This window comes from Aethalodelphis obliquidens, unplaced genomic scaffold, assembly GCF_003676395.1.
Source record: "Aethalodelphis obliquidens isolate GAN/ISIS:26980383/991018 unplaced genomic scaffold, ASM367639v1 scaffold2, whole genome shotgun sequence".
In the NCBI taxonomy this organism is placed as follows: Eukaryota; Metazoa; Chordata; class Mammalia; order Artiodactyla; family Delphinidae; genus Aethalodelphis; species Aethalodelphis obliquidens.
Window position 1 is genome coordinate 73453268 of NW_020837946.1, and position 72089 is coordinate 73525356.

A 72089-nucleotide genomic window follows, 5' to 3' on the forward strand; every position below is an offset into this window, starting at 1 on the left:
ATACGTAGAAATGACTACTATACTATTCTTCCCTGTGTTACATTTGAATATCAAAGAAGTTGAGATTGCATATCGTTTTCTGAAATTGTAATCAGACAGGGATAGAAAGAAAATAGGGGATTCTGATGTTCTAAGACGTTACCTTATTGCTCTTCTGTACTTCCTTCTGGTGCACGCACACACATTTCCCGCTACCTGCCCCTGCCACCTTTCTAGACTCTGAAAACAAAGACGGGGAAGGTGAGGATCAGTCCATTAAGCTGCTTCCTGCTGGCCCTTCTCTGCTGATTCTCTTGCTATTGTCAAAGGCAAGTCTCCACCAGGTGGCCAATCCAGGCAGCTCTGGGGGGTGAGCAGATTGGAGGGGTGTCTGCTTAGAGAACTCCAAGGTGAAGGCTCTCTTTGGAGCTGTTCCGTTTGGATGCAGCCTGTTTAACACCTTTATCCATTCAGTTAGGAATATTTGGGGCCTCTCTAGTAGATAGCATTTGAGCTGAGATTTGAAGAGAGAGACAGAGAGAGAGAAAACAAGACAAATGAAGACTGGTGGGGAGAGCAGTGATCCAGGCAGAAGGAAGAGTCAGTACAAAAGCCCTGAGGAGAAACTGCTTCTGTTGGAGGGTTAGAAGGAAGGCCAGTGTGACCAGGATGTGGTCTGGTAATGACGCCATAGGATCTACTAGAACAAACATGACCTTAAATGACAGGCTAAAAAGTTTGGATTTTATTCAAAGGCCGGGGGAATTTACCTACATCTCAAGTAAGTATTTTGTTGTTCCAAGTATTATACAAAATTCCAGTCCCAAACAGGTGTCTTGCTTTCTAAGAAGCTACTTTCTAAAGCACTAAAGCCCTTCTCAGTTCTGTGGGGTGGCTCTGCCCAACCCCATTGAGCAAGTTATGTAAAAGCTGAACGCTGAGTGTGACACAGGGTGTTAGTTAAAGGAAGAGGAAGGAACACTGTCACCTGTTTACCCTGAATTTTGATAAAAGATTTCGATTTTGAAATGGAACACCGTGTATGCGGTGGGGGAAGGTGGAGGTAATAATGACTAATGAGAACTCTTAGGCAGTTGATGACTGACGTTTGAGAACCGCAGATTTCAGCAGGACAAACTAATGCCCTTTGCTTCCATGAGAATTAGCGGCGTGATTGCCCTACTCTCCTTTACTGTACTATTTTGTGGAGACTTCAGCAGTCCTTTTTGAGGAGGAATTTTGCTTGGTTGGAAGAACATGATAAAGAAATATGAAAGAATTACCTAAAAAATCCCATTAAGCAAAATAAAATTTTAGCCTATAAACAAATGGCAAACATTCAGTAGATAGACCAATAATTCTTATCAGTAAGCATAAACAGTATGAGGACCTAGAAAATCATAAGGTATTCTCAGCAAAATGTGATTGGCTTTTAAAAATTCTCTGTGAGTTATTAATATTTTAAAAGTTGACCAACTAATATAAGAATGCCTACTTGTTAAAAAAGGTTCAAACCATATATATAATAGAACAAAATTTGGAAGTCTTCCTTCACAAACCTTCCCACTTTCTCCCTCAACTCGTTCTCCAGAGGTAACCACTGTTAACAGATTAGTATATACAGATCTTCCTCGACTTACAATGGGTTTACATCCAGATAGACTGAAAATATTGTAAGTTGAAAATGCATTTGATACATCTAGCCTACCGGACATCACAGCTGAGCCCAGCCTACCTTAAATGAGCTCAGAACAGTTACATTAGGCTACATAGTTGGACAAAATCACTTAACACTGAGTCTATTTTATAATAAAATGCTGAATATCTCATGTAATATATTGAATACTGTCCTGAAAAACAGAATGGTTGTAAAGTCTGTCGTTTGTTTACCCTCGTGATCAGGTGGTTGACTGGGAGCGACGGCTTGCTGCCCTGCCCAGCATCATGCGTATCATCCCCCACGTTGCTAGCCTGATAAAAGATCAAAATTCATAATTCAAAGTATGGTTTCTACTGAATGCCACTTTCACACCAAGGTAAATTTGAAAAATCCTAAGTCAGACCATCTTATGCGGGGAACCATCCATATTATGTAGTCTTTTTTTTTTTTTTTTTTTTTTGCGGTACGCGGGCCTCTCCCGTTGCGGAGCACAGGCTCCGGACACGCAGGCTCAGCGGCCATGGCTCACGGGCCCAGCCGCTCCGCGGCATGTGGGATCCTCCCGGACCGGGGCACAAACCCGTGTCCCCTGCATCGGCAGGCGAACTCTTAACCACTGCGCCACCAGGAAAGCCCTATGTAGTCTTTTTTATGTCTGTATGTGTCACTGTACATATAGACACATGCTTTTTCTTTAAGAAGAAAGAATAAATGGAAACATATCGGGCACATTGTTCTATCTTTTCCCCTACTTTATCTGTCTTAAAAATATTTATGCACGTAATTGTTTATTTTATACTTTCTAGTGGGTGCCGAGCATTCCATTGAATTAAATTATCATAAGTTATGTAGCTACTTCTCAACTGATATACATTTAAAACTTCAATTTTTCACAATTTCAAACAATGTCACAAGAAACATACTTGTTTTCTGCACATGTAAGAGTACTTCTGTCGGATAAATTCTTAAAAGTAGAATTCCTGGAGTGCATTTTAAAATTTCAATACTGTCAAATTACCCCACTAATAAAGTTATATTGATTTATATTCCTACAAAGTGCTAAAAGCCCATTTACTTGTAACTTCACCAGTACTGGATATCGCCAATTTTTATTTTTTGTTCATTTTTTGGTAGGCAACAGTTAGTATCTAACTGTTGTTTCAAGTTTTACTTTCCTGATTACTAGTAAGTTTGAACATCCTTTAATAAGTATATTGATGATTTGAGCTTTCTCTGTAAATTATCTGTTCAGAGCCTTTAATCATCTAAAACTACTTTTCTTCAAAGAATAAAGTATTCCTTATGTATTATGGCCTTTAATCAATTATGTATCACAAATAATTTCTTGTTGTCATTTAGCTTTAACCTATGTATATTATAGCTTCCATTGAACAGAAGTTTTTTTTCTTTGAATGGAAGTTATTTATGTTACTAATGCTCTCTGGACTTCTCTGTATTGTTAGGAAAACCATTCCCAATCTAATCTTACTAAAATACTTTATATTTTTGCTATTATTTTAAATATTTAAAATTATTTTTATACTTAACTCCTTAAGCCATCTGGAATTTATTATTATAATGTAATAAAAGACTATAACTTAATTGTTTCCACACGGGTACCAACCCATTTATTGAAGGGGTTATTCTTTTCCTAATGAATTAAAATAAGTTAATGATATAGTAAATTTCTGAATATTCATGGATATGTTTTGGGATTCTCTATTCATTGACAATATTTGATTTGTCATTATTCTTTTCATTGACCTATTCTATTTGACCATACAGTCCTAACTCTTGGAATATTTTCTGGTACCCAAGTAGGGTGATTTTCTCAATGCTCATCCTTACCTCTATCCCCTACCATTATTATTTTCAAATTTTTCTTAGCTCGTCTTGTGCACTTTCTCTTTCAGATGAGTGTAAGAATGTATGTCAAATTTTATAAACAAGCAAACAAACAAAACCTGTGTGGATTTTGAATTCAGTACATTGAATATTTTAGAAAATTTGGGGATAATAGACATCTTTACAAGAAGGACTCTTCTCATATGGAAACATGGTATTTTTTCCCTTACTCTGGACTTTATAATGTTCTTCATAAAATCTTAAAAATGCTTGCTAAGTTCATTCCTGTTTTATGAATTTTTGGCTATTTTGATAGTATTTCTTTCCTCTGATATTACCAGTTCATATCATCCACTGCTGCTGTATGAGAAATTTCTTTCTTTTTATATGTTACCCTTAGAATCTTACATCTAGGAAAACTATCTTATTAAGTCTGTTCTTCAGTGGATTGTCTTGGATATTCTAGTTATGCAACCATAGCACCAACAAACCTTATAGTTTAGTCTCTTTCTTTACAAATTCTATGCCTCCTATCTGTGATATGAACTACAACAGTGATCAGTGGTGAGGGCTATTGTCATCTCTGCTTTCCTTCTCACTGTAATGGAAACACATTTCAACATTGAAGATGATATTTTGTGGGTGTTTCTGGTAGATACCTTTCATTATGCTAAGAAAGTTTTCCTTCTATTCCTCATTTATTTAGGATTTTTCAAAGCAAAGATGAATCACTATACTGTCGGTGTCTATTGCATTGAATTTCTTCTTTCATCCAGAGATTTAGTGATGTCTGTTAGTATTTTATATCCTAAAGTTGAAGTATCCTTGTATTCCTGGGGTACATCCTACTTTGTTGAGAGGTATTATTTTTAATACACTATTGGACTCAATTTGATATTTTAATTGTATCAGAATTAATAAGTGAGATTAGCTTAATTTCCTCCCTCCTTTCCTTCCTTCCTTCCTTCCTTCCTTCACTCCTTCCTTCCTTCCTTTTTTCCCTCTGTATATAGTTTAGGATCAGATTAATTAGCTTTAGAGAATGCATCTTGTTTTATGCTCTGGGACTATTAATATAAGATTTGTATTTATCTTGAAAATTTGGTATAGCACTGATAAAGTAACCTGGGTCTAATCTCATGATTTTTTGACTACTTTGACTACTGTAAAAGGTTCTGTCCACATCTTTCAGATCACTCTTATAGAAGACTATAGCACTTTGGAATATGGGTTAATAGCACAAAAATTTTCTGCCAGTTTAGCTTTTCTTCTTTGATGTTTTAGAACAATATTGTTGAATTCATTTTGTTAAATATCTACTGCTCTACCCTTTTCTTTTTCTTAACAAACATTTACTGAACACCTATAGATATAGGACATGAGTGTAAATTTAAAGATAAGAGATGGGCCTTGTGCTCAAGGTAATTAGAGGAAATGAGACAGTGTAGAAACAGACTTGTGTACAATTAACTGTAGTCTAACAATAAAATATTAAGTCTTAAAAGAATGATCTGAAAAAAGTGATATGAGAGCGAAGGCAGTTACCATGTCCTGCCCTCCGTCTGCAGCACACAGTGGGGTATTGCTCCAGGACCTTGCTTCAGATCCCCCATCCATTAAACCATTGATGTCTCTAAAAAAAGTGATATGACATTTCAGAGATGAAGTTAGGTAAGAACTTGAAATTCTTTAATTTAATTTTACTTTTAATTTTATTTTATGGACAATGAGGGACTCGTGAAATCTTTTGAGCAGGTAGATAGCTTGGTCTGATTTCATTTTATTATAAAATAAAGGGGATGATGAAGGGGAAGACAGCTTCAGGCTATTATATTTGTCTTAAGGTAAATTCTATAGAAAAGAGAAGTTGTAAATAGTAGAACACCTTTGTAAATCAAGGTTTGAGGGTGGAAGTCACATTTGTATGGAAAGATTAGTTTTCCCCCACATTTTGTCACAAAGGATACTTTTGATCAGGGATGTTATTAAAAATATTTAATAACTAGTATGACACACGTCCTAACAATCAGAACGGGGAACTGACCAATCAAAATAGGCCAAGTCATAAATATGTAATTAACAAGTGTGACCATGCCAGTATGTACTGGCTGAATGTCAAACTTGCCTTTGACTCCAGTTTTACAGCCATGGATCTCATGATTTGAAATATTCTACTTGTTAAACACATTTCATAAATTAAGTAAAAAGATAATTTATTTTCCAATTTCTTAATTTAATAATAGATTTCTATAATTTATATTAGCTTAAGATTAGTATCACACAACTAAATTGATACAATTTTAGCATCCATCTGTAAAACTTGGTTGTTGGTTGGCCTAGTGGCCTTATATCAAGCAAATATGTAATTTCCATTTGGTATTTTGAAATATTAAAATATTTCCCTAATTTTATAAAATTCCCAGAGGACAGGAAGACTGCTGTCCTCAAGTAACAGTGTTGATTTAAGTCATGTACCTTATAGCAGCCTGGAGATGTTTTTAAAATCAATCTCTCTCTCTCTGTCTCTCTGTCTCTCTCTCTCTCTCTCTCTCTCTGTCTCTCTGTCTCTCTCTCTCACACACACACACACACATACACACACACACATATTACATAAATGTCTTTATAATTGACCATATTTTTAGTTGCCAAAGTCTCTGCCACTCCCTTTTGTTTTACACATATATGTTATATTATTTTACCTACCTGAACCCAGACGGCATATGTGTTTGTAATCCCTGATTTAGATCTTTTTATGTCTTTGGAGACATCATTTTGCTCATGTCATTATCCAGTTCCAATGGTAATGAGTCGTGCTGTGATAGGGTTTTAAAAATTTTTGAGGTGGCTCCATCTCTTGAAGCACTGTTAACTCAGAAGATTTTACAATTTACATTTGGCAGGCTCTGCTTGAGCTGAATTCACATTGACTTCCATTTCAGTTCAAAGACTTTCTGTCTCTACAATCCTACTCTTGACCTTCCAAATGATTTTGAAAATGACAATTGACTTTTCATACTATGCAAAACTTCTCATTTTTATTTTTGTTTTGAATCTTCCTTCTACTTATATACACTGCTTCTTCTCTAAAATCAAGCCTCTTAAAACTGCATGTCCCCAATCCCCCCACCCCCCAGCCAATAAAAGCATCTGTGATCTTGAGTAATTCATGATGGTACCCTTGGCCCATATGCATAAGCAGGGACCAGCTGGCAACATCCTTGTGCCACCTTGGTCTGCCTATTACTTTCATGGCCTCCTCATTCCTCCCCTGGGACCACTTGCTGATGCTGTGACAAATTCCAGTCTAAGATATGGACAACTTTGTGCTCTAAATGGGCTGGTCTTCCCCTCCCATTGTTCTTTGTAAAGATAATGGATAATTTTAGTGAGGACAGAGTAGTGGAAGGGCAATCAGAAGAATGCTGAATGGTCACAGACCACGTGGCAGATATAATGTCTTTTTGATGACCATTAATGAGCTAAGATGTACTTTGGGGAAAGTACATTCCAAGGACTTCGTGAGAGGACCTTATGACTGGATCCTGTAAGTCTTGCTTATATTCACAAGAACTCAATGTCCGCACATCCTGACTTTTACATTGCACTGACCATATTAAGTAGCCTAGTGGATGGCAAACAAATGGCAGAATTTGGGGAAGTTTTTCTTTTTGCTTTGAAAAAAAAAGGCAGATGGTGTTTTGAACACAACTTGCCATAGAACATGAAAGCATAAGAGTTCTGGCTGTGTGAAGGAGAAAAAAAAATAAGTCGACTTATTTTAACGGTATAAACTAGCTTTAGGTTTTCTCAGGGGCTTAAAGAAAAGAGCACTGAGAAATGGGAGTGAACTGCAAGATAGGGTTTGTGTAACAAGTACCTCAAACCACAGAAGTCACATGGGCTCTCTCTGCTTTGCTACTTTTGATTACTTGTCAGAGGGTTACGCTCTTAGCTTCCCCCAGCCTGCAAGGCCACTCAACCATGTACTAGCTGGAGTAATCTTTATTCACAATGTCTTTAAAAAGGCTCATGCAACAGAGCAGCAATGGCAGTTTCGTGGAGTACTGCGCTGGTCCAGCGTATAGCTCTTACCCCACACTCACAGGCAGCTTTCCCATGGATGATAATAGAAGGCTTCAAATGCTGGCAGATACTGTGGCTACTTTGCCTCGGGGAAGAAAGCAGGTATGGTTGCTATTTTGTACCTTTTAGAGTGTTCATGTTCTCTTGAGAGCAGAGTGATATTTTTGTCTTACTGCATATTAAAAATGTTATTTTAGCTGCTTTGGAATTAGTGGCTCAGAGTATGGGTGAGGAAGGAGGTGAGGAACCCAGAGAGCTCCTGCACTAATCCTTAAATCTTGAAGATTTAAGACTATAAGACAACATTTTTAAGGCAAAAGTTAAAAGAAGATTGTTTTTCTCACTGGAAGAGGTGTTCAGGTAAAATAAAAATCATTGAGCGCATCAACTTGAAGAAGGTGTATGTAGACACAACCAGCTTGAGAGTTACTGTTCCTTTTTCCTTTTTCCAGTGTCTCCCATTGATTCCTTCCCTCCCAGCCTCTCTCCCAGTCGTTGATAGTCATTTCAGTTCATAATCCAATGAGAATACTTTTTTTAGGGCAAATTTTATTGACTAAATTATCTTCAGTTCTGGGGCACTGGCACATACCTCACACTATTGGGAATTAAGACTCTTAATGGGATAAATGAATGCAAGGTCCACCACTTACTAGCTGTAGAATCTTGAGTAGAGTCACCTTCTTCTCTAAGATTCAGTTTTGTTTTTTCTAAAATGAAGATAATAATAGAACCATCCAGTGAGGCTCTTCTGCGGCTTAAGTGAGGAAACGTACAGTGCTTAACAGAGTGACTGACACGTAGTATGTGCTCAATAATTATGCTATTATTTTAATTTTTATTGAAAAGTATTTCCCTAGAGAGGAAAACTCATTTGGAAAAAATCCAAGTACAACTGGATTTATTGTGCAGTTTTTTTTCATTTTTCAATTTCCAGCTAGTAAAAAAAACTTAAACCAAAACACCTCTTCAGATTTTGGTTAAATAACTTGCTGTAATGCCCCACGTACATATCTGAATACAGAAAATATTAAGAATTGCTTTAAAGCAGGAATTTTTGCCCTTAAATCTTGTATGCACATCATATGTTCCTCTTAAGCCTTCTAATTTCAGGATTAGAGAGTTACAGCATAGTGGGAGAGTCGTGATCTTTTTTCAGTGATGTACATAGCTGATTCCTTGGTATTTTTCACAATGAAGATAAGGGAATAATTTGTCATGGTTTGGATGATTGATCCTTTTCAATCCAAAAGTGCCTTTATGACATTGTTTAACATAATAATGAATATTCTTATCAATTTACTGTCTGAAACTAAAGCAACTGTGGGAAGTACCAAAATCTCTATTCACTTTTCATGTGTACAGCAGTGTAGGGCGTACAAAGATGAGAAGGACACTTTTTCCTGGTCTTACAGGGTTTACAATTGAGTAGGCAGAACCAATAGGCATTATACAACATAAAATAATATACCTGCTCCAATCCAAGTACATGTCTTTGAATACAACCTTGAAGGATAGATATTCCAGATATTGAAGGGTATTCCAGAGCAAAGGAATAATTTAAATGCCGCAGCACAGATCTTGGGGCTCTTAGGGCAGTTTAAGTAACAACACATTATTGTGTTAGGTGGACCTGATGAGAGTCTGTGTGGGAGGGGAGGGGAGACCTCAGAGCTGGGCTGCTTTACACAACACTTGGACACTTTCCCTGAGGAAGTAGTAATTTGACCAGCACAGGGAAACAACTGAGCATGATTGAGTAGAAGGTTTTAGGAACCTTAGTCGGACAACATGCTTGTCGGTAAGTGGGTAGAGAGAGACTAGCAGTGAGGGAGCAACTTTTGTAGTTGGAGAAAGAAGATTCGAAGGAATGGAGAAGAGGCTCAGAGGCTTGGCTGTGAAGGCAGTGAAGAAGGAGGAGACACATCTGGTTTTAAGCCTGAGTGAAGGTAGCATGAACTAAAAAGAGGAATCAGTAGAAGGCTATAGGCAGAAGATAATGAGAGGGATGTAGGCATATGAGATGTACCTGAGTGTGTGTGTGTGTGTGTGTATAATCTGTATAATATCTACACATACACACACATTTCCACACCAGTTATTTTATTCATACGTTCTCATCTTTTTTAGTTCTTCTCTTTTCCCTTTTCTCATATTCTTTCCCATGGTAAGACTTTTCCTATTCAAACAGCTTTTTCATACTGTTGTGAGATTTACTTAAGAAAACAAAAAGGCAAAACAAAACATCTTGTATACGATACTTCTGATTCTATACAATTATCATCAGTGAGGCTTGATGCAAGTTTATCCCAACAGTTCAGAATTTTCCGAATGGATGTTCATTTCCCTTAACTGGTTTTTTAGAGAATAATCACCTATTTGGCACTGACCGAACTGCAGGCGACAAGATCCCTTTGAGGCAATCCCACAAGCAGGTGTTTCTCTGCCCACTGTTATTTTCAGCCCTTTCAGGGCTGATGTCAGCCATTCATACTTCTTGTTATCATTGGCTTTGCTTTCTGCAAAGCTCTATCTGGTTAGCCAGGGTGTTTATACTCAACGTTATTTAAAAACAGATTTCTATGTGTTTATATGATCTCAATACCTTTATTTGTAGGAGGTGACATACTCCCAGTGTGGCTTCTACTTCTGAACATGGTTTTAGGAAAAAAAACAATCTCTGCAATAGAAAACGCTGTAGGAGGGAGACAGGATGAAGTAACGTCATCTTGATGAATGTGGCAATGCTAAAGGAGTACCACTGGACCTTACACCCACTCTCCCAAGGGCAGTAGGCTGTCGTTGGAAAGTAGTTTTCACTGAATGCTACAGTGAAAACCTGACAAACAGAGGAGAAGCCTGAATGTGCATTAGTGGGACCACAGACAGACTCTCTTTGCCTGGTTTTCTTTTGGTGATTGAATTATTACTAAATAGACAACTTCTGGAAGGGTTATTTCACTTATAAGTTCAGGTACAGAATATTGTGCTAAACCCGGTAATGCATGTATTTCTGGGATGGGTTCTGCCCTTCACGAGCTTTTACATTATTTCTGGCTACACACCCATCCATTACCAAAACTCCCAAGTGTTCCTGACTGCAGGATATTTTGGTCATTTCATGTATATGTTTAGTAGAAAACTGTTAATTTCACTACAAAAGAATTTGAAAAGTATTCTCTAATCCATACTGTGGTATGCTTAGAGACAATATCCAAAAATTTTTTCTTGAAAAAGAGGTTCATGGGCCCACAATGGGACTTTCCTGAGAAGCCGCAACCTTCTATTTGGGTTCCTAAAGGGCCCTTAAATTTAAAAACTTGAGTTCAGCTCTATTATTTTGCTAATCTTAGAATATTTCTGTGGAGCCCTGCTATCCTAAAGCTCCTGACTTAAAAAGGAAAAAAAAAAAAAAAAACAACCTGTGTTCATGGAAGAATTGGGAAGAGGCAGGGGACTGGAAAGGGAGCAGAGCACATAATTTTGGGACTTTTGAAACAAACAACAAAACCAAAAATACCTCATCTGTGAACAGGTATCCTCCCCTCCCCGACCCACAACAGTTTCAGGAAATGAGTACACAGAGGGGCCAGGAAGTAACAGGCTGTTACTTAGCCGCAGAAGTGGCTACAGTATGGAACTACAAGCTCCTTCTGCAGGGCTGTCTGGCTGGCTCTGGGGCAGATTATTCCTAGTTTTTGCAAACTGACAGCTGAAGTATTTGGTCTTGGTTTCGCACTAAAGAGGGGCATTGTGAATCATTGCATAGCAGCAAAAATTACATTTTTAACATTGATGTCTAATCTTTTAAGTCCTCTGACTAAAAACAAAAGAGACGGATCCTCAGCCCTACCCCCCAGGCATCTTTATTTTAGAAGCTAGCAAGGGGTTAAAGAGCTGTCTACTCAGCAGATGTAATTGAATGTGTAGTTTGCAGCCCTGCCAAACTGCTAAACCTAGATTTCTCATATTAGATAATGTGTAATAAAAGACAGCTGTTGCCAGCATATGCTGTTCATTGCACACCAGTTCCTCATTCATGAGTTTTGCTGTCATCCCCACAGCCCTAAGAAAAAGCTCAGGCTGGGAGGGCAGTCAAGGGAGCAGAGACTCCACTGGTCAGATGCTAGAAGAGGGCTGCTCACTCCAGGGCCGCAGGGAAAACTTTTTCTAAAGTGTAAGACCTTTGCTAAGACCTCAGACGTACTTCTTGTCACTTAGGCAGATAGTTGGTTGAACCCTGAGAATGTTCCTTTCCACATCGCCTGAGTCTGACAGCCCAGATCAAAACCAAGTAAGCATTGTGGCAAGATGTGGAACGTGTCAGAGAATTTGATGGTGCTTAATTTATTTAAATTGTTTTTTTATTTAACCGTTAGGTGCCTATGACAGGCTCATTGCTGATCCAGAGTGGAAACTAATTCATAATTTGATTTAGTCTGAGTTTTTCCTTTGTGTCACTGATGACCTGGATCAGTCAGTCCACAAGAATTGAGTATCTGCTCTGCATCTCACCTTGTGCTAGGCAGATATTTCCATCTTAATCTAGTTGATTAGCTAGATAGAAAGGTTAGACCAAGAGACGTGGGGAAATTTCCTTCTCTATAGAAGTCTGGGATTTGTCATGTGGACTTAAACAATTTTATATTTGAATCTATCTAGAATAATTTTTGATTTAGAAGGCAGGTTAAATGGTGGAAGAGATGAAATCTTGAAGTTCCCATCAATGCTATGATTATTTGCTTAGCAAAAGGGTATTTAAAATTGGTGAAGGAAGGCTCAAAATTGTAAGGACTCATTAATTTTTGCCACCATTCATTCATTCAGCAGTTGCATATTAAGGCATTACTGACTGACTTTGTTTTCTATTAGTCCTTTTTCTATGGTTCTTGCTGTTTTGCGATTCCGGTGTTTTTTTTTTATCGTTGTTTGTTTTCTTTCATTTTAAATTTTACTTTATATTTTTAAATGTCTACCCTTGAGCTTTTCCTATGGATATTTAACTTAATGAAGGACAGAGTTGAAGGCTCTCTTACTTTGGATCTCCCACCACCTCTTACCTGCTCGTCTTGTAGTCTAGTAGTTTACTTCTGTTTGTCTGTTTAGCTGTTTTTACGGTTCCACTCGACTCCAGGCCCTGTGATGGGCACTGGGGTAGAAAGTAAAACAAATACATTCCCCAAGAGGCCCAAAGGACGCGGGGAATTATGAACAGAAGTGAGGTATTTAATCCCATCTGCCCTTCACATAAATACACATCTGTGCCTCCACATGAATGAATATGTGCATTATCTGATGAATATTGACAGCAAGAGTAATGATTTTAAATATAAACCCTAGTTATGATTTACAGATAGCACGATTAGGTATGACCCACCTAAGTACTTTACAATCTGAAATAAGGATCAAAGCCAAGCAAATGGAAATAATGAAAGTAGATAAGAAAATGTGTGTACAGTATAACAGAGAGGTTGAGAATGCTTGGGCATATCGAATTTACTGCTGTCTTCCTCAAGAAGGCAGCATACTGCATAACTGAATGGTCCCCACCCTTGTTAATGGTACTTATCAGGACAAAATCAGGCTGAAACAAACCATACAAACTGTTATAGGTCTTCCACAGTTAGTCCTTATAAATTGAAAATAGATACTTTTTAGCAAATATAGAGAACTTTTTTCTTTTTTTGGTTCTGAGCCTTCCTATTGCAGTCTTCACAATGATATAAATGATTTGAAGTCCAAAACTGACAAGAGAGGAAAATATAATTAATTTACATCAAATTGTTAGGAAGAGATCTTCGTAGGTCTTCATTATGTTAACATTACTGACCAGTGGCCAAATTCTGAACACTGAGCCATTCCAGAAAATTTGTGAGAATGCTGACATTTTGTACTTGGTAATTCAAATTCCTTCTAGTGATGTAAGCTTCTCCACTAACAAATGCCTTAATGAAGATTTAATTTGTGCATTCATTTCTTCTACGTGTTTTTCTCCTGGCTTTCATCCTCTATTTTACTCTTATTTGTTTGGACTCCTGCATTGATCTCCTGATATTTTCTGTAGTCCTTGACATATGAGAAGCATAATAGGTTGCCAGTTAAATAAACACCATGGGTTAACTAGTAGAATGAGCTTATGTTTTGGAGCCCTGGACCAACACTTGAGAAAGAGCTAATTAACATTTGTTAATTCCTAAGCAAATAAACAAAACAAGAAACACAAAAACTCAGTATAATTACCTTAAAAACAAGATGCCACTTTTTGTTAATTTTTACTTTGTTTATAACGGTAGACTGTATCCTGGAAGCTTATGTTTATATGATCTTTTCCCAAAACATGCAGAGGAGTAATGGTGATGTTATTTATACCATTTACATCATTCTGAGGTTCCTTTCCTTTCTTGGCTGGAAATCTCACTGTACTCTTTTAAAACTATTGCAAAAATAAATCATGAAAAGAATTGAGGTTTTGAGTCTCTGATTTCACCCGAATTGTGCTTCTGAGTATTAGTTAGTTCTTTAGAGATGATTTTATCCTGGTAAAAACAGTAACATATTGAACTATTACAATAAACACAGTCATTTCATCAGCATCTCCCCAAACTATCAACTATTTGGGTTTTATATGCCATTCCATGGGTGTTATTTTTCTTTGGATTTCAGTGTGATTATAAATTGCTGTGGTTAACCTTTCAGAGGCTATTTTAAATACAGATTAGATATGAAGTTCTTTTTGGAAGCTTTGGAGCTTTGCCACATTACATTAACTCTTTTGCCATGGGGTATTATTATGGAAGCCTCATTTAATCTTTCAAGCGGACTGCCTGAACGGTCCCTTTCCCAGCTCTCCTTTGCTATCGCTAGAGAATGGAGATTACCGCCTTTCCTTAACAATTTCCCAGGAGCTGGGCCAAAGAAGGTGATAAAGAACAAAGTCCTTTGTGATATAGAACATTTTGCAGATGTGTCTTAAGGACCTTTCAATAACTGTGTGCTTGTGTTTTTCAGCTTGCTCTGACGAGATCAAGTTCTTTAGATCATACCGTTTTCTGGTCTCAAAGGTAAAGAAATTAATTTATTTTTTGGTTTCTCAGCAAGATATTTAGGAACACAGCTTTCCAGGCTGTTGATATCACACACACACATAGAGTCTTATATACTACAGTTTACATAAACATCAGCTATTTTTTATTGACAGTTATTTTTAATGATAGGTATGTGCCAAATGTTATACTTTGATCTTCATGCCTAATTTTTTGTTTTTTGTTTTACAGAAAGCTTGTTACTGTGGAAAAACAAAATAAAGGAAAATTTGGGTTTGAAATTCAGGTGGGCAGTTTTCAGATTTTCCAGACTTTTAGTGAAGAAAGTGGCACTGGTTATGTCATGATATTTGCAGAGAAAGAATGAAGCTGGGCTTAGGGAATGATGGAGGCTGTGACTTGTTTTCAATGTTTTTGGTAGTCTCTCAGTGTGTTGGGTACCATCAAGGAAAGAAAACATTCAGCGGATAAAAAACCCACCCTGAGACATAGTCTGCTTCTTGTTTGTAGCGCTTTAGTCTTCTGGTAGGTTTGAGACTGATCAGAAATTCTTGATATCAGCCAGCTCATAAATAAGGGAGTGATGTACTCTTTATAATGTGCATTTTATATATTTGCATTAGTGATGTGTTTTTCTAACATCTTTACTGGAGTATAATTGCTTTACAATGTTGTGTTAGTTTCTGCTGTATAACAAAGTGAATCAGCTATATGTATACATATAACCCCATATCCCCTCCCTGTTGCGTCTCCCTCCCACCCTCCCTATCCCACCCCTCTAGGTGGTCACAAAGCACCAAGCTGATCTCCCTGTGCTATGCGGCTGCTTCCCACTAGCTATCTGTTTTACATTTGGTAGTGTATATATGTCAATGTCACTCTCTCACTTCGTCCCAGCTTACCCTTCCCCCTCCCCGTGTCCTCAAGTCCATTCTCTATGTCTGCGTGTTTATTCCTGTCCTGCCCCTAGGTTCTTCAGAACCATTTTTTTTTAGATTCCATATATGTGTGTTAGCATATGGTATTTGTTTTTCTCTTTCTGACTTACTTCACTCTGTAGGACAGACTCTAGGTACATCCACCTCACTACAAATAACTCAATTTCGTTTTTTTTTATGGCTGAGTAATATTCCATTGTATATATGTGCCACATCTTCTTTATCCATTCATCTGTCGATGGACACTTAGGTTGCCTCCATGTCCTGGCTATTGTAAATAGTGCTGCAATGAACATTGTGGTACATGACTCTTTTGGAATTATGGTTTTCTCAGGGTATATGCCCAGTAGTGGGATTACTGGGTCATATGGTTGTTCTATTTTTAGTTTTCTAAGGAACCTCCATACTGTTCTCCAAAGTGGCTGTATCAATTTACATTCCCACCAACGGTGAAAGAGGGTTCCCTTTTCTCCACACCCTCTCCAGCATTTAAACAGCATTTTGCAGTGTTTTTTTTTGTTTTTTTTTCCGGTACACGGGCCTCTCACTGTTGTGGCCTCTCCCGTTGCGGAGCACAGGCTCCGGACGTGCAGGCTCAGCGGCCATGGCTCTCGGGCCCAGCCACTCCGCGGCATGTGGGATCTTCCCGGACCAGGCACGAACCCGTGTCCCCTGCATCGGCAGGCAGACTCTCAACCACTGTGCCACCAAGGAAGCCCCTCATTATAGTTTTGATTTGCATTTCTCTAATGATTAGTGATGTTGAGCATTCTTTCATGTGTTTGTTGGCAATCTGTATACCTTCTTTGGAGAAATGTCTATTTAGGGCTTCTGCCCATTTTCAGATTGGGTTGTTTGTTTTTTTGATATTGAGCTACATGAGCTGATTGTATATTTTGGAGATAAATCCTTTGTCAGTTGCTTCATTTGCAAATATTTTCTCCCATTCTGAGGGTTGTCTTTTCATCTTGTTTATGGTTTCCTTTGCTGTGTAAAAGCTAAGTTTCATTAGGTCCCATTTGTTTATTTTTGTTTTTATTTCCATTTCTCTAGGAGGTGGGTCAAAAAGGATCTTCCTGTGATTTATGTCATGGAGTGTTCTGCCTATGTTTTCCTCTAAGAGTTTTATAGTGTCTGGCCTTACATTTAGGTCTTTGATCCATTTTGAGTTTATTTTTGCTTAGGGTGTTAGGAAGTGTTCTAATTTCATACTTTGACATGTAGCTGTCCAGTTTTCCTAGCACCACTTATTGATGGGGCTGTCTTTTCTCCATTGTATATTCTTGCCTCCTTTATCAAAGATAAGGTGACCATATGTGTGTGAGTTTATCCTGTTCTGGGCTTTCTATCCTGTTCCATTGATCTATATTTCTGTTTTTGTGCCAGTACTATATTGTCTTGATTACTGTAGCTTTGTAGTATAGTCTGAAGTCAGGTAGCCTGATTCCTCCAGCTCCATTTTTCTTTCTCAAGATTGCTTTCGCTATGGCAACATTTTTAAACTATTATTTGAAACACTTAAGAACATTTGGCTCTATGTGCGTATTGTCTCATGCTTTAGGAAAATTTTGACTTCTTTATGGATTTCTATTTAATAGCCTAAGAATTTCATTTCTTATTTTCTGTCTGCTTTTCATGGCCATATTTGCTAAGGTGATGAGTTAGGTCAAATGAAGTCTAGTCTAATTAAGTGCAAGAGAAGTAGTTTAAGTATTACTGTGTTCTTTTTCCATTACACTTTTGCATTTCTTTTAGAGGCATTTTGCATAACCATATCCTTATACTGCACATCAGTTTTTATATCTTAACTTTGGTGCTGCCTTCAGAAAACTTTGGTGACTAAATATAAGCCCCACAGTTGTAAAGTCAGTGTGTTTTTAGATTAGGAACAGGAAGCTGCTATGTAAGATGTGTTTTATGAATAAAGAAACAAAATGGAACTCTAGCTGCAATGAATAGGGAGAAGGCTCTAGGAGAAAAGAAGAGACCTTCTCCTTTCTTAACTCCTCTACTTTTGAATTTGGTGAAATCTCTAATTCTTCCATCAGGTTTTAGAAGCATAGTACTGTCTCTTGTTCCTCATTCACATGAAACACTCCTTATTCTGTTGTAGAGACACTATGCTTTTTGTGACCACTTCTTTTCAAATGAGATTATCCCCAAGGATGTGCAGTGATTGCTACTGAAAACAGGAGCAAAGTCTACTCACTTACTCTTACTTAATGTAACCAGAGAGGATCTCTTCTCATTTTTCTATAGACATGTCACTGCTTCCCCCATGTTTCTCCCTTATACCATAAACACTCTACATGAAGCAAGAATCAAAACTATCATTAGTAGACAGCAGGCTATAGTGCCTTGAAACTTTGTGGATTCATGTGAGCTAATGGCTTCACCTCTGGACTGCAGCATGTCTGTGCTATCTTAGTGATGCAAGGATCCACTCCTCTGCAAATCCCTTATGGTGTATGCTTTCCATTACCAGCTCTACGCCATAACCTATTCTCTAGTACTCATAAGATTTGTAGTAGTCATCAAATAGGGGACATGCTCTGGGAACATTTTGAAGACCAGATAGAACCTCACGTACCCTTATTGTGCCCCCATCATTAACACATATTTGGGCCCTTGTCTACCAGGTGCAGGGCATGCTGGGAGAGAACAAGTCCACCTCCTCTGGTTTCCATGGGTGCTAGTTTTTTGCTGCTACAGAGAGTAATGTAGTAATTTGGCAGGAAGATAGACCTTAGATTCAGGTACACCTGAGTTCATATTCTTTCAGTGCTACCTTAGTGGGTTCTTAGGCACTTCAAATGAACTAACACATAAAGTACTTAGTAATGTGCCTGGTTCCAGTAGAAGATGAGCAAACGACAACTGTTAGAATGAAGGCTATCAGGCATGAGAAAGGCAGTGTACTTTTGTGTCTCTAGGAAATGATTGAGCTAGAAGACTGGATAAAAGAGAGAAATATCCAACTAATAATTTCTTTCCAAAACTTGGGGACCTCTGCCTTTCCTTCTCTAAGCCACAAATTTTATACCTGTTGCAAACATATACACAGGTACAGGCTACATCAATTAACATGTTTCCCCTTCACTGTACTCACCTTCCTCCCTGGACATGGAGGGTAGACTCTCACTGCTAATGAGAATCATTACAACAGTGGTTTCCCAAAGGAGGGTCTGTTATAGCTTTGGTTCATGTCCTCCATGAACCAGACCACCCTTCCATCTCTGGAAGGGCCTGGGCTGTGGCAAGAAGACTCCCTGGCAGAAAAGCTGTTAAAGGGATCTCTGGCATAGATGGAAAGTAGATTACACGATCTCTGAAAGTCCCCTCTATCTTTAAGATACGGGGATTCTAAATGCCTTGCAGAGTACATAGAAATCTCTTAGGTTAACAAAGTCAAGTTTCTAGAAGTTTGACTGACTTCTGGTTCTGCTGGTTCTGGAGCCTGGAGGTCTGTAATACCAAAAGGAATGAACATCGGACATTCATTTTTCCACAGGGAAGCAGTGCTGGAATGTGGTTTAATTTTAGGAAACAGATGTTTAGAAGACTTACTCAACTCAGAATGCTGATTTTGATTCTAAATGCAGCAAGACCTCATAACTTAAATATGTGAAAAAGAAAAATATAGGTCCTTGGGCCACTCTATTCACCAGACACTTGTGCTGTGTTCTTGGTACAAATCGAAAACAAAAACAAAAACAAAAACAAGCTGCTTTTGCCAAATTGAGGCCAGAGGCGAAGCATAACTTTTTCTAATTTAGTCGAGTGGCTAATGAATGAGTATTTAGGGCAGATGTACCACCGAGCGCTCAGGAATGAAGGTAATTGAGTCAATCATAGTGCTTTTGAATGAATGCAGGGCAGATTGTCATTATTTGCAGAACTCTGATTTAAAATAATTATTGTTGGCATATCTCCCTTGCTGGATATGTACTGTTTCATACGCTCCTGTAATAAGTACTTTAGCTCGGGAGAACCACACAGAGATTTTTCTCTCTGCTCTTGGCCATTATTGTTTTAGCCCATTGGGAAAAGAGAAACCAAATTTTTCTTGTTAAATATGCAATAATGATAGCATCAGGTGGTCTCTTAGGCTTGAAATTCTTAAAGTCTTCAGCCAGTCTTATCCTACTTTCTTTCTTAAGCCAGATGTATTTTTTATGAATGGAGTCAGCTACAGATTGTGTGGGAGAAGTGTAAGATTGGTACTTAGATTTAGTTTATATTCAGAAAAGCTTCCCAGATTGTTCTTTGCACTTATCTATTATACTGCTTAAGGTAACTGATACCACTTAATATTTTTTTAACAAATAGATTTTGAGTTTTTTGGTAATGATAATCTATTTTATGTTTGGTAATGGTAATTATGTATCCCTTTAATTTTACAGACTTACAGGCTCCAAAACCAGAACACCTGCTCCTCAGAGATGTGCACCCTGATCTGCAAAATCCAGGAGGATAGCCCAGCACACTGTGCTGGCCTGCAAGCTGGTAAGTTAGAACTATGCTCATGTTAGGAATTATTCAAATAGCAAGAAAAATAACTTTTTTGATAGTGAAGGTCAGGACATGATTGTTGCTTTGAATTTCCTTAACTCCTTTATGTTGCCAAGATTTGGGTCTTGCTTGTTTTATTTCATTCGTGGGTCAGGAAAGATTATTTAACCAACCGTTTTAACACTCATTTTTCTTGGCATCTCCCAGGTGATGTCCTTGCAAATATCAATGGTGTGAGCACAGAAGGTTTCACCCACAAACAAGTTGTTGACCTGATCAGATCATCAGGAAACCTGCTAATGTAACTATCTGGCTGCTTCCCGTGGGGCTTCAAAAATGTTACGGTCTCTCATAATGCCTGTTGAGTGAATGAATAGGCTTTTTGTTCAGGATCACAAGAAGGGAGGCAGTGCACCCTAGCTTGGGGATTGGGTACAGACGTTTTTATCAGTTCCTTTTGTTTCTCAAGGTTTCCTCAAACTTGAACATGTTGTCAACATCTGAAGTCAGAGGACATCAATAGCCCAAACATCTGAGTGGGTGGGATAGCATTTTTTAAATTTTATTTTTAATTCAAATTCAATTAAACTGGCACACATTCTCTTTGGACAGAGAGGAATGGGTCCAATTTCCATGGCTGATATAATCCTGTGGTTAGAACAAATGAAAGGTCAGAAGGGCTGAGTTTTTTCCTCTTCTACCACCAGCCAATTGTTTTTCTCTCCTAGTGTTCTGTTTGAAAGAACAGTCTGCTCGGCCCTCATGCCGTGCAACACACACACTCACATCTGCTACTATTCCCAACTTACTAATGGGACATTTGTTTCCCCAGTTAGAGATTCAACTGACATTTCCACCCTTAGTAACTAATAAGACCTTAGTAATTAGTTAAAAGATGGAATTCACCCATTCACTAAAACGATATTTATTGAGCAAATACTATGTTTCCAGCTCTGTGATAGGCTCAGGAGAGATAAAGACTCTTCTGTTGCTTTATTGTGGAAGGAGATAGGTAAGAAGAGCCTGCAACAATAAGTAATTTTGATATTTCAATTATTGATAACTGCTATAAAGAAAGTAAAACAAGAAATGGGATAGAACATTGAGTGAGAGGGCTGCTATTTTAGCTTAAGTGTTTAAAGTGGTCCTTTCTGAGAAGGTGAGCTTTGAGCTGAGAGCAAAATGAAGAGAAGGGATGGTTAGATGAACTCCTGGTGAGAACATTTCAGATAAAGGGAGAGGTCTCTGAGTTCTCAAAGTGGGCTTGGCATATTCAAGGGATAGAGAGGAAGCCAGTGGAATTGGTGGTTGGTGAATTAGGAAGACTATAGTAAGAAATGAAGACAGAGAGTTCTCCAGGGAGCAGAGTATGGGCCTCACCAGCCAGGCTTAATCGTTTTAGAATTTATTCTGATCATCTCATTTATTCTTCACAGAAGTTAGTTATATTCCTATTTATAAACGAAGTGACTCAGGCTGAAATGAGGTTTAGTTAAGACCAGCCATCTAGTAAATGCCAGGGCTGGGATTTGACCATCTGCTCTGGAGGCCAGGCCCTATTCTCCAGCTACACCACAGCTGCTCCTTGTAAGCTGCCAATAAAAAATCTGCTGGACACTCTTTAGTGATTCTAGTCTAAAACTTCAAAGGCTATTTCTTTGGGGTTTGTGTGAGAGTAGTTTTGAAAGATGACTGGTGGTGGTAGAGGACTGAGTCCAACTCTGTGAATCCTATGAGTTCAGGGTAAAGGTTGGGGCCACTTGAGCTCCAGAGAAACTTGAGTCTATAAGGTAGGAGTCATATAGAGTCCAGGGGAACATGCTGGTGATTAGAAACAGAAACCTATATTCCAGATGGGTAAAGTGGGCAGACCTCAGGTGGATAATTAAAGAGTATTGGGTGGAGACAATTGGAAATCCAGAGATAAGGAAGATGAGAGACCGTTTGTAAAAATACTGAAGAGAGCGGCCAATCTATGGCTGCAGTTCTGCCCACAGACATCTATTGCTTGGGCAGGTCAGGTCAACATTAAAGTGCCAAATAGATTCATAGGGATTGTCACTGTCGCCCAGAGTCAAGACCCGCTAATGAGAAAGCAGACAACGTGTTCTCTTGCTGTCATCTCATTATCTTGGGCATAATGCTGTTGGAAATAGAGGGAAACTGGTCTCTGCATTTAATACTATTATTTTACCATGTCTTGAAAATTTTCTTGCGTCTTTATAGAGTTACAGCTTATTTATCAAAATGAATTTGAACCAATATTTTAAAAATGCTTAGTTGTATAACTCACATATCATATTTATCTTATGCAGATTGATGGCCTCTAACTTGAGCCCACAAAACAAATCAAATCACTCAGGATAGAGCAAGTCTTTTTATTTTTAGAAGGGCATTTGGTATAGGGAGAAAGAACACCATTAGATGGATAATTCTAAGATTGAAGTTTGTACGCTTAAAAGGTTTTGAGATGAGAGTCATATGAAAGTTATTATCTCATAGTAGTTCTGGTTCTATTTGTTCTAGTTCCAAAATTAAGGCAATTTACAGAGGTAAAATTTCCTAGAATCTTAGGGAAGAAAGGATTTTCCCTTGTTTCAAGAAATAGCTTCTTGACTCCATTGTTTGAAAGTCCCTAGTGCCTGTTTTCATTGCTGTATCCCTCACTTCTGGCACGATGTCTAGAGTCTGGCACATAGTAGATGCCCAATAAATATTCACCAAATGAAGGAGGTGACTCACCCAGACCACACAAGAATAGGTTCTAGCAGAGAACAACCGTCATTGCCATATAGGGGCTTCTATAAAATGAGCTACAGTTTACAAATAAACCAGTCTTTTCTTTCAGTCACCCTCTCAAAGAGAGTATTTATTTTCCATATTCTTTCTTAGAATGTTGTCAGAAGGTTTGGCTTACATCCAGATACTTGAAGTGCCGTGAGAATGGTAACATTTACGTTACTTTTTAAGGATAGCCTGTGCTCCAAGTGTAGTACTCCATAAGGATGGTACTTGTTTGAAAGAATCACTCATGCTATTCCCCTCCCCCTCCTTTTTTTCTTCAAACAGGATAGAGACTCTTAATGGAACAATGATTCTCAAAAGAACAGAGCTTGAGGCAAAGCTGCAAGTTTTAAAGGTAATTTAATTTAATACAGTGAGACACATTTTTCATCCTTGAATGTGAGTGGTAGAATAAAGATCTATTTGAAGAATTGAGATAGCCCTTGAAGATGAAATGTCGTGATGAGACTAAACTGCTGAATTATCAAGAGCCATACAATTACCTTTGCAGGAATATTAAATTCCACAAACCAGGGCAAATCACTTTCTTCCTTCCTTCTTCTGCATGTCTATGAGGCTCAGAAAGGCAACAGGAAGGCACATCACCTGAAGAACTTTTCATTAATGCACCTGTGATCTCTTTCAATTTACATTTTGTTTGGAAAAAACCAAAGAAGTAGAAGCTGTCTTTTTGTCATTTTCCCAAGTGCTATATATGTGTGCAGGAGGGCCTGGGATTTTTGTTTTTCTGTTGTCCTCCTCTGCGTCCTTTCGTTTTGCCTCATTCTTACTACAAAAATCATCTCCCTCTACTCCTGTGGCTGTCCTTGTATCTACTTTCACTGGCAAATACAGTGTCAACTTTGAAGAGGAAATTAAAGTTTACAGGAGATAGTGTACAATGCAGGATGTTCAGTGAAAATTCTCTAGGCTATTTGAGGGTCTTAAAAATCTCAGTTTCCTAGACTGGTGAGGTTCTGGCAGACCATGAAGTCTCGGCCCTCGCTCATGTGCATCTCAGGATGCGCTCAGTTATTGAGCTCAGGAGGGTAGAGTTAGTATATTCCTACTTTATCTTTTATTCCTCCCTTCTACCACATTTAATTCATCAACAAGACCTGTTTTATTCTTTGTCAACATTGGTTTTATATTCTTGTCATTTTGCTTACCCCTGTGATCTTTTGAATCAATTTATAAAATTCATCAGAAAAAAGTCCTCTTCAGACTGTGATAGTAATTGAATCGTATTTATAGAATAAATGATATCAATCGACGTTATTATGGTTTTTGCTTTCCTTACTTCAAACACAGGATCTCTCTTTCCATTCAGGTCTTTTATGTACTTCAAAAACATTTTGTAATTTCTTCATACATTTTTATATATCTTTGATTATATTTATTCCTATCTACCTTCTAATTTTTTTGCTATAATTAATGTGGTCTTTTACATTTTCAACTGCTTATTGCTATTGATTTTTGTGTAAAGTTTTAAATCCAGGAGTCTTGCTGAACTCCCTTTATTCTAGTAATATGTTTGTAGATTCCCTTGGATTTTTTTATATAAACATAGTATCATCTGCAAATAATGAAAGTTTTGCCCCTTTACTCCCAATTATTCAACTAGTTTATTTTTTCTTCTCTTACAATATTGGCTAGGACCCTCAGGATGTTATAAATAGTGAGTCATCTTCTTCATGTTAAAAGGGGTGCCTCTAACATTTTATCATTAAATTTTTTAAGGAGTAAATAGTTCTTCATATTATATTTAGGTTTTTTAAACTGTCGAAAGTTAATTTGTTTCTGCAAAAGAGAGAGAGTCTTAGTGAACATCATTTTCAAAAAAGTAAAACTGGCTTTTTCAGGCTTTTGTAAAAAAAAAAAAGGAAAGAAATGTAGAATGTAAACTAGTGATGTTATTTAAAACATAAGTGAAAAATAGGTTTATGTTTCATGGAATAAAGAACTCTATTGCACAACACATATTTGCATGCTTCTAAGCATTTTCTGTTCTTTGAACATTTTCTCTTGAACTTTTAATATACATACTTTATTATTTTTTTTAACCTAGAAAATTTTCAACATCTCCATCCTCTCCCAGAACATCATGAGGACCTTAACATGTTTAAATGTCCATTTAAGGCTCCATCTTCCTTATTATTGCTTACTTGAGAAAATTCTATCCATTTTTAAAATGAAAAAGACAGGCTTTTTTTCTTAACAGCTGGTAAACAAGTATACCAACCTGTGAACTGTCAGCCTTGCCCTTGTTTCTTGTATTCTGTTCTTTACCTCCGGGTTTACTTTCCTTCTTGCTGTAGTATTATACTCCTTTAGTGAGGGTAGGTGGGTCTTTATTGAAAAATATCTATTTCACTGCTACTATAGAGAGTTTTATAGGTAATTGAATTATTCTAAGTTGGTGTTTTGTCTCCTTAGCACTTTGAACGCTTTGTTCCTTTGATATTTTGTTTATGAGGGAGCTCCTAATTGTTTATCCTTTGTAAGGTACTCTGCATTTTCTATATTTTCTTCTAAAAGTTTTAAAGCTTTTTAATATCCAAGTCTTTAATTCATTCAGAATTAATTTTTGTATGTAGTATGAGATAGGATTCCAATTTTGTTTTATTTTTTTCTATTTGAGTACTCAGTTCTCCCAGTACCATTTATTTTATACAGTCCTTCTTTTTCCCCAACGGACCTGCAGTAAAACCTCTATTTTTAAGCTAGTTCCAGATATGAATGGATCTTACAGGCTTCCAATTCTGATCCATTGATCAATTTGTTTATTTCAAACTCAGCTATTGTACCTTTGTAATAAATATTGATGTCTGATTGGGCAAGCTTTCCAGGTGATTCTTGGCCCTTAGATTGTCTGTATACATTTTAGAATCAGATTGTTAAGTTCTATGAATGTATGTTGGAGCTTTGATAGATAATACGGCTTTATATAGATAGATCAATTGGAGGAGACTTGACATCCATATGGTATTGAGTTATCTTACAGACTATCTCAGTAAATAATTTTTAATTATTTTCTTTCCATAAATTCCTATAATTTTATGCAGATAGATCCTATGCAGCTTTTATTAGATTTATTCCTTTGTAAAATGATTTTTGTTCTTATTATAGTTTCTTTATTAAAAATAATGTTTTGATTGAGATTAATGTGTAGATGTGTGAAATCAATTTTTCTGTGCTGTATAGTCAAACACCCTGCTAAACTATATAATTTCTAATAAACTACAGATTATTTTGAGTTTCTCATGAAGATAATAACTATCTGCTGAGAATGATATTTAGCTCCTTTTCTTATTTTGCTACACTGGTTAAGGCCTATAGTACAGTGATGGATAGAAGCTAAAATAGTAGGCATCCTTGCTTTGCTTTTGACCTTAAAGGGAATTCTTTTGATTCTTTCCTGTCTCTAGGGTTATACTTTTCAGGTTAAGGAGGTTCCCTTCTACACCAAGTTTTCTGATAGTTTTTACAGTGCTCGTGTATTAAATCGTATCAAATACTATTTTTCTATAAGTGTTGAGGAGGTCTCATTTATTTATTTTTAAAAATCTGTCAATTTGGTGAATAACATTTAAAAATTTTCTAATGTAAAACCACCCTTGCATTTCTATAATAAATCCAACCTGGTCATAACTTATCATCTTTTTAATATACTTGTAGATTTGATTTGATAACATTTTCTTTAGCATTGTTGAGGGTAACTTCATCTTACAGGTAGAATTGCTTGTAATTTTCTTTTCTCAGACTATCTTTTTTAGTTTTGGTATCAAATTTACTGGACTCTTAGCATGAGGTGAGGAGTCTCTTCCCCTTTTTGTCGTCTGGTAGAATTCTTGTAACGCTACCTGAATCATCTGGGCTTGTGTTTCTTTTTGATGTGAATACTTCTAAACTCTGTTTCAGTTTCTTTATTAGCCATAAGACTGCTCAGGCTTTCTATTTTTGTTTGTTTGTTTGAGCCAGGTTTATTGAATGATGTTTTTGTTAATAAAATTTTCAAATTTATTGCCTGAAGTTGATAATAAACATTCTGTTCTCATCTTTTTCTTTTCTATCGCAGCTGTGCTTGTGTCCCCATTTTCATTTGTACTACTTTTTATGCCTTCTTTCTATTTTTTTTTTTCTTGGTAATTCTCTCTAGAGGATTTCCCATTTTTAAGCTCTTTTCAAAACCCAGTATTTCAATTTTGGGCAATTTTTCATCTTTTGCTGGTTGCTTTTAAGGTGTTCTTTTGTCTTTCCTGATTTACAGTTTCACCACAATGTGATTAGGTCTGGATTCATTTCTAAATTTATACTGCTTGGAACTTGCAGTGTCCTTCCAGTCTAAAGGCTTCTGACTTTCTTCAGTTTGGGATAATTATCAGCTTGGCCTTTTTGAATACACCTTCCTCATCATTCCCTGGATTATCTTCTGAAATTTCTGTTAGACATACTTCAGAGTCTTTTGATTTACTTTCCATGCTTCCTAACCACTTCAGATTTTGTATCACTTTATCTTTTTTGTTATGTTATTTTTTATTGAAGTATAGTCAATTTACAATATTGTGTTCATTTCAGGTATACAGCGAAGTGACTGAGTTATACATATATGTGTGCATACATCTATATCTATATTCTTTTTTTCAGTTCTTTTCACTGTTATGTTATTTTTGAATTCTTTAGTAATATCTTCAGTAATGTTGTCTGTGTCCTGTATAGAATGTGTTTTTTCTCTTGAGTTTTAAAAGTTAATTTTTTATTTTCAAATAGTTCTTTTTCGTGTCTATCTGTTCTTCCTTTGTTTCAAATTTCTTATTCTTAGGAACATCACATTTCTCTCTCAGAGGATTGTAAATATTCTTATTTTAAAGTCTTTGAACAGTTTTCTATTTTTATTTTGTTGTCGAGAGTCCATGTACTGATTAAAAGTTTTGTTGTCTTTCTTTTCATTAAACTTCTGTGGAGCTCCGGAGTCTGGACTGCCCATTTCCCTGGGCCTCTCCCTTCCACTCAGTGTGAGAGTTGGGCAGTGGCCTCTGCTCTGCACTTCAAGGCTTCCGGTCTAAAGCCAGGTCTGGCAGCTTGGATGCCTTCCCTGGAGGGCCGGTGTGCTGCTCAGTTCAGGTCATGAGGCCACGTTTATGTGCTCCTGCTTCTCTGGGTACATGCTCTCCATGAGCTTTAGTCGCCCTCAACAGCTTTGCTCAGCTCCTTTTCACAATGGTGGAGCTTCAGCCAAGGTTCTTCTCTCAAGCAGGAAACTTGTCTTTGTCTCTGCCTCACATAATTGCATTTAAACTATCGCCATAGGGTCCAATTTCCTTGTGACCTCTTTCTTTTTCTCCAGATCCAGAAGACTTTTGGGTTCATTTCTGCTCACTTTCTTTCATTTCTGTTCCTTTTCTAATCTTGAAATTATGAGATTTCCAGCTCATCTCTTGAGCCAGAAATGTCTGGGTCTGACCTATTAACCAGAGTCAGGTTGGCTTCCCCTTCACACAATGACATTTAGTTTGTACATCCTACGTGTGCATTGTGTCCCTCAAAGACTCTTTGTGGGGCCATAACCTCTTCTTTAGAAACAATGGTGCCTTCTGAGCTGTGTTTTCAGGGATTCCCTTTCTCATGGCCTGTGATTCAAATGTTTAACATGAAAACAGTACATCTAGTGGGCTGAGGGACCTACTTTTTAATCCAGCTCTGATATTTACTGCGTTTGTAGCCCTTGGGAAATATCTTGCTACATTAAACCTTTATTTTCTAATCTGGAACTTTTTAGGACAGTTAGAAAAATTAAACAGCATATTATCCATGAAAGCACTATAAAAGTAGTAAAGTGCCGTGAAAATGTTTAGCTATATGTCTCATGTAGAATGAAAACGTTGGAGATATGTTCAACCAAAATATCCAGTCTGTGATAGCTGAGTGTTATTCCAGGAAGCCATCCTTTCATTTATTCATTTAGCCAATATTTACTGAGCATCTGCTATGTACCAGGCGTACTGAGCTAGGCACAGCGAGGTGACGTGATCCAGTAGGGTTAAATCTCACATGTACTTTAATTTTCTTCTAACAGTGAGAGGTTAGATTTGTCCAAATACACTACTGTGATATTAATAATAGGCTGACTCTGAGGAAAATAAGGAAGCTTCAATATAGACTAAAAACTCTTAGTCACTTTGACACATCTGCTCTTTGCATTGGTATTTTCTTGGTTTAAGTGACGACATACTTAGATGACTGGGACAAATCAACAGATTTGACATTTAAAAACCTTGACTTTCACAGAAACTGTTTGGCAAGCTCTAACTTTGTATTTCTGCATAGTAAGTGCAGAAATACAACTTCCTCTTCTCCCTATAATTAGTTTTGAGCATCAGTCTATCCTTATGCTCCCCAACTAGACTCTATTCTCTTGCAAGAGATAAACCTCTTTAAGAAAGAAAAAAGGGCTTGGTATATATGCCAGATCCCTGCTAGTTCTGTACTTCCTGGTTTCCTAACTCTGACCTTCACATGACCACAGGTTTACAAGAGCTGTAATTCAGGTAGCCCAGCAGTCTCATAGCCAGGTAGACTATATTATAGTACAGAAAGAACAAGAAATTAACTGAGCCAGGTATTTTATGGCTTTGACTCATTGATTGCATATTATATTGACAATCATAATGATTGCTGCTAAATGTTACTCTTATCAAGGCTTGGAAAATCCTGCCCAGTGATTGTTCAATTCCTGAACTGAGGAACCAGCCACTTTCCCCCTTAAACACTTAATGACATTCTTGTAATATTTTCTTTTCCTTCAGTCTTCCCCTTCCAAATGTGCTTTTATCCCCCTCTTCCTTTTTAGCCTTCACCTGCCCCTTCCAGATTGATTTGTACAAAGGACCACTTGTTTCCAACTAGGCTGGCTGTCCTTCAGGATAAGTGTCCCCAGGCAAATCTGAGCTGTTCTTACCTGCTGGACTTGCTGTGGGGACCTGAAATGGCAAAGGAAGGGGTGGAGTAAAGAGAAAAGACGGGGAGGGAGAAGGAGCCTTTTTGCCTTGTCAGATGCCTTCTGCTTGGTTGACTTTTGATTCCAGCCTGTGGGCTAGGCCAGGCCTCACGTGCAGTCGTGACCATTACAGCAGCCATTCGTCTTTCCCTGGGCCACTGCTCTCATGTGCGGGGTAGCCAAGGAAGGAAGCAGTTAAGAAGTCAGGGTGCTTACAGTGTTCTAAGTTTAGCCCTCCAAGAAAGCCTTTTAGAACTGGTCAGCTTCCCCTTTTGGGTATAGAAAATAAGTAGATATCCAGCAGAAAAGACTATTTTAGTGCCCCAGGCTTATAGAATGATGGTGTTTTTTTTTTAAATTGAAGTATAGTTGATTTATAATATTGTATTAGTTTCAGGTGTACAGCAAAGTGATTCAGTTATACATCTATTTTTTTTCAGATTTTTTTCCGTTACTTGTTATTACAAGACACTGAATGTAGTTCCCTATGCTGTACAATAAACCCTTGTTATTTACTATCTTATGTATAGTGTGTGTATCTCTTAATCCCATACTCATAATTTATCCGTCCTCCCGTTCCCACTTTGATAACCATAAGTTTGTTTTCTATGTCTGTGAGTCTGTTTCTGTTTTGTAAATAAGTTTATTTGTATCATATTTCAGATTCCACATATAAGTGACATCATATGGTATTTATCTTTCCTGTCTGACGTACTTCACTTAGTATGATAATCTCTAGGTCCATCCATGTTGCCGCAAATGACATTATTTCGTTGTTTTTTTATGGCTGAGTAATATTTCGTTGTATACGTATACCACGTCTTACGTATGCATTCAAAATGATCATGGTATTTTTTGAACACTTACTAAGCTGTACCCACTGTTCCAATCATTTTACATTTACTAATGCATTTAATCCTCATGACAATTCCCAGGTTTAGGTTCTGTTCTTGTTCTCATATTGCTGATGGAAGAAACCTAGAGTGTAAAAGCCTTGCCGAAACAGCTAGTAAATGGACACAAACCTAAGCAATCTGTTTCTCTAATATTTTTAAATTAAAAAAATATAAATATCATTGTTTCTATTATCTGTTGTTTCTATTGAAATGACATCATTGTTTCAACTTGTTGGTGATACTAGATTATTTCTTGAGAAATTAGTGTTCCCAATATTCTGCTTTTATACAGAAAAAGAATCTTTCAAATGAATGGGAGGGATTGTTAGTGATAGAAAGAAATGAAAAAAAAATAATGACAAATCTCAACACCTGGAAGTAAATTGCTATCTTCACTGGGGTTTCCAAATAATTAGCACTTTTCTTCTTTCTCAGCAAACCTTGAAGAGAAAATGGGTGGAGTTCAGATCTCTGCAGTTACAGGAACAGCGCCTGCTTCATGGTAAATGTGATTTCCTGTTCAGAAACCACACTTACATTTCATTCTTTCAGTATTTCTGCCTCTAAATTGTTTTAAGATTATCATCATTACAAGAAAAAAAATTGCCTAGCATGAATTGGGAATAGTAGCCTGTGTTTCTTTGGCATGGCTTTTGGAGTGACCACTGTATTTGGAGGAGGGGTAAGTCATCATCACACCCCCTCCTCCATACACAGAACACATGCACATGAAAACATGGACATGTGTGCACTCGCTCTCAAGAGGCACCTGGGGATTTTAGAAGAATAATATGAATGATTGCCTGATTTTCCTACTACTTCAGCAGATGAATTAAATTCCTGAGAACATCTGTGGTTCAGGGCTGGGTAGTTCTCAGAAACTCTTGAAGCTGGGAATGGTAACATGCTTCTTGGGTGGAGCTCCTATTATTTGCTCAAATTGTGTAAGTTACAGTAATGCAGAGAAATCCTTCCTCATGGCCCTCAAATCCAAAACAGAAATATGAAGGATCGTTATAACAGTAAATGCATGGCTCTTGCTGTTGTGTACATTCTGAAAAGAAGGGTTGAGTTTAAAATTTGTTGACATGGCATTTGCCATGTGACTGGTATAACCTGAGGAATGAACTTGTAGATACAAATAATTCGCTGAAACCACTAACTGTGTGGGTGGGAAATATAGGTTGTATCTTCTTCAGATAACACAGAGCTAACGTCTCTATAACCTTAGAATATCTGTTTGTTAAAAGTGATAATCTGTTTACAGAAGAAGGATACATTTAATTCTTAATTAGGCACTAATTTATGGCTTAGGGGCTTGTGTCAAAGTTCTGTTTTTTTCAAAAACAAACGTGTATGAGTTACTTCTCTTTTCTGTGTTTCTAAATTAATATTCTTAAAAACCTATAGCAGGCTTTGTTGGGGGGGATCTGAAGTTTGCTAACCAGACAGAGGCACACATTTCTGGCCACTTCCTGGATTTCTGTAGACTTGAGGGTGTTTGGGATATCTTTGCCTCTACTTCCGGAGCATCCTGGAGCGGAGATGGGGTTTGGTCTGGTAAGTGTAGGCAGTTCTATGGCTTTATGGAAGTGGCCTTGTATAGACACGATCCTTAGTTCAGAATCAAGGAGTTTGACTTTTCATAGGTCATTGTTGTACATATTTTTTGAGAGATTGAAGGAGTTCTTTAGCTTACTTTTTCTAGACCTACAGTAAATATCCAGCGCATGAGTTTCTACAAGCCAACTGCTCGCCAATCAAAAGAAATTCATCAACTTGTTGGGAGATGAAATAAAATTGGTTTTGTTAACAAAAAGGAAAGCATTATAACTAGTCACCACAGGGCTGGCCCTACTCAACCTTGCAGATCAAATGGAAAAATAAGCAGTTTCTTTTTATAGTGTCAACCAAGGACAAAGGAGAGCAGAATTAGAGATTATCAGCACAAAATAAAACAATTTCTGAGTGTGTAAGGTTCTATTACTTTTCCTGAAGCAAAGTCATCTTCTAATGATGTTTTTCTCATGCTAGTATTACAAATAATCTCCTTTCTTTTAGCAGCATACTAACCAACTCAAATAGTACAGAAACAAGTGGGATATGAACAGGCTGTTGGTGTGAGATTAAAATTTGAGTTTGGAGAGCCCAGATGTAGGTTATAAAAGGTTGATGAAGAAATTCAGCTAAGCAGATAACATTCAATTTCTTCAAATGAATTATTACTTATTTTAGGACAGGGATGTTTTCTGGGTACACTACCATTTCAAAGCATTTAAGTATTAAAGTGTTCTAAGAATCAACTGGGCATATCGAGGCTGGAAGATATCCTTTCTGTTTTAAACATCTTTGAATTCTCTAATAATCAGCCTACAGGGGCAGGTTTTATAACTGTGTTTCCCATACACTTCAAGTGATGTTATAATAATTTTACAATTATTAAAAAAAGATAGTAACTAAAAATCAGAAGAACTAAAATAGAGAAAATCCATAAGAGGCATTTCCCCAAGTATATTCTTTGGAGCCCATATCTATGATAATTTTAATAAAAGGTGGCGTGGTCACTACAATATAAGAAATGATTCTTTTGGAAATTCATAAGTCACACTGGCATACTGTTAGATGAGTTGAACTGTTCTCATATGAAGACTCTTGTTTCAATTTATTTAATCTAGCATTACCATTTTTGTCACCATAGAACCCTTTTACCTGGAAACTAGTTCATGAACAAATAGTTTGAAAAATCATACTATAAGGGTTATTGAATGGTCTCATGAACAGTTACTTATTCATGCAAGTGAAAATTTAGTGAAAAGTATTATTTACCCTTATTCTTTCTTGTGCCCTTCAAAGAGAAATTTGGTGTATTTACTTGTAAGGAGTGATGCTCAGATCCATCTCCCAGTAGTCTTTGTTTTCTGTTTTCTAGGTGATGCAGCTAACTGCCCAAGTTTGGAAAATATGGACATAGATGAAGCAACTTTGTTTGGACCCCTGCCGGGTTCAGCTCTCCTGGACCGGAGTCGCTTATCCAGTGAGAGCAGCTGTAAGAGCTGCCTGAGCTCCATGACGATAGACAGTGAGGATGGGTACCAGACATGTGTGTCTGAAGACTCGAGCAGGGAAGCCTTCAGCCGGCAGACAAGCACAGATGATGAGTGTTTTGTCCTCAAGGATGGGGATGATTTTCTGAAGAGGTGTTCTTCAAGGAGGAACCAGAGCATTAGTTCTGCTAGTAGTGGGTCCATGTCTCCCTTGTGGGAAGGCAACTTCTCAAGCATGTTTGGGACTCTGCCCAGGAAAAGCAGAAGGGGAAGTGTCCGGAAGCAGCTCTTAAAATTCATCCCTGGCCTTCATCGCGCTGTGGAAGAGGAAGAGAGTCGCTTTTAATGGGTTGTAGTGCCCTTTCGTATTAGCTTATTTCATAAATGTCTTCAGATTCATTTAGACCAACTCCACCCAGCTTAGCGGGAAAGTGCAGATGGATTGCAAAACTGACATCCCATTTCATGGCAAGAGTGAACTTTATGTAAATTTTTGTATCATTATGTTTGCCTCTTCAATCATTTTTTTAACCAGAACAACTCAAGTTCCAAGCAGGCAGTAGGAAAATTAAGTAATAAATTAGAAAATATTAACAAATTAACACAAGTGCCTGCTCATTTTAATGCTGCCTGTGAAGGCAAGAGTAAAATTTATTTTCTAGATTATTCATGTAAAATGTTGAGAACTTTTTGGAGTCAAGTGTGAATAAGAAAGTGACAGAATATAATTATTTGGAATACCTTCTGTAGGTTAATTGGTAGGTTACAAAACTTTATATTTGCTTAAGCTCGGTAGCCTTTGGGGAGGCTTATTAATAGGCAATTTTGAATGTTTCTGTTCAAATCTATGAAAGATTATAAACAAAGATGATCATCAGCCCTTTTTTACATCCACAGTGACAATAAATCGGGAAGTATACGATTTAATATGGGGGTTTAAACTTTATGAGATCCATGGAAAGATGTTATCTAAGATGGGTGCTAAGGAAGACTATAGTAAGTCCTTTTTTATTGGTAGCCTAAACAAAATGGATGAGGATGTCATTCTTACCTAATTCAACTTTTGTTCTGCCTAAACATTGATGACAAGTCTAGCTCTCTCAAGATCCTACAGCCTTGTGATTTTTTTGAACAAATGTCTAAAATTTGAAAAATTAGTCAGGAAAAGTATTTTCCTCCTGTAGATTTTTTTCCACATTACTCCTCACTTTATATTATATATTCCAAATAGTTATTGCCTCAGCGCTCTTTTGTCTATTAGTTATGTTAGTAGCACATTACTTCTAGCCTTTCAATCATATTTTTATTCAATACCCATTAAAGTCCATGATTTCTCTGTTCTGGTGATAAAGCTGCTCATTACCTATATTCTAGGGTAGATAATCTGGACAATGCAATAAATAGTCCATACTGATTTTAAACTCCGTGTGTGTGTGTGTGTGTGTGTGTGTGTGTGTGTGTGTGTGAGATAGTTGACTTTGAGCGCAACTGATACACTTAAACACTTAAATAAACTGAGTAAAGAGTGAGTCATTTTGAGGAAAAAAACAAGAGGTGAAGGTAAGGAAGCTTGTAGGGTAAGAAATAAATAATAAAATAGAAAAAGATTTCTAATTGAGATCTGCTTCCTATTAAGTCTCTGAATTCAGAAGTATCCAGTGGGCTCTGCTTGAGAATCATTCATGTGAAAAGCAGAGCTTTCACAGGAACAATAGCAATTTTGTCTGTCATTTACTGAATGCATAATAGGTTGTAGATGCTTGCCATGTCATCCTCGAAATAACCCTGTAGGGAGATGTTAGGCATACAGATAAGGAAGCAGGTATTGGGAGAAGTTCCCATGGTCAGTGGCAGTGCTGATATTGGAAGCCAGTTCTTCCCAGCTCTAGCCTACCCGCTTAGTCTCTCTAGATATTGCTTACCCTTTTGCTGGGTCTGTGTAGTTATCACCACAGGACTACCTCCTGCCCCAATCCCAGGAAAATTTAAAATGCGCAATTGTAGATATTGCATGAATAAGGGTATTGTAAATAGGAAAAAAAACATTCCTATTTGGTAAATAGGAAAACAAACATATATTTAGGGTGACTCTTCCTTCTCGCTTCCACAAGCAAGTTTTCAGATATAAGCACATTAATAACTGCATGGTTAGCAATACATTTATTTTCAACAAGGGCTTGCAAATCAATTGTGATTTGATTGATACTGCTTATTTCTCATCGTAGGCTAGAATTATCATGTTAAAGATCTGTTTACATGAGTGCAGTATTATCTGTTAATCCTATTTCGCCAAGTCAAGGGGAAAGAAATACCACATTTATTTGAGGAAAGATGACTTTAAAGTCTTCTACAATGTGAACAATGTTTCAAGAACTACCACAGTTCATCTGGAAAAGCAGACAATATGTCATTTGCTTTTCAGTGGTTTTAAGTGTTAAATATAGTTTAATACTTTCTACAGTAAATATCAAACCCAAAATGGTACAGGGAAGAAGCACGTGGCATGTTTTGCTGTAGTCTGTGATGAGCAGAATTAGAGTCAATAATTAGATATGTTCAGGAAAAAAAGTTAAGCACTTTTTAACCAAAGTACAGGAAGTAAGGGTATGTCATGTTTTGTGTGTTCACAAGTTGTATGAAAACTCTTGTTTAGTGGAAATGTGGGTAAATTTCTCATAGCACAGCTTTTCAGACTGAATCTGACCTCAGTGGGGCTTTAGAAGATTTCATCTCTCTAATTTTCTGGTGCACAATGACCACAGGACTCACTTTGCTGTAATTTACTGGGAAAAGAATGAAGAGGTTTTTTTAACCCCAAAGTTGTCAAATATGTAATGTTGGTGAACTTATTAATTGATAATTTGTTATGAAAATGTATTTTTCTAGTATGGCATTGATTGATAAGCCAAACTTGAATCAAGCCTATTGGGAATTACTCTGTCATGTGACTAAAAGGAACACCACCATGTCAAACAGGTTGGAACCATATTTTTTGAAATGAACTTTTATTTATTACTTTCTACTTTTCAATTCTTTTATATCTTAGTTGCATGATACAAACAGTATTAAAAATCCCACTTTGAACTGAATATCAAACTTGGACACAGTTTGTGTGACTAATCATAAAGTATAAATATCTATGGATGTATACAATCTAAGCACAGTAAATAATACTTAACAGCTATACTATCCTTCAGATCACAAAATTATTGGTGCTTTATATCCATTTCCTTACAGAACTACGGGCAATGAAATAAAAATTTGATACCTTTTTGAAATAAAGAATGCTATTCTTCAGTGTCAGAACTTTCTGCTCTCTCACTTACTTACTTTAAATGAAATGGTTGTTTTTAAAGAAGATTAAAAAAAATCTGGGTGACCTCTTAACACCTACCTCTTTGCGGTTCTTAAGAGGCATTACCTACTTAATTGAAGCTTTGCACTTGTATTAGCTTTCTGTTGTTGTTTGACAAATTACTGCAAACATAGAGGCTTAAAACATATTTATTATCTCAAAGTGTGGGTCAGGAGTATGGGCAAAGCTTACCTGGGTCTCCTCAGTGTCTCACAAAGCAGCAATCACGGTGTCACCCAGGACTGAGTTCTCATCTGCAGGCTTTATTGGGGAAGGATTTCCTACCACAATCCCTCAGGTTGTTGTCAGAAGCATTCCTTGTGGCCGTAGGTTTCATTGCAGCTTGCTTATTAAAACGCAGCAACAGAGAGAAAGAGATAGTGCAAGCAAGACAGAGTCCTAAATAATGCAACGTAACCAGACTGACATCTCGGCACCTTTGCCATATAATAGAACATAATCACAGGAGTGACATCCTATCAATTGTGGCATATTGTTTGTCAGACACAATTCACAGGAACCACCCACACTCACAAAGCAGGGCTTACACAAAGGCATGAACATCAGGAGGTGGGGATCAGGGGCTACCTTAGAATCTATTCACAACACTATTCAAGGAGTTCACAGATTGATAACTTCAGATATTGAGTCTTCTCTAAACTTCTTTTAGCAAAAAGAAATTGTGAATGTCACCATTTTTAATTTTTATAGAGAGAAACGTTAAGATTAACGACTTTTGAAATTAAAGAAACTGGCCAAGATTGTATAACTAGCCGATAAGCTGAGTAGGAAACTGTATCCAGGTCTATTATTGACCGCCCAACTTTGTCCCCCAAGTGCATGAAATGATAGAAGATTTTAAAAGAATATTAAAGGGTGAACCAGTAACTTGCTTCCAAATTCTGCTCAGGGAATCTGAATGTATTTAAGTGAATACAGTGATTGACATGCTAGACTTCATCACTTCTATGTGGGTGCATCTTTGTGAGCAGATGACAGGAATTCCACAGAAAAACAAAACAAAACTTTCATAATCAAAACTACAAAGCACAAAAGGCAATGATCAGCCATGAGCAAATGTCAGGTGATTCCACAAATAGCAGAATTATTAGAACTTGAGAAAATAAAACAGTTTGAAAGAATATAAAAAATGTATATCTTAGGAATAAAGGATAAGTCTCACAACTTGATAAAGAATATCTACAAAAAAGCTACAGCTAATATCATAATGTGAGAAACTGGATGCCTTTTCTCTAAGATTAGTTACAAACTAAGGATGTCCTCTCACCACTTCTATTTACCACTGTACTGAAAGTCCTACTTAGTTCACTAAGACAAGGAAAGGAAATAAAAAAGCATACAAATTAGGAAGGAAGACATGAAACTGACTTTGTTTTCAGATGGTATGGTTGTCAATGTGGAAAATCCCCTCAAATCAACAACAACAAACATTCTAGAACTAATAAGTGAGTATAGCAAGGTCACAGGACACAAATAACTATACAAAAGTCAACTGATTTCCTATATACCAGAAATGAACAACTGGGATTTGAAATTCAACAATCAATACCGTTTACAATAGTACCAAAAAAACCAAAAATGAACCACTTAGGTATAAACCTGACAAAATATGTACAGAATTTATATGTGGAAAACTCTAAAACTCTGATGAAAGAAATCCAAGAAAATCTAAATAGATATTCTGTATTCATGGATTGGAAGACTCAGTAGTGTTAAGATATTAATTCTTCCTAACTTAATCTATAGACTCATTGAAATTCCAATCAATATTTTGCAATCATTGAGAAACTAATTCTAAAATTTACATGGAAAAGTAGAAAACCTAGAATAGCCAATGTAATACCGAAGAATAAGAAGTATAAGAAGGAAGGGGAGGAGAAGAAAGTTGGAGGAATCACAATACCCAATTTCTAGATTTCCTATAAATCTACAATAATTAAGACAGCATGGTTTTGGCAAAAGAATAGACATATAGATCAATGAAACAGATTTGAGCGCCCAGAAATAGACCTGCACAAATATAGTCACTGATCTTTGACAAAGAAGTAAATGCAGTTAAATGGAGAAAGGACAGTATTTTCAAAAATGGTTCTTGAACAATTGGACATCCATATGCAAGACTTTACACATTTCATGAAATTAACTCAAAATGAATCATAGACCTAGATGTAGAACATAAAAGTATAAAAGTTCTGGACAATAACAAAGGAAAACATCTAGATGTCCTTGGGTTTCATGATAAATTTTTTAGATACACCAAAAGGATGATTTGTGAAAGAAAAAGTTGATACATTGAACTTTATTAAAATTAAAAACTTCTGCTTTGGGAAAGATACTGTTAAGAGAATCAAAAGAAAAACCATAGACTGGGAGAAAATATTTGCAAAACACATATTTGAAAAAGAACTTGCATCCAAAATATAAAAAGAACTTTTAAAATTCAAAAATAAGAATACAAACAACCCAATTAAAGCATGTTCAAAAGATGTGAACACATCTCCGAAGATAATATGTAGGTGGCAAATAAGTGCATTAAAAGAGTTCAATATCATTTGTCACTTGGGGTTTACAAATTAAATCCCAAGTAGTAACAAGATACTACTAGATGGCTATTAGGATGACTAAGATCCAGATAACTAACAATACAAATTGCTGGCAAGGATGTGGAGTAACAGGAATGCTCCTTCGTTGGTGATGGGAATGCAAACTGGTACAGCCCTTTGGAAGACAGTTTGACAGTTTTTTACAAAGCTAAACATAGCCTTACCATATGATCTAGCAATTGCACCTCTAGGTACAGGCATAGCTTGTTTAATTGTGCTTTATTTTATTATGCTTCACAGATATTGCATTTTTTTTTTAACACATTGAAGCATCTTTTTTTTTACAAATTGAAGGCAACCCCACATTAAGCAAGCAATATCAGCACCGTTTTTCCAACTGCATTTGCTCATTTTGGGTCTCTGTGTCACATTTTGCTAATTCTTGCAATATTTCACACTTTTTCATTATCATTATATTTGTTATGGTGACCTGTGATCAGTGATCTTTGATGTTCCTATTGTAGTTGTTTTGAGGCACCACAAGCTGTGCCCATATAAGACGGCAAACTTAATTGATAAATGTCATGTGTGTTCCGACTGCTCCGCCAACCAATTGTTCCCCCATCTCTCCCCCTCTCTGAGACACAATATTGAAATTAGGCCAGTTAATAACTCTACAATGGCCTCTAAGTGTTCAAGCAAAAAGAACAGTCACACATCTTTCACTTTAGATCAAAAGCTAGAAATGATACAGCTTGGCGAGTAGGGCATGCTGAAAGTTGAGATAGGTCAAAAGTTAGGTCTCTTGTGCCAAACAGTTAGCCAAGTTGTGAATGCAAATGAAAAAATCTTGAAGGAAGTGAAAAGTGCTACTGCAGGGAACACACGGATAAGAAAGTGAAACGGCCTTATTGCTGATATGGAGAAAGTTTGAGGGGTCTGGATAGAAGATCAAAACAGCCACAGCATTCCCTTAAGGCAAAGCCTAATCCGGAGAAAAGCCCTAACTCTCTTCAATTCTATAGAGGCTGACTGAGGTGAGAAAGTTATAGAGGAAAAGTTTGAAGCTAACAGAGGTTGGTTCATGAGGTTTAAGGAAAGAAGCCGTCACTGTAACATCAAAGTGCAAGGTGAAGTAGCAAGTGCTGATGTAGAAGCTGCAGCGAGTTATTCAGAAAATCCAGCTAAGATGATTAATGAAGGTGATTACACTAACCAACAGATTTTCCATGTAGACCAACAGTCTTTTATTGGAAGAAGATGCCATCTAGGACTTTCATAGCTAGAGATGAGACGTCAATGCCTGGCTTCAAATCTTCAAAGGACAGGCTGACTCTCTTGTTAGGGGTTAATGCAGCTACTGACTTTAAGTTGAAGTCAACGCTCATTCACCATTCTGAAAATCCTAGAGCCCTTCAGAATTATGTTAAACTACCCTGCCTGTTCTCTATCAATGGAACAACAAAGCTTGCATGACAGCACATCTGTTTACAACATGGTTTACTTAATATTTTAAACTCACTGTTAAGACCTACTGCCCAGAAAAAAACATTCCTTTCAAAATATTACTACTTATTGACAATGTGCCTCGTCACCTAAGAGCCCTGGTGGAGATGTACAATGAGATTCATGCTATTTTCATGCCTGCTAACACAACGTCATGGATCAAGGAGTAATTTTGACTTCTAAGTCTTATCATTTAAGAAATTCATTTTGTAAGGCTGTAGCTGCCATAAATAGTGATTCCTCTAATGGACCTGGGCAAAGTAAACTCAGGAAAAGAGCCATCATTCTAGATGCCATTAAGAACATTTGTGATTCATGGGAAGAGGCCAAACAGGAGTTTAACAGGAGTTTGGAAGAAGTTAATTCCAACCCCTGTGGGTGACTTTGAGGGGCTCAAAACTTCTGTGGAGGAGATAACTGCAGATGTGGTGGAAATAGCAAGAAAACCAGAAGTAGAAGTGGAGCCTGAAGATGTGACTGAACTGCTGCAATCTCGTGACAAAATTTTAATTGATGAGGAGCTGCTTCTTTTGGGTGAGCAAAGAAAATAGTTTCTTGAGATGGAAGCTACTCCTGGTCATAATGCTGTGAAGACTGTTGAAATGATCACAAAGGATTTAGAATATTTCATAAACTTATTTGCTAAAGCAACAACAGGTTTTGAGAGGATTGACCCCAATTTTAAAAGAAGTTCTACTGTGGGTAAAATGTTATCAAACAGCATTGCATGCTATAGAGAAATCATTCGTGAAAGGAAGAGTCAATCGATGTGGCAAACTTTTTTTGGTCTTATTTTTTAAAATTTCCACAGCCACCTCTACCTTCAGCAGTCACCACCCTGATCAGTCATCAGCCATCAACATCAAGGCGAGATGCTCCACCAGCAAAAACATTACAGCTCACTGAAGACACAGATGATGGTTAGCATTATTTAGCAATAAAGTATTTTTAAATTCAGGTGTGTAAATTGGTGGGGTTTTTTTTTTTTTAGATGATGTTATTGCACACAATAGACTACAGTATATTGTAAGTATAACTTTTATATGCACTGGGAAACCAAAAAATCATGTAACTCTATTTATTGAGATATTCACTTTACTGTGGTAGTCTGGAACTGAACCTTCAATATCTCCCAGGTATGCCTGTATTTACCTGATTGATTTGAAAACTTATGTCTACACAAAAAACCACACACAAATATTTGTAGCAACTTTATTCTCAATCACAAAAAAATTGGAAGGAACTAAAATGTCCTTTAATAGTTAATGGATAAACAAACAACGGAATGTTATTCAACTATTATAAAAATGAGCTTTTAAGCCAAGAAGAGACTTGATGAACCTTCAATGCATGTTGATAAATGAAAGAAGCTAGTCTGAAAGGGCTACATACTGTATGGTTCTACTTATAGGACATTCTGGGAGAGACAATACTATAGCAATAGTAAAGAGATCAGTGGTTCGCAGGGGTTTGCGGGTGGTGGGGGGTGTGTGTGTACGTGGAGAAGGTTGAATCGATGGAGCACTCATGAGTTTGTGTGTGTGTGTGTGTGTGTGTGTCTGTGTGTGTGTGTGAAGAGGTAGAGGTTTATTGAAATACAAACATTCGAGAACATATAAGATAGAAAATGACCACAACATGTACAGACACTTGCTACAAGAGGACTTCTGAGGTATTTACCCACTGCCTAGGCTACCCATGTGCTATCACAGTTTTTCCTGGTTAAATTCAAGTAGGATGGGGAGGGGGAGGGGACAGAGCGGCCCTGGCCAATGGCTGCCATGTGACCTCAGGGCTGCACCATCAGGTGAGCTCCTCTTGGCCCAGGGCCCCATTCTGGGGGCACCTGCTGGCACTCCCACCCTCGGACTTTCAGGCTGAGACCCTGCTGTTGCTCTTGAGGGCAGCGAGGGCTTGCTGGTACTCATGAGTTTTATAATGTTCTCTTAGTCTACGTGAGCTACTGAAATAAACTACCACAGATTGTGTGGCTGAAACAACAGATATTTATTTTCTCATATTTCTGGAGGCTGACTGCCCAGCAGAACCTTGGGGGGTAGGGAAGCTATCTGAGGACAAAGAAACCATCTGCAACCCAAGGAGACAGCTCTAATCAAAAACTGAACCCTCCCAGAACTTGATCTTGGACTGGATCTGGAACCAGCATCCAGAATAATGAGAAAACAAATTTTTATCATATAAGCTATCCGGTCTGTGGAATTTTGTTATGGCAGCCTGAGAGGACTAAGACAAGAGTGGCAAACTACTCTGTGTGATATTGTACCAGTAACTGTGGATACATGACACTATGTGTTTGTCAATTTCCACAGAACTTTCAGCACAAAGAATGACTCAATGTATGCAAATTAATAAAAACCAACTTAGGAGTTTGGGGGATCCCAGAATAGAATGCAGAATGTGACAAGACAATCTAACTGTATTAATAATGTATGCAACAACCTCCTTAAGAAAGTGGAAGGAAAAGAAGCTGACCTAAGTAACTTTGGAAACGACTTAAGTCTGTAAAATTAAAGGCAAAAAAATGATACATGAACATTTGTACTTTCCTAGGGGAGAATTTAACTTACCATTGGTGGCGCGCACACTTTTCCTTCTTTCTTATATTTCTGCAGTTACTAGGTAAGGAAAATATTTATTAAAGGGACAAGGATTTGAAGATATGTATGTAAAAGAATACATATATTCAATCTTTACTTGTTTCTACAATCATCCAAGTCAACAAATCATTTTTGAGCTAATTCTAATTAATGGGAACTCTTAGAAAGTCAAAACAACTAAAAATCCCTTATCTCAAAAGGTAGAGTTCTGTCAGAAGACACATATTGATATTATAGCATGCTAAATTCTTTTTTTTTTTTTATTTTTTGCTGTACGCGGGCCTCTCACTGTTGTGGCCTCTCCCGTTGTGGAGCACAGGCTCCGGACGCGCAGGCTCAGCGGCCATGGCTCACAGGCCCAGTCACTCCGTGGCATGTGGGATCTTCCCGGACCGGGGCACAAACCCATGTCCCCTGCATCGGCAGGCGGACTCTCAACCACTGCGCCACCAGGGAAGCCCCCTTTTTTTTTTTTTGTTGACTGCACCGTGCGGCATGCGGGATCTTATCTCCCCAACCAGGGATCGAACCCTTGGCCCCTGCAGTGGAACTATGAAGTCCTAACCACTGGACCGCCAGGGAATTCCCCATGATAAATTCTAAGGTAAAGAAATGTAACGTAATTTAAGAACTTATACAAGGGCCACTTAACTCAGACTGTAGTTAGAAATGTGATCATTATTTTTCACAAACCCTTCGGGGGGAGGAGTGCAAAGAACTTCACCTGGTTATAACATTAAAGCAGACATATGACAAAGGAAATTACAAAGTTTTTAATCTAAGCAAATCACTTGGATTTGAAGTAAGCTTTCCTTTTCTTCACAGCTGTGCCAATTTGGTGATTATGACTTGAGAGCCTTCTGGTCAGGTCACAAATTCATTATTGATGAAAGTGTGTGCTCAGACTGAAGAGCAGAGCAGGTGGAATGGTACCCACTTTCCTTCCCAACGGCCAATGAAGAGAGCGTCTTCCATTCTTGCCACACTCGTTTCCTACCTGAATCTCCAAATACCAATGAACCAGCTAAACCAGAGAGGAAATGTGTTTGCACTGTTTGGTGAGTGAAATTCTGTAATTGTCTTGTCCTCAAATGCTCAGAATTAAGTAACTAGGTCGATATATCTTCAAATCTAATTGACTGAACAATGCAGTTTACTATTATAACATTGCTTCAATATAGTTATTCTACCATTCTTGACCATCAATAACTAAGTGGATTTTTAAACTATTTTTAAATATAAAATAATAACGAAACCATAGAAGATGATCATGGGTATGAGTCTGATCCTAGCTAGCTGCACTTGAAGGCACGGTTGTCATTTCCTCACCACAGTGTGTGACACTTTTATTTAGTTTTAAAACTGTAGACGGAGCCACTGATTAAAAACAGGATGTGGGTAAACAGTTATGCGTAGGACTTGCTGGACTAGACATGAGCTAAGATAGTGGTTCTGAAACAGCATCTTCAGACCAGTGCTGGCTTGCTGTGTAAGAATCACCTGAGAAACTTGTTAGGATGCAAATTCCCAGGCACCAGATCCCAAAGAGTCTGTCAAATAGGTCTGGGCAGGGTCCAGGAATCTTCCTTTTAAACGAGCTCCCCAAGAGACTCTCATACAGATAGCCGAGGAGCCACACTTTGAGAAACACAAGAAGCTTACAATTTCTCTGCCAGCTCTGGTCGTGTTAAAGGGCTAGATTGAGTGATAAAGAGAGAAGTATAAGAAAAAATTATGAGAAATCTAAAAAATATTAAAAGTGTCTTTAGAAAAAAGCTACCTCCTAGGAATTTCCTGTTTGATTTCCCATCAGGGCTGTGTGAAATCTTTACCCTTTCCAGCCTCTATTACCCCTCATTTTCAGTGAGTGACACTAACCCTTACTCCACTGTAGTGGAAGTCTTCTGAAAGGAGTTTCCTTAATTCCCTTCCCCCATTGACTTCTGTCTCTCTTTCCCTTTGCCCCTGTTTCAGAGATAAGGAACTGACTGAAGCGAATTCATGTTTTTCCCTTCCCTCACATCTTTTTTACTTACCCACGGATTTCTTCCATTAGGCCTATAAATGTTTTCTATTTTTCCTTATTCTGAATTTAACCAGTTGGACCTGCTTTTCCAACATGAAGTAAAAAGAAGATCACATCTCTTCAATATTTAATTTCATGAGCCCACAATCTGCTCAGCTTTGCAGGAGGAGATTTTCATTCATGGTTCCTGTTCTGCCTTCTTTCCTAAATTCCCTGAGAATCGAGGGTCCTTAATTGGTGGTGCTTCCAAACTTCCTGAAAAGAGAAATGGCGAATTTGAAATGCCACTAGTGGGCCCAGGTTCCGTTACTGTTCTGCTGCTGTCACAAAATGTTGTTACCGAAATCCTGCCCTGTGGAGTTCAAGGCACTGACACCATTCCTTCTCCTGAGCCTTCAAGAGCTTGGTATTGGAAAGAAGCCAGTCTAGGTCATCTGGTATTTAATGCAGCTAAAAGAATGTGAGCTCCCAAGATGGCAGTTCTTTTAGCTTTCATTCACGTGCTCCATTTTTTGTCTTCAAGACCCCTTTCGTAATGGGATGGCTGAATTGGAAGGAGCTGTGGTCTAATTTTCAAAATGGAGCAACCCCTCTTTGCATGCCTAGCAAGGTTCAGATATGGAGCAAAACCCAACAGTTGAGACTGATCCTCCCCTTGTGGTGAAATCTCTTTGTGAGCTTTTCCTGTTAGTGGACCTCATTAAAGACAATCTCAGTTTATCAGAGGTCTTAAGTAGCTAATTTTAGAGTCTAGAGAGAGGAACCAGTATTTCTTTTCTGGCTTCTTGATTCTCCTCCAATGGTGTCCAACTTCACATACCAAGGACAGCCATTGTTTGCTGATGAAAGGTCCTGTTTTATTTTTACACCTGGGATGGTAGGTTGCTACTTGTGTTACAACTAGCTAATTAAAGAGCCATTCTAGTGATTCTTCCCTTATTAACAAAATCATTCTTCAGGATAACCTGCAGTCTCCACTTCCAGGCTTAGAGAAATTTGTCGTAATTTTATATGCCTTAAATATATGTGTATATATATGTGATATGTGTGTATATATATATATATATATATATATACACACATGCATATGTATACATCTGTATATATGCATCTTGACTGATTTCTTCTTGCATCTGTTGCTGTATCTTTTTCCTTCTGTTAACAGCTAATCTTGGAAAAGTGTCATTGACAGCCTTCTAAAGAACAGTGTTATGTTTTTTTTAAAATTAAACTTTATTTTCCTCAACCTCTTTGTAACATTTGATATCTGTGATCACACTCTTTCCTTTATGAAATACTCTGCTCCTGCCTTCTTGATTATTCCTTTTCTGATTCCTCTTTCAGCCACTTAAACGGAGCCATTCCTTAGGTTCTCTCCTCTCTATACTCTTTTCCTTGGGGTCCTCATCTTCTGTTACAACTTCAAATATCACTGCTGTATACCTCAGCCATTTTCCCAGACCAGAATTCCTTGCTGTTAATCTAACCCTCTGACCTTATCTTTCCTTGTCTCTCCTACATATCCTGTGTTTTAATTGTATTGAATGAACAAACTTTTCTATCTCTGTGACTACAGAGATTAGAGAGAATGCATAAATGAGTGGTGTGGGCCAGGGAAAGACGGATCATTTTATAACAGACACTCAGCCTCAGTGTCAGGACAACAGGGAAAGGTGGGCACTCAGGAGGTTATGGCCAGGAAGCCAGCTGCTACTCAGCTCCAGTGAATTGTTTTTCAGGTTTTGTTTCCTTCCGTCCCTCCTTCTTTCCTTCCTTCCCTCCCTCCTTCCTCCCTCCCTCGCTTCCGCTTCCTTTTCTTTCTTTCTTTTGAAAGATTGTATTTAAATACTTAAGAGACTTAAAATCTGTCACTGAATTTGCAGGCCAGTAATAATGAGTTCCTTCCCTTTTTCTGTCATCGGAGTTGGCACATGAACCAACTCCGGATAGAAAGATATATTGAACTTACAAGTGGTATATAGCCAGGCAAATACTGAGTTGACGTTCACTGCTTTTAGCAAAATCTTTGGATTTTAATACATGATCATGTTTGCAGTATCTATGCTAATTTTACAATTCGAGATTGTAAATCCACATGCTTTACTTTTGTGCAATTGGAGGTTTTTAATTGTTGCTATTTTAAGGGGAAGAATTTCACATTCAAAATGGTCCAGAAGACATTTATTGATGTTTCTGCCTTAAAAACAAAAAACTTAAAAATGTTGTGTATGCATCACTAGGCATGGGACAGACAAAAATTTGGCAGTCATTTTAAAATAAGAACAGATACTACACTTGATCTTAGCCTAAAGGCCAAGAAGCGATGGCAGTCATTTTAGAAAGGCAACAGAAATATGTGTGCCCTTTGGGTTTATTTTGGAAACAAAAAAGAATTTGAAAATGTCAGGTTTACAAGAGCAGAATCCCCTCACGGGGTGCCAGAACAGGGAACGTGCTTAGCAGGAATCAAGCATGGGTCATTGGCAGTACTCAGATGAGAATGTACATGAGCATAGTTGCCTGGCAGTGACAAAACAATTTTTGTGCTGTTATTAAATCAAATTGAAAATGTTCAGTTAACTCCTCTTCACTTCCTCAGAGGTATTTTTGTCAAAACTTTGGTGAGTTTTCTTATAGGCATTTGTCTGGGCATTGATATATTAAATTGTGGTTTAAAAAATATATATATATAATTTATATATTAAATTGTACTTTTTAATATCTAAAAAGCCAAAAACATTTATTATACTTATATAAACTGAATTATACCATATATAATGCTCAGCAACTTGATGTTTTAAATTTCATTAGAGTCCTCTTATTTCTGTAAAATTTACAATCAAGTTTTTTAATATCTAAAGTTAATTATGTTACCTTGAAATGTTTTCTTGTAATTAGCATTTTAACTATCTTAATGAGTCCCTTGCTTATGCTAATGATTTCCTGATTTTCTTCTTCCTTGTCTATGTTAGTTACAGATATCCAGTCACTCCACTCCCACCCCATCCTCCTTATCCTATTTGAGGTTTAAGATTACCCAAAACTTTCTAGTACTGGTTATGGTCCTGACTCTTAACTGAACCATTTTCCTCATTGTAGCCTTTTGGTCTATCAAGGTAATACTAGCTTTAGGGTTGAAGTGAGGAATGTCTGCTCTTTTTCTATTCTCCCAGAGAGTTTCTGAAAGGTTGGCATGGTCTGGTCCTTGAAGGCTTGGTAGAACTCAACTGTAAAATCATCTAGGTGTACTATTTACTTTGCAGAAAAACTTTAAAATTTTGATTTGATTTTTGTACTAATTTTAGGATAATTCTGTTTCTTCTTGAGACAATTTTAATAGTTTATGTATTTCTAGAACTCTGTTCATTTTGTGTAACTTTTCAGAGACTTTAGCATAATATTTTTCATAGTATCATTTTATTTTCTTTTTAATCTCCACTAACTTTCTGGTTATGTTACCTTTTAAAAATCCTAATATTTTTTGTCTCTTTTCATTTTCCTTCTTCAATCTTGGCAGAGCCTTGTCTATTTTATTAGTCTTTAGAAATAAACTTTTACCTTTGTTGAATTTATTGTATTTTTGGTTTTGATTTTATTAACTTTTGCTCTTTTAAAATTTTCTCCTTCCTACTACTTTCTTCAAATTTAGTCTACTGTTCTATTTCTAATTTCTCATGATGGATTTGTATTTTCTAAAGTAATAATTGAAAACTATAGATTTCTTTCTGATGACTAGCTTGGATGCATCCCACAGGTTTTGACAAATATTTGATATATGTATTTTTTTATTGTTGTTTGGTGCTAAATATTTTAAGTTTGCATTATTACTTATTTTATAAATGAGATATATAGAATTGTGTTTTATATTTCCAAATGTATGGGATGCTTTATTTAACTTTTCGTTATTTATTTCTTAATTAATTATAATGCAAATAATATGGTTTGCATCATGCATTGTGTTTAACATGAGCTGAGATTTTCTTTAGCTTTTTACATGGTCAAGTTTTTCTTGCTCCACGTTTATTGGAGCAGATGTGTATTCTCTAATTTCTGGCTGTAGAATTATATATAATTCACCTTTCTGTGCATGGACAATGAGAAAGTTGTTTGAAAGTCTTCCACTTCGGGTTAGATTAGTCAGTTTCTCATGTTTAAATGATATTTTGCTTTATGTATTCTGAAGCTATTTTATTAGACGTATAAAAATTTAGAATTATTATATCTTTCTGATGACTGGCTACTTTCAGCACTTTGTAGAGATGTCTTTGTCCCTATAACACTTTGTATTAAAGTCCATATTTCTAATATTAATATATATATTTCAGGATTTTTAATTGTTGTTCTGATTTGCCAGGTGTATCATTTTCCATGCTTTCCATGTGTTTGGATCTTTATTTGGTTATTTAAACATCTTTATTGGAGTGTAATTGCTTTACAATGGTGTGTTAGTTTCTGCTTTATAACAAAGTGAATCAGCTATACATACACATATATCCCCATATATCCTCTCTCTTGTGTCTCCCTGCCACCCTCCCTATCCCACCCCTCTAGGTGGTCACAAAACACCTAGCTGATCTCCCTGTGCTATGTGGCTGCTTCCCACTAGCTATCTGTTTTATATTTAGTAGTGTATATATCTCCACGCCACTCTCTCACTTCATCCCAGCTTACCCTTCCCCCTCCCTGTGTCCTCAAGTCCATTCTCTACATCTGTGTCTTTATTCCTGTCCTGCCCTCTAGGTTCTTCAGAACATTTTTTTTTTTTTAAGATTCCATATATATATGTGTTAGTGTATGGTATTTGTTTTTCTCTTTCTGACTTACTTCACTCTGTAGGACAGACTCTAGGTCCATCCACCTCACTACAAATAACTCAACTCCATTTCTTTTTATGGCTGAGTAATATTCCATTGTATACGTGTGCCAAATCTTCTTTACCCATTCATCTGTCAATGGACACTTAGGTTGCTTCCATGTCCTGGTTATTGTAAATAGTGTTGCAGTGAACACTGTGGTACATGACTCTTTTGGAATTATGGTTTTCTCAGGGTATATGCCCAGTAGTGGGATTGCTGGGTCATATGGTAGTTCTATTTTTAGTTTTCTAAGGAACCTCCATACGGTTCTCCATATGGCTGTATCAATTTACATTACAATTTACATCCTCCATAGTGGCTGTATCAATTTATATTCCCACCAACAGTGCAAGAGGGTTCCCTTTTCTCCACACCCTCTCCAGCATTTATTGTTTGTAGATGTTTTGATGATGGCCATTCTGACTGCTGTGAGGTGATTCCTCATTGTAGCTTTGATTTGCATTTCTCTAATAAGTTATGTTGAGCATCATTTCAGGTGTTTGTTGGCAATCTGCATTTCTTCTTTGAATAAATGTCTATTTAGGTCTTCTGCTCATTTTTGGATTGGGTTGTTTGTTTTTTTGATATTGAGCTACATGTGCTGCTTATAGATTTTGGAGATTAATCCTCTGTCAGTTGCTTCATTTGCAAATGTTTTCTCCCATTCTGAGGGTTGTCTTTCATCTTGTTTATGGTTTCATTTCCTGTGCAAAAGCTATTAAATTTCATTAGGTTCCATTTGTTTGTTTTTGTTTTTATTTCCATTTCTCTAGGAGGTGGGTCAAAAAGGATCTTGCTGTGATGTATGTCATAGAATGTTCTGCCTATGTTTTCCTCTAAGAGTTTTATAGTGTCTGGCCTTACATTTAGGTCTTTAATCCATTTTGAGTTTATTTTTGTATATGGTGTTAGAGATTGTTCTAATTTCATTCTTTTAAGTGTAGCTGTCTACTTTTCCCAGCACTACTTATTGAAGAGGCTGTCTTTTCTCCACTGTATATTCTTGCCTGCTGTATCAAAGATAAGGTGACCATATGTGTGTGGGTTTATCTCTGGGCTTTCTATCCTGTTCCATTGATCTATATTTCTGTTCTTGGGCCAGTACCATAGTGTCTTGATTACTGTAGCTTTATAGTAGAGTCTGAAGTCAGGGAGCCTGATTCCTCCAGCTCCATTTTTCTTTCTCAAGATGGCTTTGGCTATTGGGGGTCTTTTGTGTTTCCATACAAATTGTGAAATTTTTTGTTCTAGTTCTGTGAAAAATGCCAGTGGTAGTTGGATAGGGATTGCATTCAATCTGTAGATTGCTTTGGGTAGTATAGTCATTTTCACAGTGTTGACTCTTCCAATCCAAGAACATGGTATATCTCTCCATCAGTTGGTATCATGCTTAATTTCTTTCATCAGTGTCTTATAGTTTTCTGCATACAGGTCTTTTGTCTCCTTAGGTAGGTTTATTCCTAGGTATTTTATTCTTTTTGTTGCAATAGTAAATGGGAGTGTTTCCTTAATTTCTCTTTCAGATTTTTCATCATTAGTGTATAGGAATGCAAGATATTTCTGTGCATTAATTTTGTATCCTGCTACTTTACCACATTCATTGATTAACTCTAGTAGTTTTCTGGTAGCATCTTCAGGATTCTCTATGTATAGTATCATGTCATCTGCAAAGTGACAGCTTTACTTCTTCTTTTCTGATTTGGATTCCTTTTATTTCTTTTTCTTCTCTGAATGCTGTAGCTAGGACTTCCAAGACTATGTTGAATAATAGCGGTGAGAGTGGGCAACCTTGTTTTGTTCCTGATCTTAGTGGAAGTGTTTTCAGTTTTTCACCATTGAGAATGGCTGTGGGTTTGTCATATATGGCCTTTATTATGTTGAAGCAAGTTCCTTCTATGCCTGCTTTCTGGAGAGTTTTTGTCACAAATGGGTGTTGAATTTTTCAAAAGCTTTTCCTGCATCTATTGAGATTATCATATGGTTTTTATCCTTCAATTTGTTAATATGGTGTATCCAATTGCCTGATTTGCATATATTGAAGAATCTTTGCATTCCTGGGATAAACCGCACTTGGTCATGGTGTATGATCCTTTTAATGTGTTGCTGGATTCTGTTTGCTAGTATTTTGTTGAGAATTTTTTCATCTATGTTCATCAGTGATATTAGCCTATAGTTTTCTTTTTTTGTTACATCTTTGTCTGGTTTTGGCAACAGGGTGATGGTGGCCTCATAGAATGTGTTTGTGTTCCTCCCTCTGCTACATTTTGGAAAAGTTTGAGAAGGTTAGGTGTTAGCTCTACTCTAAATGTTTGATAGAATTCACCTGTGAACTCATCGTGTCCTGCACTTTTGTTTGTTGGAAGATTTTTAATCACAGTTTCAATTTCAGTGCTTGTGATTGGTCTGTTTATATTTTCTATTTCTTCCTGATTCAATCTCGGAAGGTTGTGCTTTTCTAAGAATTTGTCCATTTCTTCCAGGTTGTCCATTTTATTGGCATAGAGTTGCTTGTAGTAATCTCTCATGATCCTTTTTATCTCTGCAGGGTCAGTTGTTACTTCTCCTTTTTCATTTCTAATTCTATTGATTTGAGTCTTCTCCCTTTTTTTCTTGATGAGTCTGGCTAATGGTTTATCAATTTTATTTATCTTCTCAAAGAACTAGCATTTAGTTTTATTGATCTTTGCTATTGTTTACTTCATTACTTTTTCATTTATTTCTGATCTGATTTTTATGATTTCTTTCCTTCTGCTAACTTTGGGGTTTTTTTGTTCTTATTTCTCTAATTGCTTTAGGTGCAAGGTTAGGTTGTTTATTCGAGATGTTTCCTGTTTCTTAAGGTAGGATTGTATTGCTATAAACTTCCCTCTTAGAACTGTTTTTGCTGCATCCCATATGTTTTGGGTCGTCATGTCTCCATTGTCATTTGTTTGTAGGTATTTTTTAATTTCCTCTTTGATTTCTTCAGTGATCACTTCGTTATTAAGTAGTGTATTGTTTAGCCTCCAAGTGTTTGTATTTTTTACAGATCTTTTCCTGTAATTGATATCTACTCTCATAGCGTTGTGGTCGGAAAACATACTTGATACAATTTCAATTTTCTTAAATTTACCAAGGCTTGTTTTGTCACCCAAGATATGATCTATCCTGGAGAATGTTCCATGAGCACTTGAGAAAAATGTGTATTGTGTTGTTTTTGGATGGAATGTCCTACAAATATCAATTAAGTCCATCTTGTTTAATGTATCATTTAAAGCTTGTGTTTCCTTATTTATTTTCATTTTGGATGATCTGTCCATTGGTGAAAGTGGGGTGTTAAAGTCCCCTACTATGAATGTGTTACTGTCGATTTCCCCTTTTATGGCTGTTAGCATTTGCCTTATGTATTGTGGTGCTCCTATGTTGGGTGCATAAATATTTACAATTGTTATATCTTCTTCTTGGATCGATCCCTTGATCATTATGTAGTGTCCTTCTTCGTCTCTTGTAATAATCTTTATTTTAAAGTCTATTTTGTCTGATATGAGAATGGCTACTCCAGCTTTCTTTTGATTTCCATTTGCATGGAATATCTTTTTCCATCCCCTCACTTTCAGTCTGTATGTGTCCCTAGGTCTGAAGTGGGTCTCTTGTAAACAGCATATATATGGGTCTTGTTTTTGTATCCATTCAGCCAGTCTATGTTTTTTGGTTGGAGCATTTAATCCATTTACATTTAAGGTAATTATCGATATGTATGTTCCTATTACCATTTTTTAAATTGTTTTGGGTTTGTTATTGTAGGTCTTTTCCTTCTCTTATGTTTCCTTCCTAGAGAAGTTCCTTTAGCATTTGTTGTAAAGCTGGTTTGGTGGTGCTGTATTCTCTTAGCTTTTGCTTGTCTGTCAATTTTTAATTTCTCCCTCGAATCTGAATGAGATCTTTGCTGGGTAGAGTAATATTGGTTGTAGTTTTTTCCCTTTCATCACTTTAAATATGTCTTGCCAGTCCCTTCTGGCTTGCAGAGTGTCTGCTGAAAGATCAGCCATTAACCTTTTGGGGATTCCCTTTTATGTTATTTGTTGTTTTTCCCTTGCTGCTTTTAATAATTTTTTGTATTTAATTTTTGATAATTTGAGTAATATGTGTCTTGGCATATTTCTCCTTGGATTTATCCTGTATGGGACCCTCTGCGCTTCCTGGACTTCATTGGCTATTTCCTTTCCCATATTACAGAAGTTTTCAACTATAATCTTCTCAAATATTTTCTCAGTCCCTTTCTTTTTCTCTTCTTCTTCTGGGACCCCTATAATTTGAATGATGGTGTGTTTAATGTTATCTCAGAGGTCTCTGAGACTGTCCTCAATTCTTTTCATTCTTTTTTCTTTATTCTGCTCCATAGTAGTTATTTCCAGTATTTTATCTTCCAGGTTACTTATCCATTCTTCTGCCTTAGTTATTCTGCTATTGATTCCTTCTAGAGAATTTTAAATTTCTTTTTTGGTGTAGTTCATCATTGTTTGTTTGGTCTTTAATTATTCTAGGTCCTTGTAAAATGTTTCTTGTATTTTCTCCATTCTATTTCCAAGATTTTGGATCATCTTTACTATCATTACTCTGAATTCTTTTTCAGGTAGACTGCCTATTTCCTCTTCATTTGTTTGGTCTGTTGTGTTTTTACTTTGCTCCTTCATCTGCTTTGTGTTTCTCTGTCTTCTCATTTTGCTTAACTTACTGTGTGTGGGGTCTCCTTTTCGCAGGCTGTAGGTTCGTAGTTCCCATTGTTTTTGGTGTTTGCCCCAGTTGCTAATGTTGGTTCAGTGGGTTGTGTAGGCTTCCTGGTGGAGGGGACTGGTGCCTGTGTTCTGGTGGATGAGGCTGGATCTTGTCTTTCTGGTGGGCAGGACTGCGTCCTGTGGTGTGTTTTAAGGTGTCTGTGACCTTATTATGATTTTAGGCAGCCTCTCTTCTAATGGGTGGGGTTGTGTTCCTGTCTTGCTAGTTGTTTGGTATATGATGTCCAGTACTGTAGCCTGCTGGTTGTTGCATGGAGCTGGGTCTTAGTGTTCAGATGGAGATCTCTGGGAGAGCTTTCGCCGTTTGATATTACATGGAGCTAGGAGGTTTCTGGTGGGCCAATGTCCTGAACTAGGCTCTCCCACCTCAGAAGCACAGGACTGACACCCAGCTGGAGCACCAAGACCCTGTCAGCCACACAGTATGAACCAGGAACTAATCCAGGTCTGTGGATTTCAGTAGTAAAAAGCAGTCAAAAATGTCTGGCTTCATGGAGTTTATACATTTCCTTACAATCTGGAAGGGAAAATCCTTCTGGACAGGGAATATCCTTGTTTCTCTAGTGCGTATTACAATGCCTGGTCCATCACAGATACTCAATGTGTAATCGGGAAGAACAAATCTGACTCCATACTGGGTCAGTTTCTTTTACTTTTAGTTTAACCTTTGTATTTGTTTGCCTTTGCTTAGTCATATTAGCTCAAGCAGTCATGAAACCTAGCAGGACCCTGTGGGGCCCTCTCAAGTACAAATCCTTCCTGTGTCCCTCGTTTCTCATTTGTAGGAAATAGGCTTCATTCAGCTTCCTAGACCTTCCCTGGGTTCCAAAGGGCTTAGATCTTTGTGTTTTAAATGTCTCTTTTGAACAGAATATAGCTCAATTTTAAAAAGCTTGTCCTTAAAAAGTCTAATTTTTAGTTGGAATATTTAGTTTCATTTTATTTATTTTGATAAATGAATTTTTTGTCCTAGTATTTTATATTGTGCTATTGATTTGTTTTTTCTGTGCTTCCTAAAATGCTCTTTTTTAAAATGAGTGGATTTTGTTTTTGTTTTTCCCTCTATTGGGTTGGGTTTGAGATTATACCTCCTATTTCTATACTCTTAATAGGCACCCTTGAACTTGTACCTTGTGCACTTAATAACCTAGCAAGGCCTGAAGTTAATAAAAACAGTTAACCTCTCTTTTGAAGAAAGCAAGAATATTATCCATTAACTCTGATCATCCTTCTTTTCACTTGCATGCTATTATTTTCCAGTATTTGAATTCTAACTATACAAATTAAATATAATAAATATTATTTTATAAAGACAATATTTATGACCCTTATCGTGATTAATTCTTACTATTCCTTCTTGTTTCTCAGACAGTCCTGAGATCATTTTCTTCCTTCCAAATATTGATCCATTAGAAAATCCTTTAGTGAAAATCTAGTGGTGAATACTCTTTTTTGAATACAAAAAAAACTTTATTTCATATTTTATGAAATAAATATTTTATGGATTCATAATTATAGGCATGTAACAATTTTTCTCAACACCTTGAAGATTTTATTTTATGACTTTATTAATTTTTTGCCCTTGAGAAGTCTGCTATCAGTTTATTGTCCTTCCTAGGTTGTTTTTTTAAGTGGATAATTTTTATATCTTCATTTTATATATAATAATCTACCTTTTTCACTGCAATATGTATAGGTGTTGATTTCTTTTGTTTATCTTGATTGGCATATATTTTGCTTTCCGTATCTAGGACTTCTTATTTTTTATCAGTTCTGGGAATTTTTCAGCTATATCTCTTGAATATCACCTTGCCTTCATTCTCTCTATTTTTTCTCCTTCTTTATATTTAATTAGTTGTATGTTGGATAATTCCATTCTATGCTTCTGTGTTTTAACCTCTATTTTGCATTTTGCCTTTCCTAGTTTCACTGTGTTTCCCTCTTGATTTCTTTACATTTAACTAATTCTGGATAATTTCTTCAGATTGTTCTTTTATCTGCATCAAATCTCCTATTTAATTCATTCACTGAAAGTTTAATTTCAATGCTTATATTCCATAAATGTTCTACTTGGTTTTTTTTCAAATTTTCATCATTACTTAGTATTCTTTTGTCCCTTGCTCATTTAAAAAAATCAATTTTTCATTTTTAAAAATACCTAGTACATAGCTATTTTATATTCTGTATCTGATAGTTCCAATATCTGAAGACTTTGATGATACAATCTATTGTTTCCAGTGACTCTTACCCAGGGTGACTTGTTTCCTTGGTGTGTTCTTGGTCATTATAGCTCTTCATTGAATACCTTTTCAGAGTTCATAATCCTTTTAACTTTCAAGAGTGTAGGGTTGTAGTGCTTAATTTTCTTCTATTTCTTAGGGTACTATTAGTTTTTTTGCTTGGTCTTATTCTTTTATTCATTTTTTAAAATTTTGTAGCTTTCGTTTGAGGTTCCCATGTGGAATCTTCATTTTTATTATTCCTGTTTCTGAATGAGGAAGTTAATGTGTACCTGCACTTTGATTAAGAGCAGTATGGACCAAGCACCCCTGGTCTGAGCTGGAGCCATGGACAGCTTCAGTTCAGGAATGTTGCCTCACAAGTCCTCATCAATTCAACAGAGTTTTCTGACCTTGTAGCACTTTTCCCTTCAGGGTGAGCAGGTGAACTAGTCAGAGGTCATATTGGGTTTCAGTAGAGCATCTTGGCTTACCATGGTCTTGAAAGTGATCATTCTGGATTTACTTCTGCTCAGTTACATTCATACTTAATTGCAAGTCTGGTTTTTGTTTCCCTTTTATTCTCCTCCTCCTCAGGTTACCTCCAGATGGTGGTTTGAGGTCAAATATCCCAGCCTCGGTGGTAGTTTCTCCTGTGCTATTTGCATGATGTTGGCTTTGACATTCTTAGGGCTCTACCATGAGTCTTCTGCAGAAGCCGTGCCCTTAATCCTCCTTATGTTATATAAAATGCCATCAGAAGAGTCTTTGAGTGATCCTCTGGCTTACTTTAAGATGCTTAAGTTTATAGCTGCCTCCTTCATTTTGGCCCATATTTTACTGAACTTAGTAGATTTCGCATGATCATTCCCCTTGATTTTTTTTTTATTATGTTTGTTTGTTTGGTTGTATGGTAGCGCTTTTCTGAACTTATGAATGTAATGTTCCTCCCCATATAAAATTTTTTGGTACTTTTGGTAGATTTCAAGGAAAAGTATAGAATAGATATACCTTTAATTTGACATATTTTCCTGAAATTCCAAACTAAATAATTTTAGAAGAATGGGGCTAAATGCAAGGCCTGCTTCTTTTTCAATACAAGCCTGCAGGATGGTCCTTTGATGTGGTTTGATATGAGATACCATCTAAGGAGGCCAACCCGAACAGCAAAGCAAGAGAAAGGTTTAAACACTATGAACTTCTTCCCAGAAAACATTTTTAGGAGACTCTCTTTCCCCCATGTTACTTCGATTATAAAGAGTGACACCTTGCATTTCTGTTTCTATCCACCGGAGTCTTACAGATATTTTGGGTCACAAAAATACTGTGGGAGCTTTTACTTATAGCCTCTCCTCTCCTTAGAACTTGGACAGTAGCTCACATGGAGACTGGGGTTTGAGCCAAAGGACAAATCCAAGCAAAATTAACCATCACCAACTGTAGCATTTTAACAGCACATAATCAGGTAGAAGTCTTTCCAGGAAGCTTCTCTGTCCTGCTATTATTGCAACTTGGTGTTCATAGGACCTGAGATCCACCCAAGCATATTTGCATAGAGTTTATCATTTCTACTCAAAAATACTGTTGGGTAAAATTAAAATTTTAGTATTTATTTAATGCTTACTATGTATGCTATAGCACTCTTTAAACTCTACACATACATTATCTCATATTTACTGATCATAATCTGAGAGCCAGTTATATTATTATTCCCATTTTTCATATGAGGAGATTGTGGGTCATTAAGGTTTTATGTCTTACCCAAGGTACCCATAGCTAACAAAAAGTGACATTAATCCAGTTTTATAATGCCTAAGAGTTTGAGTTTGTAGTCGCATAGCTCTGGAATCAAATCCTGTCCCTGCTTTTTGCAAGCTTTGTAATGTTGGACAAGACACAACTTCTCTGAGCCTCGGTTTCCTCAGACATAACATGGAGATAATAGCAGCATCTACCTATAGAGATTTGTGAGGATCAAATAGAATATGTTATGCATAGAGCTTAGGACCAAGCCTGGCACATACTAAGGCTCAATAAATGCTAGCTATAAAAAATAAATAATTCATATCTTCATTGAAAGCAAGAGGTTACAGAAGAGGAGGGAATTCCTGTAAATCAATCTGATAATCAGAGTTTTCTGAAATTCATACCCAGTGATACTTGCAAGAGGAAAAGAAAATGGAATAGTTCTTTTAATAAGTTTACTTGGAAAAAAAAAAAGAAACCCAATATGGAGATTTTCATAGGCTCCATAAGAAAATGACCACAAATTGTCAGACTGTGCCCGATATCAGACTGTTTGTTTTGAAGAATTTGATCCCATAAGTTATGGTTAAACACCAGGAGGCTGCTATTGGTAAGTGGAAATGTTTGAGCAGAAGCTTACGAGATCTACCGGTGCTGTTAAAGAGTACAGTGAAAGGGTTGAGAGCTTGGACTTTGGAATCAGGTGTTGGTGTTTCTGTCTACTAATTACATGATCTTGCCCTATTTTTTTAATCTTTAAAATGGAGATCAAAATATTTTATACCTCATAAAGTTGTTGGGTGATTAAATGAGATAGTTAATGTAAGCTCTCAGTACAGTGCCTGGTCCATAATAAAGATTCGACAAATGTTAATTAGGTTTAAAAACTGCCACACTTTGGCATTTATCTCTGCAACTCTTTTAGAAGGGTGAAAGTTGGGAAATTCTTCCATTGGTTCTAGAATTCCTCTTTACTTATAGATAATCCTGCTTGAGTTCTTATAACTTAGACCATTCCGTTCCAACTCAGTTCACCTTAAATAAATCCACACTCGGTGTTCTTCTCCAGATACTCTGATCCTTTCTCTTAAAACGCCTTTGAGAGAGAAGAAATTGCCTATCTTGTTAGCCTCTTACTTTCACTTATTCCCTTTATCCCTAAGCCTGTAAAAAAGGTGTTTCTCATTATCCTTTGTCCTGAGCTTCTAAGTTAACAAGAAGTGTATTTGTGTAAAGAGATGCTTAACTCATTGCCAATAATAAAATGTCTCAGTGTAATTACAGAGGAGGATGCAGTATTTTAAAGAAAAATGGAATTATAGAACTCATTGAATTTTCTTATTTCTTGAATAGATGCTATTTTCCTTTAAATACAAATTGATATAGTTTTGCCACCTATGCTAGTGATAACACTGTGAATTAGATGTGAAGGTGTTTTAAGTATTACATACCATGGGTCAAATATTTCCAAGGTAATCTCTCATTTATGTCTTTGAGCAACTCCATGAGATTAATTTTTGAATCTAAATTTTACAGTTAAGGACATTGAGGCTCAGAAAGGTAAAGTAATTAGCCTGAGATGACCTGGCTGGTGAGTGATGGAGCATGAATGCAAACATGTCTTTCTTGCTAGATACTTTGTGCTCTTTTTGCAATACCACATGGCTTTCCAATAAAGTAGCTTAAACACGTGAATTAAGCTGTAATGCATAATCTTCCTTTTGACATTTTTTCCCAGGTTTATCTTAACCATCTATATATACTAGTTATTTTTTTTCCATTGATGGAAAATATTGTTTCTAGAGGGGCACACTGGTACTTGCTGATTACCAATAAAAAGGAAAACTTGTTCTCTACTTTTGTATCACTACTTTTATATTTTATATAAAAGTAATGTGTCCCTCCCTCCAGCCCCATTATCCAATTCACCTTGGCCATTTTACCATGAAAAGTTCTATAGAAATACTCTAATTTTAACTCAAGTACCACTTTGTTTTATTTACTCATGTTGACAAAATGTCTTCTGTAACTGTTATAAAAGTTAGTTAAGGGCTTCCCTGGTGGCGCAGTGGTTGAGAGTCCGCCTGCCAATGCCGGGGACACGGGTTCGTGCCCTGGTCCGGGAAGATCCCACATGCCGCGGAGCGGCTGGGCCCGTGAGCCATGGCCATTGAGCCTGCGCGTCCGGAGCCTGTGCTCCGCAACGGGAGAGGCCACAACAGTGAGAGGCCTGCATATCACACACACACAAAAGAAGTTAGTTAAAACAGTTTAGAGCTTTGAATCTTTAAATTTCTTCTACTCTTTATCCATGGCTAAAAGGAGCTGACCATTGTGTAATGAGCTGGTTAAACTGGATGCTTGCAATTACCTCGAGACTTACAGAAATAAAGCTTTATAATGTTTTCTACAACCCAAGTCTACTTTCATGAGATTCTTATTGAAATTTCCTTGCATCATTTATAAGGTTATGAAACTAGGTTTACCAAAATACCAAGGGCCATGCAGTTCAAGGCAGATCTTTCCTTGTATAATAATATTTGTACTTCAAGGACATAGCCTGAGATCCTATGCTATTCTTCCTCTAAGTATAAAGGGTTCTGGGCATTATCCTTGTAATAGTAATACAGATTGCAGACTTGTTCTCTTGGTTTTTACTGTTCACCTCCACAAATACAAAGTTTTGGTAGACATAATGTGATTTTTTTCAAATGCCTGTCACAAAGCATTCAGACTTTTGCCTTGCCTGGAAGCCTGATACATGGTTTCTAGAGTAGCCAACAAAGAGGATGGAAAAAAAAAATAGAGAAGAGAGGCCTGAAATGCAGTAGTTTGGAGCCCCAATTCTCTGCAGAGTTTTTCTTTCAGCATTTCATCAAATTTGTTTCACTAGACTTCTCTTTCACTAAGAAAACTAACTTACTAAACCAAAGGTTAGGTTCAGATTTTTTTTCCCCCACTGAGAAATTCATTAGAGGATTTCTAAGTATGCCTCCCTCAAGTAGACTTGTTTTAAATTTTTCTATTAACAAAGACACGTTATCAGTCTTGGCCACCTTTTGAACTCACTCAGTTCAAAACTTCCTCAGTTCAAAAGCACACAGGAGCTGATGTTTAGAAATGAATTTGCTTTGTATTTTCCAGGCATGTTTCAGGCTTTTCCCCTCTGTTTCTTTCATCCTCTTTGTCTTTACATATTTTTTTTCACTTTCATTTTGTCTTTTTCTTTTCTTTGTCCATATCTATGCTGGCCAAATTTTATTGAAATTATGTAATAGGGTTGTGGTACTTCATTAAACATTGTGAAACATTTATAGTCTAATGTAAAACATAAAGACAGAAGTAGAATAATGTGTTATAATAAAGGAAGGACATGGAAAATTCCACAAATCCAGAAGACCTGGTCTTCCTACAATGATCACAGAATTAGAGACAGCATTTACTTACTTTTGTTTCTACGGGGGTCTCACAATGCATTGTTCTGCAATTCTCTAATATCTAGTAGACCCTTCCTCATTCTCAAACCTTCTGGGGCTTCCCTGGTGGCGCAGTGGTTGGGGGTCCGCCTGCCGATGCGGGGGGCGCGGGTTTATGTCCCGGTCCGGCGGGATCCCGCGTGCCGCGGAGCGGCTGGGCCCGTGGGCCGTGGCCGCTGGGCCTGCGTGTCCGGAGCCTGTGCTCCGCGATGGGAGTGGCCACGGCAGTGAGAGGCCCGTGTACCACCAAAAAAACAAAAAAAAAAAACCCTTCTGTTATGTAGATACTCTTTATTTTTATTATCAACTATGAACTCCTACCATGCAACACAGAGGTTGGTAAAAAATGGACTGAAGAATAAAGTACAAAAATTGCTGCCTCATTTCCTCATTTTAATTTCACATGTCACATCAATCATAAAACCCATTGGCTTTACTTCCAAAATACATCCTGAATCTGACCACCTCTCAAAGTCACCATTTCTTCTCTGCACCCACCTTCAATGGCAGTCCAAGCCATCACTTTTTTTGTCTGTATTACTGAGTGTTTCAAAATCCTAAATGACTTCCCTATTTCCATTCCTATCTGCCAAATAACCAGAGTAAGCTCTTGAAAATGTAAATTAGGTCCTATTGGTCCACTGCTAAAAACTCTCCAATTGCTCCTTCCCATGGAACTTAGATTAAATATAAACTCATCATCAAGGTTCCCACGTTCTTGCAGAATCTGGCTCTCATTTGTCACACTGACCACATCTCCAAACACATTCTGATTTCCGTGCTTCTGCCACAGTGGCCTCCCTTCCCTCATATGTCATGCTTACCATTGTGGTTCCCTCTACTTTAACCATCCTTCCTCCCAGTGTTCAAGTGACAGGTTTCTCATCACTCAGTTCTTCTCAGAGTCTTCTGTAAGAATCCAGTAGAAATAAGCTCTTCTTTGTCCCCATCTGTGTAGCTTTTCCTGATTCTGTTACCCAGTTTCTTTTTTTATAACACTTATCTCCATGTGGAATTATATATTTATTTATTTATTTCATTGTTCAATGTCTGCCTTCCTAAAATAGAATTGTGAATTTATGAGAGAAGTATATTCATCTGTCTTGTTGACTGCAGTATCCTTAGCCTTGGGATACTCAATAAATGTTGAAGGAATGACTATCGAAAGAGATTCATGCATTGAGAAAAAAAAAAGATGCATGATACCTCCTATTTAGATTATGAGTTCTTTATGAGTGAGCCACAGCAGGACTATTGGTCTCAAACACGCTATTGTTATACACATAAGGATATTTAAATAATTCATCTGCTTGTCATTTTAGTAATGAAGAACTTACTGCAGCTTCCTGGCTACTCAGTGAAATGATTCTCAGACACTAAATATGTATTGCATTAAAATAAACATTAAAAAAAGTTTAGATGTGTGTATGACAAAAAAACAGAGGAAATCTATTTTTAGCGATATTTCATGTGATTCTTAATTATTATCCCTGCTTATTCCAGAGAACAAGAAATGTGTCATAACAGACTCTTGGGTTTTTCCCCTAAGATTTATTGTCTAAGTTGTAACTCCCTGTGATTTGCAAAGACTAATAAGAAATATAGAATAATCAGTGGTTGTATACATAAGAATCATTAAGGGCAATCAAATGGGAAAAATATGGAGAAGGGAATGGTGAAAATCAAGGCAGAACAATTGGCTAGCCGTGAGTTTGTCATCTAGAAAGGTGCCTGAAATTCCAAATGCTCAGTTTTCTTCTGAGAGCCAAACAGGTGCTCTACAGTTGCTTGAAAGAATGTACTTTGATAACTGGAGATACGGAGGGAAACAAAATCCTGTGATTTTAATCATTTCTGGATTATTGATCAAGGGTATTATAGAAATTTTTGTTATTTATAAAGAATTATATCATTTGATTCCTACATCCTGGAAGCCAGGTGATAGTCTCCACATGTTTCAAATGAGGAAACAGAGTCTCAGAGAGATTAAGAGATTTGCTTAAATTCAGCAAGTAAAAGGCAGGATGGAACATGTAAAATATAGGCTGTGTCTGTATACTTATAACTTATTCTCATTTCTCTCTTTTGTCTCACTTGTTAACTAATGGTCCGGATTAGAGGCTTGTGTTGGAAGAAGTAATAATATGTTCAATTAATGCTTTGTAGTAAATATGATGCCAGTAAGTCTAATATTTCCAGAAGACCTAAAAACTAGTTTATCAATATGATAAAATAAGTTCATAGTTATTCTTTAATGTAATAGAATATTAGTGTTGGAAAAGACTATGGAGGAGATCTTATTTAACCTTCATAAAGAGTGAAAGCTCCTTCTGGAACATTCCTAAGAGATGGTGGTATTGGATAGGTCATTGAAAGTGTCTGCCATTCATATCCCCGCTTAAGAATTTCCTTCATATAGGTTGCAAAATGTTTGCTATCATGTGGCAGCAACATCCTGGTCACCGCTGAGTGGATTATGCTGGATAGCTCTCCCCAAGGCAGCTATCTGGAGAGAGTAGTAAGAAAGACAGCCTCATGAGAGAAATCTAATAGTGATGCACTAAACTGGATGTTGACAGGCCAATACAATAAGATGATCTCCTACAAAGTTTTAAAGTAAGTCATGGAGAAAATCATCAGATAACAGAGCTGTCAGAAGCCAAACAACAGAGAAAGAAACTAGTGAGTACAAACCATGCGGCAGGTTCTCCTGCCCTGAAGCATAAGAAGTCATGAATAGGAGAAGCCATGAGATGGAAAGAAGTTAGTCAATTGTGGGACAGGTCAAAGCAGTTGGAGCAGCAAAGAGGAGAAGCTCAGTCACAAGCATAGCCAATAACTGGAGTTGCTGTGTTGGGTCAACAGAACAGTTCTTTGACAACTAAAGATGTCTGAATTCTGGACATCAGTACATAATATTCTATTTCTTCTTTAAACACAGCTATGAGATTTCTGAGACTGCCATTTTCACTAATGAATTTTCGGAGTGAAACTTTATTAAGTGAAGTAACCAGAAAATGCCTCTGTTCCTTGGTAACTTCTAACAGACTAGCTAACAAGTCTAATCTTTCATCAGCCTGTTTTCTTCTTAGATACCTTATTGAATCATTTTATTATGTTACACCTAAACTTAATCCTTTATAACCGTAATTTGTTAGTCCTAGTTCAGCATTCTAGAAAACCACCAAGTCTACACCATTATCCTTATGACAATCTGTTAACTATGGCAAGATAACTACCTCTCCTTAGCGACCCCAAGCCTCCAACCAAATATTTATATCAGTTAAAATATTCTCAAGTTAACCAGTAATGTCATGTGACATAATTCCCAGAACTTTCAACTTTAATGTCAATGGCTTCTTTTATTTATTTATTTATTTTGTTTGTTTGTTTTTTGTGGTACGCGGGCCTCTCACTGTTGTGGCATCTCCCGTTGCGGAGCACAGGCTCCGGACGTGCAGGCTCAGCGGCCATGGCTCACGGGCCCAACTGCTCCGCGGCATGTGGGATCTTCCTGGACCGGGGCACGAACCCACGTCCCCTGCATCGGCAGGCGGACTCTCAACCACTGCGCTACCAGGGAAGCCCCTCAATGTCTTCTTTAATTTGTAAACATTCTATTTCAAGGTTTCATCCAGGGCCAGACATACACCCTAACCTCCTTTAATATTGGCAGTATACTTCTATTAACATAGCCTAAGATTTCATTAACTTTTAGCTTTGTCATCATCTTTTGACTCATGGTAGCTCTGCTTCTGGGCATTTTAAATGACATTTTTGGCCTGGAATTTGTTCTTGCACAATCAGACTTTAAAAATATCCAATGCCAGATTAAAATTGCTCTCTATTAAATTTAGTCCTATTGGTTAGCTCTATTATAGCTTTTTTCTGTCTCTTGCAACATACTTCCTGCAGAACATTCATGTGCTCACAAAGGTAGTAAGAGAGTACAAACGTACACACACACATTTCCCATCATGTTATAAGTTTGAGAAGTTCTGGGTTAAAGAGAAGTTAAAAATATTTATCTCGGGCTTCCCTGGTGGAGCAGTGGTTGAGAGTCCGCCTGCCGATGCAGGGGAAACGGGTTTGTGCCCCAGTCCGGGAAGGTCCCACATGCCGCGGAGTGGCTGGGCCCGTGAACCATGGCCGCTGAGCCTGTGCGTCCAGAGCCTGTGCTCCCCAACAGGAGAGGCCACAACAGTGAGAGGCCCGCGTACCGCAAAAAAAAAAAAAAAAAAAAATTATCTCTGTACAACCTCTCAGAGCCTAATCTCTAGAAGAGAGAAATGGCATTAGCTGTTGTTTTACAAAAATTATTTACTGTGAAATTCGTTTTTGTAGAATACCTACCAACACTTGCAGAAACGAAAGTATCTTTATGACTTCAAGCACATTATGTACCTTCCAGAATCATGGCTTCCTAATCCATAAAGTAGAAATAATATTTGTCTTATAAAGTTATTATGAATATTAAAGGAAGTGATATATTTGACCTGGAGAAAGAGCCCAATGTTTCTCTTTTTTTGTTCTCTTTTGTTAAGATTTTTAGTTCACTGTTTATGATTTTTCCTGACATATTACTATATTTAGTCATCTAAGTCTACCAAAATGGTTATATTTGTCTTTAATTTTCAATGGAATTACCAGACTCCTCTATATTCTTTCTCTATGCTTCTATTCTAGAATTATTTTAGTCTTCTATTAAAATATCACATTGAAATTCCACTTTGTTGGCTAGTTTCAATAAGTTCAATTCAACACTGTTTCCTGAGCTTTCTTGCCAAGCATGTTGACCCTGGCCTTCTTAGCCATGCATCATAAGTCCTCATTCCTCCTCTCCATCCCTTTTCCCACTTCTTAGGGTGCAATCACATTGAGTTTAGGGCTTTTCAAACTTTCTTTGACTGTCTCAACCTAACCTCTAAATCAGACATTCAGCTCTTGTCTACTGAGATGAATAGCTGTTTGCAATAAACTAATTATTTTAATTGAGAACTCAATCTCAAAGTGATCTTGGCTGATACCTGCAAAGACTTTGCAGTTTTTTTTGGTTTATTTTCATCTTTTAAAATTTTACCTGTGGCAAAAATGGAAAGAATTAAAGAAACACACAAAAATGAGACAGGGAATAGGTCCATACTTGCAACTTCTCTGTTTTGGTGGATCTTCTCTTCATGCAGAAATAGCAGTACCTCCCCCGTGTCTCCCCACCCAGGTGTCTGGGGCTGTCGCAGAGAATGCCCTGGCTGCCTCTTTCAGCTGTGATGTGCAGTGACCCAGAAAAGGGCAAGGTAGTGAAGGGAAGGGAGCCAGTGGGAAGAAAAGATGTGGCTGAGACAGCACATTTGCTTTAAAATAACAACTCCTAATCATTTGGGAATATTAGAAACCATTTGTTTTCTGAGTGATTTCGGATAATAATTAGTCCACAGGGACTTCCCCGGCGGTCCAGTGGTTAAGACTCCATGCTTCCAAAGCAGGGAGCCCAGAAAAATATTAGTCCACAGAAAATTCTATGAAAGGCAATTATGTGTATTGACAGAACTCTTGAAATCACTCTGAGTCCACCCTTTCCTCTCCTTTGGGAACCTGTAGTCCCCAGCCTAGAGAGCACTGCTCTGGAGAATTCATGTGTGCATGTCACCTGCCAGTCCTTCACCTGCCAGGTAGTGGATGCAGGTGATCCGGGTCCTACTCAGGCACAGATGGGAAATCAGCATCCCCACCTTTTCAAGCCTCACAGTTTCCTTTACCATTTCAAAGCAGACTTGTTTCCTCAATCCTAAAGAAGGAAGCTGTGTTAGACCCATAATTTCATTCCCACAAATAGACATGGTTTTGATAAATAACTGATGTGTGAGTGTGTGTGTGTGTGTGTGTGTGTGTGTGTGTGTGTGTGAGAGAGAGAGAGAGAATTATGTTGGCACAATTTGGAAGAGACAGCATTAATCTTTAACACCCCCTTCCACTCTTAATTTCCTTCATAAAGGGCAGAATCATTCAGATTTGTCCTCTCTTTCTTAGCAAGACCAAACTTGTTCCTCTCTTGTATCTAGTCCCCAGATTCTTTCTTCCTTTGTAGTAACGTGAAAGTTAATGGGTTAATCAAAAAAAGTTTTTTGTATGTGACTCAAAAGATTTGTGTTCATGTTATCACTCTGCCACATTCTATCTGGGTAATTCTGGCAAGTCTCAATAATTCTGGACTTCAGTTTTCTCTTCTGTAAAATGAGGGCACTGGACTAGGATGGCTTCTAAGAAGCCACTCAGTACTAAGCTAAACTTCAGTTAGCCATGGGTGGTATAGGTATCCAAGGTGGTGGAAATTCCCTTACCTCCACAAGTGTGCTATTTATTTCTTTGTAGAAAGAGCATGGGGCTCACAGCAAGATAGACTATGTTCTCAATCTCATTTCTTATTAATTTATGTGATTGTCTCAGTCAGAGCTCAATTGGGAAAATAGAAACCACTGTGGGCGACATAGTGGGCTGCCTACGACTTAGAACTCACTGCTTTCTCTTCAGAGAGATGTGGAAGTCTGTTCTCTATGGAACTGAAGAGTGGTGGTGATAAGCTGTTCCACTAGATGATAAGAGTAGGATTTCTTCTCATTATGATTTTGTTTGTATTTCAGAAAACTGCGATCCAAGGGCTTCTAAAACTTCATAGAAGCATTCTTAGTGTAGGAATCCTGTTGGGGTCTCTTCTAAAAATTGGTTTATTGGAATAATTCAGGGAGGGGTGGCCGAAATGTAGAAGCAGGGCATATTTTGGAAAGAGTAAACAGGAAGAGTTTTAACCAAAAGATATAGTGAAAACACTGTTTAGGAACATGAAGAAATATATATGGATATAAAATTCATATGCCCCAGGCCGCCTCCAGATGCAATAAGCAGATGCCAACATGCTTTACTAGTCAGAAAATTTGGGAATCACAGACTTCCATATGGAAGCATTCATCAGGCAGCCAATTGTCCCGAGCTTTGTTTTTCTCTAGATGAAAGCATGTCTTCTTCGAGAAAGCTGAAAGGGTCGTAGACTATTTCCCCAAGGTTTGGTTATACATACATGGGAGGAGTATTGTTTGCAGATTGCTCAGGCTTATTAGATTCACAAGTGCTGTTGGTCTGCAAGAAATGCTATTAATGAGGTGCAGAAGGCCTGACTTTCCTGAATTTGATAAAACAGCAACAGTAGAAATTATAGCGGTATAAAAAAAAAAAAAGAAAAAAAAAGCAAGAATGTAAATAAAAAACCAGAATTGAAACAGAAGCTTAGGAGTTTGAACAACAGACTAATTATAAGCATTAGCAAGATGTGGTAGTCCATTTATTTTCTGTATTTTCTACAGAAAGGATGACTATGGTCACATATACATGAAGCAAGTGTAACAGCATTTGAACAGAGGAGCTGTTTTACCATCACAAGTTGCCAGAGAGGGTACTAAATATCTGTTGAGATTTGATTTTCTGATTGAACAGATGGGAGAAATAATTGCTTCTTAAGGCAAGTGATAAGCTAATATTGGATGCAAGTCAATTGAAATACTTCTTTTAATATTCTAAAACACACTTAAGATTACCATTATAACACTGTTTTGGAGTTCGCTGGTGTAATAGAAAGAGAATGGCTTTTGTAGTCAGACAGACCTGGATTTTAACTTGCCCTGCCCTTCACAAGTTCCATAACCTTGAGTAACAACTTTCTAAGCTCAGGATTCCTTCTCCCTATAATGCACATAGCAAGACTTTCTCATTGAGTTGTTGGGAGGAAGACAGGAAATATCACATATAAAGGGCAAGATAGAGCTTGGTCTTTCACAAAGTAGTTACACTAGAGTCCTTCTTGAGGGCAGGCGGAAGACTGGGCAGACGCTTGTTATCAGCCAGCAGTCAGCCTGCCCAGCGTTCAGAAGGTTCAGAAATCTAGGTTCTGATGAACAACCTAGCATGCCAGACAAATGTCAGAGCTTGGGATTTTAGCCAACTGTGTTATTCGGGCAGTCAGCCAAGTCACTTTTTTGATTAAAGACCTTAAGAGTAAGAGTAAGAGTAAGAGTAAGAGTAAGAGTAAGAGTCAGAGGGCTTCCCTGGTGGCGCAGTGGTTGAGAGTCCGCCTTCCAATGCAGGGGACACGGGTTCGTGACCCGGTCCGGGAAGATCCCACATGCTGCGGAGCGGCTGCGCCCGTGAGCCATGGCCGCTGAGCCTGCGCGTCCGGAGCCTGTGCTTCGCAACGGGAGAGGCCACAACAGTGAGAAAGGAAAAGCATAGTACTAGTTGAGAGGATTCCACAGGCTTAAAGCAGAACCTGATCAAATGCAATTGGTATGAGCTCTACTAACCCAGCTTCAAGGGCAGAGAATTTAAAATCTGCCTTTAGCTGGCTTTCCTCTGCAGGCTTTGGTTTTCCTTTTCAGATATTTTAATGGTAAATAATGCTTCTCATGAATATTGAAATATCTTCCAAGATGAGGTTCCTGGAAATGTTTTTTATTCCTTTTTGGCTTAAGACTTTGAACAACCATTTTTGTGATTAGAATGTAGAGACATTGTGTTTTTTTGTTTGTTTGTTTCGTTCTGTTTTTTCCTATTGGTTATAAAGGATTTAGTTATTTCAGACATTAAAATGTTAGGAGCCCACAAGCAGAGAATGTGGATATGGATGAGATCCCTGAAGAGAAAAGTCAAAAGGTCTCACCTTTTGACTGTTGATAAAGGCTCTCTTTGTAAGATATGCATTGTCATGGTGATGGGGAACAGGGACTGAATTGGGAAAGGATTAGAGAAGGCATATATAATTACACTTAATGACATGTAATTATAATTATAGCATATATAAACTATGGAGAAAAGTACACTTCCTTGACCTAGACTCAGCCTGCTTAAGGGTACTGGCAGACATTATGCTAAACAGCTGAAGATTCTATGAGCCAGACTGGTCTCTACGTTATCTAGCTATAACTTCATAGTTGAGAATGGGAGTTAGGTGAGGAAATTGTCCTGCTAGTTAACATCCAGTGATACTTTGAGAAGAGTTGGGGAGGCACTGATATCTTAAACATAAACTTTCTTGATATTCCTAAATGTCAGTTTAACACATTTGAATATTTTCTTAGCAACACTTATGCACTCAGCACTCTGAGAGTTAACCATAGGAC

At 37.3% G+C, this 72089-nt stretch overlaps 1 protein-coding gene and 2 pseudogenes across 1 annotated transcript; 2 read left to right on the forward strand and 1 right to left on the reverse strand.

Moving 5' to 3' along the window:
* The first annotated feature begins 7432 nt into the window (after positions 1 to 7432).
* On the forward strand, positions 7433 to 37087 carry CYTIP (cytohesin 1 interacting protein). The gene is made up of 8 exons (XM_027130992.1): positions 7433 to 7672; positions 14579 to 14631; positions 14845 to 14899; positions 19955 to 20057; positions 20271 to 20364; positions 23133 to 23202; positions 31176 to 31242; positions 33670 to 37087. The coding sequence occupies exons 1-8, from the start codon at positions 7499 to 7501 to the stop codon at positions 34128 to 34130; spliced, it is 1077 nt and encodes a 358-aa protein (XP_026986793.1). The 5' UTR covers positions 7433 to 7498; the 3' UTR covers positions 34131 to 37087.
* A 3295-nt stretch (positions 37088 to 40382) lies between these two features.
* On the forward strand, positions 40383 to 42335 carry LOC113624984 (tigger transposable element-derived protein 1-like; annotated as a pseudogene).
* Positions 42336 to 48016: 5681 nt separating this feature from the next.
* Positions 48017 to 48178, reverse strand: LOC113605259 (uncharacterized; annotated as a pseudogene).
* Between the last annotated feature and the right edge of the window lie 23911 nt (positions 48179 to 72089).

Excerpts from the sequence above, each read along its gene's own strand:
- CYTIP (XM_027130992.1), top strand. The coding sequence starts at position 7,499 with ATGTCTTTAAAAAGGCTCATGCAACAGAGCAGCAATGGCAGTTTCGTG. Across the intron at positions 14,632-14,844 it reads ACCGTTTTCTGGTCTCAAAG|AAAGCTTGTTACTGTGGAAA; the intron begins GTAAAGAAATTA and ends TTTGTTTTACAG. Across the intron at positions 20,058-20,270 it reads CTGTGCTGGCCTGCAAGCTG|GTGATGTCCTTGCAAATATC; the intron begins GTAAGTTAGAAC and ends GGCATCTCCCAG.